The 72,089-nt window shown below is 47.5% G+C and overlaps 1 protein-coding gene across 1 annotated transcript; it reads right to left on the minus strand.

The window, feature by feature from the left end:
• Positions 1–5,950: 5,950 nt before the first annotated feature.
• On the minus strand, positions 5,951–47,659 carry MISP3 (MISP family member 3). Its single transcript, XM_069767277.1, has 6 exons — positions 47,550–47,659; positions 42,786–42,826; positions 22,260–24,406; positions 15,996–16,577; positions 11,746–11,813; positions 5,951–6,281 (listed from the first exon to the last, which is right to left on the minus strand). The coding sequence occupies exons 3-6, from the start codon at positions 24,385–24,387 to the stop codon at positions 6,192–6,194; spliced, it is 2,868 nt and encodes a 955-aa protein (XP_069623378.1). The 5' UTR covers positions 24,388–24,406; positions 42,786–42,826; positions 47,550–47,659; the 3' UTR covers positions 5,951–6,191.
• Positions 47,660–72,089: the final 24,430 nt, after the last annotated feature.

Raw genomic sequence — 72,089 nt, forward strand, 5'->3', positions numbered from 1 at the left:
AACTGTGCTCATCACTGATCTGGTGCACCACCCCTCACCCTATAAGTGTGTTCATCACTGATCTGGTACATCACCCCTCACCCTATAACTGTGCTCATCACTGATCTGGTACATCACCCCTCACCCTATAACTGTGCTCATCACTGATCTGGTACATCACCCCTCACCCTATAACTGTGCTCATCACTGATCTGGAACATCACCCCTCACCCTATAACTGTGCTCATCACTGATCTGGTACATCACCCCTCACCCTATAACTGTGCTCATCACTGATCTGGTACATCACCTCTCACCCTATAACTGTGCTCATCACTGATCTGGTACATCACCCCTCTCCCTATAACTGTGCTCATCACTGATCTGGTGCATCACCCCTCACCCTATAACTGTGCTCATCACCCCTCACCCTATAACTGTGCTCATCACCGATCTGGTACATCACCCCTCACCCTATAACTGTGCTCATCACTGATCTGGTACATCACCCCTCACCCTATAACTGTGCTCATCACTGATCTGGTACATCACCCCTCACCCTATAACTGTGCTCCTCACTGATCTGGTACATCACCTCTCACCCTATAACTGTGCTCATCACTGATCTGGTTCATCACCCCTCACCCTATAACTGTGATCATCACTGATCTGGAACATCACCCCTCACCCTATAAGTGTGTTCATCACTGATCTGGTACATCACCCCTCACCCTATAACTGTGCTCATCACTGATCTGGTTCATCACCCCTCACCCTATAACTGTGCTCCTCACTGATCTGGTACATCACCTCTCACCCTATAACTGTGCTCATCACTGATCTGGTACATCACCCCTCACCCTATAACTGTGCTCATCACTGATCTGGTACATCACCTCTCACCCTATAACTGTGCTCATCACTGATCTGGTACATCACCTCTCACCCTATAACTGTGCCCATCACTGATCTGGTGCATCACCCCTCACCCTATAACTGTGCTCATCACTGATCTGGTGCACCACCCCTCACCCTATAAGTGTGTTCATCACTGATCTGGTACATCACCCCTCACCCTATAACTGTGCTCATCACTGATCTGGTACATCACCCCTCACCCTATAACTGTGCTCATCACTGATCTGGTACATCACCTCTCACCCTATAACTGTGCTCATCACTGATCTGGTACATCACCCCTCACCCTATAACTGTGCTCATCACTGATCTGGTACATCACCCCTCACCCTATAAGTGTGTTCATCACTGATCTGGTACATCACCTCTCACCCTATAACTGTGCCCATCACTGATCTGGTGCATCACCCCTCACCCTATAACTGTGCTCCTCACTGATCTGGTACATCACCTCTCACCCTATAACTGTGCTCATCACTGATCTGGTACATCACCCCTCACCCTATAACTGTGCTCATCACTGATCTGGTACATCACCTCTCACCCTATAACTGTGCTCATCACTGATCTGGTTCATCACCCCTCACCCTATAACTGTGCTCCTCACTGATCTGGTACATCACCTCTCACCCTATAACTGTGCTCATCACTGATCTGGTACATCACCCCTCACCCTATAACTGTGCTCATCACTGATCTGGTACATCACCTCTCACCCTATAACTGTGCTCATCACTGATCTGGTACATCACCTCTCACCCTATAACTGTGCCCATCACTGATCTGGTGCATCACCCCTCACCCTATAACTGTGCTCATCACTGATCTGGTGCACCACCCCTCACCCTATAAGTGTGTTCATCACTGATCTGGTACATCACCCCTCACCCTATAACTGTGCTCATCACTGATCTGGTACATCACCCCTCACCCTATAACTGTGCTCATCACTGATCTGGTACATCACCTCTCACCCTATAACTGTGCTCATCACTGATCTGGTACATCACCCCTCACCCTATAACTGTGCTCATCACTGATCTGGTACATCACCTCTCACCCTATAACTGTGCTCATCACTGATCTGGTACATCACCTCTCACCCTATAACTGTGCCCATCACTGATCTGGTGCATCACCCCTCACCCTATAACTGTGCTCATCACTGATCTGGTGCATCACCCCTCACCCTATAACTGTGCCCATCACTGATCTGGTGCATCACCCCTCACCCTATAACTGTGCTCATCACCGATCTGGTACATCACCCCTCACCCTATAACTGTGCTCATCACTGATCTGGTACATCACCTCTCACCCTATAACTGTGCTCATCACTGATCTGGTACATCACCTCTCACCCTATAACTGTGCTCATCACTGATCTGGTACATCACCCCTCACCCTATAACTGTGCTCATCACTGATCTGGTACATCACCCCTCACCCTATAAGTGTGTTCATCACTGATCTGGTACATCACCCCTCACCCTATAACTGTGCTCATCACTGATCTGGTACATCACCTCTCACCCTATAACTGTGCTCATCACTGATCTGGTACATCACCTCTCACCCTATAACTGTGCTCATCACTGATCTGGTACATCACCCCTCACCCTATAACTGTGCTCATCACTGATCTGGAACATCACCCCTCACCCTATAACTGTGCTCATCACTGATCTGGTACATCACCCCTCACCCTATAACTGTGCTCATCACTGATCTGGTACATCACCTCTCACCCTATAACTGTGCTCATCACTGATCTGGTACATCACCCCTCACCCTATAACTGTGCTCATCACCGATCTGGTGCATCACCCCTCACCCTATAACTGTGCTCATCACTGATCTGGAACATCACCCCTCACCCTATAACTGTGCTCATCACTGATCTGGTACATCACCCCTCACCCTATAACTGTGCTCATCACTGATCTGGTGCATCACCCCTCACCCTATAACTGTGCTCATCACCGATCTGGTACATCACCCCTCACCCTATAACTGTGCTCATCACTGATCTGGAACATCACCCCTCACCCTATAACTGTGCTCATCACTGATCTGGTACATCACCCCTCACCCTATAACTGTGCTCATCACTGATCTGGTACATCACCTCTCACCCTATAACTGTGCTCATCACTGATCTGGTACATCACCCCTCTCCCTATAACTGTGCTCATCACTGATCTGGTGCATCACCCCTCACCCTATAACTGTGCTCATCACTGATCTGGTACATCACCCCTCACCCTATAACTGTGCTCATCACTGATCTGGTACATCACCCCTCACCCTATAACTGTGCTCATCACTGATCTGGTGCATCACCCCTCACCCTATAACTGTGCTCATCACTGATCTGGTACATCACCCCTCACCCTATAACTGTGCTCATCACTGATCTGGTACATCACCCCTCACCCTATAAGTGTAATTCATCACTGATCTGGTACATCACCCCTCACCCTATAACTCTGCTCATCACTGATCTGGTGCATCACCCCTCACCCTATAACTCTGCTCCTCACTGATCTGGTACATCACCTCTCACCCTATAACTGTACTCATCACTGATCTGGTACATCACCCCTCACCCTATAACTGTGCTCCTCACTGCTCTGGTACATCACCCCTCACCCTATAACTGTGCTCATCACCGATCTGGTACATCACCCCTCACCCTATAACTGTGCTCATTACCGGTCTCGTACATCACACCTCACCCTATAACTGTGCTCATCACTGATCTGGTACATCACCCCTCACCCTGTTCGTGAGTTCTCGTCACTGATCTATTACATCACCCCTCACCCTATAACTGTACTTGTCACTGATCTGGTACAACACACCTCACCCTTTAACTGTGCTCTTCACTATTCTGGTGCATCACCCCTCACCCTATAACTGTGCTCATCACTGATCTGGTACATCACCCCTCACCCTGTTCGTGAGTTCTCGTCACTGATCTATTACATCACCCCTCACCCTATAACTGTACTTGTCACTGATCTGGTACAACACACCTCACCCTTTAACTGTGCTCTTCACTATTCTGGTACATCACCCCTCACCCTGTAATTATGCTCATCACTGATCTAGTAGAACACACTTCACTCTGTAACTGTGCTCATAACTAATCTGGTACACTATAATTCACACACTGTGCCCCCACACAGTATGATGCTTCCACAGTACATTTCCCCACGCACAGTATGATATCCCTACAGCCCCCACACATAGTATGATGCTTCCACAGCCTACCGCATACAGTTTTATGTCCTCTCAGCTCATCACACACAGTATGATGTCCTCACAGCCCCCACACAGTATGATGTCCTCACAGCCCCCCACACAGTATGATGTCCTCACAGCCCCCCACACAGTATGATGTCCTCACAGCCCCCACACACAGTATGATGTTCCTACAGCCCCCACACACAGTATGATGCTCTCACAGCCTCCCACACACCGTATGATGTCCCCTCAGCACGCCACACACAGTTTGATGTCCTCTCAGCTCGCCACACACAGTATGATATCCCTACAGCCCCCACACACAGTATGATGTCCCCTCAGCACGCCACACACAGTTTGATGTCCTCACAGCTCCCCACACACAGTATGATATCCCTACAACCCCCACACACAGTTTGATGCTCCCACAGCCTTCAACATAGAGTATGATGTCCTCACAGCCTCCCAGATACAGTATGATGTCCTCACACCCTCCCACATACAGAATATCCTCACAGCCTCTCCCACATACAGTATGATGTCCTCACACACACAGTAAATTGTCCTCAGAGCCTCCCAGATACAGTATGATGTCCTCGTAGCCTCTTACATACAGTATTATGTCCTCACACCCTCCCATATACAGTATGATATCCTCACAGCCTCTCCCACATACAGTATGATTTCCTCACAGCCTCTCCCACATACAGTATGATGTCCTCACAGCCTCTCCCACACACAGTATGATGTCCTCACAGCCTCTACCACACACAGTATTATGTCTTCACAGCCTCCCACATACAGTATGATGTTTTCACAGCCTCCTACGTATAGTATGGTGTTCTCACTGCTGCCCACATACAGTATGATGTCCTCACATCCTCTCACATACAGTATGATGTCCTCACAGCCTCTCCCACACACAGTATGATGACATCACAGCCTCTCCCACACACAGTATGATGACATCACAGCCTCTCCCACATGCATTATGATGACATCACAGCCTTCCACACACAGTAAGGTGCCAATACAGCCTCCTCCCACATATTATGATGCCCCCAATCGCTCCTCCTCACACAGTATTATTCCACAATAAACCCCACACACAATTTAATGGTCCCACAGCACCCCACACATAGTATGATGTCCTCATAGCCTCCCACACATTATGAAGCTCCCACAGCCTCCCAAACACAGTATGGTGTTCTGACAGTCTCCCATACACACACACACACACACACACACACACACACACACAACATAATGCCACCACAGCCTCCCCACACAGAGTATGATGCCCCCACCACTCCCCCACACACTGTATGATACCCAGACAATGAATTCCAGGCACAAACAGTTTGATGTCCCAAAACACTGTATGATGGCACCCTAGCCTTCTACCACAGTGTGATAACCCACAGCCCCTCTACACAGTATGATGCCGCACAGTGTCCTCTATAAAGTATGTTGCTACCAAAGTACATTTCCCCACACAGTATGATGCCCCACATCATGGATATTGGTAATTAACTCCCAATCAGGAAGGAAATCAGCAAACCTTCTAGAAAATATATACAGTGCTAGCAACACCTGAGAGCGCATGGTACAGGCCAGTAGCACGACCATGCCAGTGGGCGAAACTGTCAATTTTCAGGAGTGCACTGCCACCCCAGCACGCAGCAAACCGGCAGGATGGGGAGCGGTGCGCTCTTTCAGACAGAAGATAGGCACACCCATATAAATAGCTTAATAGCATAAAACATACAGAAGGGGGCTAATACTTTCGCACTGTCCACAGACGTTGACATTTTTGAATAATTTATTACAAATAATTTTTTACAGGTTACAAAATCTTGATTGGCAGATTAGATACCGATTGTGATGCAGGAGGCACAGTCAGTTGTTGGGATGATATCCGAAGCATTGAAATGGGGGGTGAGGAGGAAGAAGAGGAGGAGGATGGCAGTCTGATAATCCGAGGAGCGGTGAGGACGTCTCATCCACATAGCACAAGTTCTAGCTCTGTCCTCTGTAACCGCTCCTTATTCATCAGCCTTCGGATTGGGGTTCCCACTTTCCCAGCTTTGGATGAGAGCGCTGCGCTGCCGACGGGTGCGAGGGCTGTCCGCAACCTGAGCGAAGGCAGAGAACATACACAGAATGAATATTTCATATAATAGTACAACATCCATCCATCACACACTACTAGTGACATCACCAGGGCTTGGCGTCCGGGGCTCGCTCCATGGATCTCAGCCTGAAAGCCCCAAACCACAGATATATTCTCATTACGTCGGTCATCATTATTAATTTAATGTAAACCACAGTTGTTATTAAGCCACCAAATGTCATGGGTGCTGAATACCTTAAATATTAATTACCCACTAGACACCAGGGCTAATATTAATTACCCACTAGACACCAGGGCTAATACAGGTGCATCTCACAAAATTAGAATATCATCAAAAAGTTAATTTATTTCAGTTCTTCAATACAAAAAGTGAAACTCATATATTATAGTCATTAAACACATAGTGATCTATTTCACATGTTTATTTCTTTTAGTGTTGATGATTATGGCTTACAGCCAATGAAAACCCAAAAGTCATTATCTCAGTAAATTAGAATACTCTACAACACCAGCTTGAAAAGTGAATTTAAAATCCAAAATGTTGGCCTAGTGAAATGTATGATCAGTAAATGCACTCGATACTTGGTCGGGGCTCCTTTTGCATCAATTACTGCATCAATGCAGAGTGGCATGGAGGCGATCAGCCTGTGTCACTGTTGAGGGGTTATGGAAGCCCAGGTTGCTTTGATAGCAGCCTTCAGCTCGTCTGCATTGTTGGGTCTGGTGTCTCTCATCTTCTTCTTGACAATACTCCATAGATTCTCTGTGGGGTTAAGGTCAGGCGAGTTTGCTGCCAATCAAGCCCAGTGATACTGTTGTTTGTACACCAGGTATTGGTACTTTTGGTAGTGTGGACAGGGGCCAAGTCCTGCTGGAGAATGACATTTCCATCTCCAAAAAGCTTGTCAGCAGAGGGAAGCATGAAGTGCTCAAAAATGTCCTGGTAGACGGCTGCGCTGACTTTGGTCTTGATAAAACACAGCGGACCTACACCAGCAGATGACATGGCTCCCCAAACCATCACTGATTTTGGAGACTTTACACTAGACCTTGGAAATCAAGTTCCCAGAGTCTGGAGGAAGAGTGGAGAGGCCACAATCCAAGCTGCTGGAGGTCAAGTGTGAAGTTTCCACAATCAGTGATGGTTTCAGGAGCCATGTCATCTGCTGGTGTAGGTCCACTGTGTTTTATCAAGACCAAAGTCAGCGCAGCCGTCTACCAGGAAATGTTAGAGCACTTCATGCTTCCCTCTGCTGACAAGCTTTATGGAGATGGAAATGTCATTCTCCAGCAGGACTTGGCCCCTGTCCACGCTGCCAAAAGTACAAATACCTGGTTTACACACAACAGTATCACTGTGCTTGATTGGCAGAAAACTCGCCTGACCTTAACCCCATAGAGAATCTATGGAGTATTGTCAAGAGGAAGATGAGAGACACCAGACCCAACAATGCAGACGAGCTGAAGGCTGCTATCAAAGCAACCTGGGCTTCCATAACCCCTCAGCAGTGCCACAGGCTGATCGCCTCCATGCCACGCCGCATTGATGCAATAATTGATGCAAAAGGAGCCTTGACCAAGTATTGAGTGCATTTACTGATCATACATTTCAGTAGGACAACATTTCAGATTTTAAAATCATATTTCAAGCTGGTGTTATAAAGTATTCTAATTTACTGAGATAATGACTTTTGGGTTTTCATTGGCTGTAAGCCATAATCATCAACATTAACAGAAAAAAAAACATGAAATAGATCACTCTGTAATAACTCTACATAATATATGAGTTTCACTTTTTGTATTGAAGAACTGAAATAAATTAACTTTTTGATGGTATTCTAATTTTGCGAGATGGACCTGTAAGTGTGTAATATGCCCCGTTCTTGGAAATCACCACCCTCTCCCCTTCACAATATCTATAGCTCTGCACACCGGCAGTAACCTTTGTACTATCAACCTCTGGAGTTCGGCCTTAGCTTCAGGCCCTGCATATATAAAATATACATTACACACAATCACATATTACACACACATTCTGTATATACACTGCACACATGAGTATATGTTGTATAAAATCCGCACACTGGCATGTACACAGTGACATTTTTGTGATATTCTTGTTTAGGTGATTTTTTTTTAATTACTTTTATGTAAGCTTCGCTTCCTAAGATCTTGTTTTTTGACCAAAACATGTATGTTATCATTACGTTTGTGCTAACTTTTATATGGGTTTCATGGAGAAAAAAACAAACAAAAACAATCACCATTAATAATGTTTTCATTAGCTTTTAGTACTTATGAGCGAATATACTCGTTACTCGAGATTTCTCGAGCACGCTCGGGGTTCCTCCGAGTATTTTTTAGTGCTCGGAGTTTTAGTTTTTCTTGCCGCAGCTGAATGATTTACATCTGATAGCCAGCATAAGTACTTGTGGGGGTTGCCTGTAGTATATTCGCTCATCACTACTTATATAGTGAAAAAAAATGTTGACTTTTATTTAACCCCTTATATACGGTTACGTAGAGACATACATACATATAGAGAAATATATCTCCATGTACCAGTACAAAAGGCCTGTAAAGAAGAAAAATTGCATTTAGATATTTAGGCAGAGAAAATTCTCCTACAGTTAGCAGTGCAGCCTGTGATTCATTTCTAACATTTCTGATTAGCATACTGGAAGTTGTGAGTTTAGATCTGGCCTTGCATATGTGGCCCTGAATGCGGAAGACTAGGGACACTGCCATCTTCCCTGATTTTCAGCGCCTCTCATGACTTTTGGTCTACATGACCTGAAAACAGATTTTCCAGCTCACATAGAGATTTAAGTGTAGAGCAGAGGGAAAGACATGTTGCCCTAGACAGTACGAGCCAGCAAAGCTGCCGAGGGGTCATGTGGGCTAGAAGAAGACCGGAGCAGCGCTTGAAACTGGGAAAAAAACGTTGATTACTACATTACATCGTAAGTAGAAGGGATTAGGGAAAAATCATTGATGGACATCTTTGTTAATCAACTAAACTTCAGTGACATGATTTTTCAATAACTACACCATGGATGTTTCATGCGTCCCTAGACACCAGGGATCATTTTTAGCAACACTGCGAGCCACTGTACCACCAGAGGTATTATGTGTTACACCACTAGACCACCAGGGATATGATTTTATCCCTGGCTTCAGAACTACTGGATTATCGCAAAGGATAAATCGGTGAAACCAATCTTAGAGGCCATTAAACCACCTCATATCATGGTAGAAACAAAAACTTCTGGATAACCAGGTACGGACGATCACTGTATAGGGAGAAAAATACTTTATCTAAAAAACTAATTAAAGCTGCCAAAAAGGAAACAGAGAAGCACATTGCTAAGGAGAGTAAAACTAATCCCAAACTGTTCTTCAACTATATCAATAGTAAAAGAATAAAAACTGAAAATGTAGGCCCCTTAAAAAATAGTGAGGAAAGAATGGTTGTAGATGACGAGGAAAAAGCTAACATATTAAACACCTTCTTCTCCACGGTATTCAAGGTGGAAAATGAAATGCTAGGTGAAATCCCAAGAAACAATGAAAACCCTATATTAAGGGTCACCAATCTAACCCAAGAAGAGGTGCGAAACCGGCTAAATAAGATTAAAATAGATAAATCTCCGGGTCCGGATGGCATACACCCACGAGTACTAAGAGAACTAAGTAATGTAATAGATAAACCATTATTTCTTATTTTTAGTGACTCTATAGCGACAGGGTCTGTTCCGCAGGACTGGCGCATAGCAAATGTGGTGCCAATATTCAAAAAGGGCTCTAAAAGTGAACCTGGAAATTATAGGCCAGTAAGTCTAACCTCTATTGTTGGTAAAATATTTGAAGGGTTTCTGAGGGATGTTATTCTGGATTATCTCAATGAGAATAACTGTTTAACTCCATATCAGCATGGGTTTATGAGAAATCGCTCCTGTCAAACCAATCTAATCAGTTTTTATGAAGAGGTAAGCTATAGACTGGACCACGGTGAGTCATTGGACGTGGTATATCTCGATTTTTCCAAAGCGTTTGATACCGTGCCGCACAAGAGGTTGGTACACAAAATGAGAATGCTTGGTCTGGGGGAAAATGTGTGTAAATGGGTTAGTAACTGGCTTAGTGATAGAAAGCAGAGGGTGGTTATAAATGGTATAGTCTCTAACTGGGTCGCTGTGACCAGTGGGGTACCGCAGGGGTCAGTATTGGGACCTGTTCTCTTCAACATATTCATTAATGATCTGGTAGAAGGTTTACACAGTAAAATATCGATATTTGCAGATGATACAAAACTATGTAAAGCAGTTAATACAAGAGAAGATAGTATTCTGCTACAGATGGATCTGGATAAGTTGGAAACTTGGGCTGAAAGGTGGCAGATGAGGTTTAACAATGATAAATGTAAGGTTATACACATGGGAAGAGGGAATCAATATCACCATTACACACTGAATGGGAAACCACTGGGTAAATCTGACAGGGAGAAGGACTTGGGGATCCTAGTTAATGATAAACTTACCTGGAGCAGCCAGTGCCAGGCAGCAGCTGCCAAGGCAAACAGGATCATGGGGTGCATTAAAAGAGGTCTGGATACACATGATGAGAGCATTATACTGCCTCTGTACAAATCCCTAGTTAGACCGCACATGGAGTACTGTGTCCAGTTTTGGGCACCGGTGCTCAGGAAGGATATAATGGAACTAGAGAGAGTACAAAGGAGGGCAACAAAATTAATAAAGGGGATGGGAGAACTACAATACCCAGATAGATTAGCGAAATTAGGATTATTTAGTCTAGAAAAAAGACGACTGAGGGGCGATCTAATAACCATGTATAAGTATATAAGGGGACAATACAAATATCTCGCTGAGGATCTGTTTATACCAAGGAAGGTGACGGGCACAAGGGGGCATTCTTTGCGTCTGGAGGAGAGAAGGTTTTTCCACCAACATAGAAGAGGATTCTTTACTGTTAGGGCAGTGAGAATCTGGAATTGCTTGCCTGAGGAGGTGGTGATGGCGAACTCAGTCGAGGGGTTCAAGAGAGGCCTGGATGTCTTCCTGGAGCAGAACAATATTGTATCATACAATTATTAGGTTCTGTAGAAGGACGTAGATCTGGGTATTTATTATGATGGAATATAGGCTGAACTGGATGGACAAATGTCTTTTTTCGGCCTTACTAACTATGTTACTATGTATGTATGTTACTGTCTTTGGTAAGTGAGTCTGGGTATTGTACACTGTGTCACCAGGGACTATTTAATGCCCTAATGGGCCAACAGAAGCCAGACTATCCCTGGAATTGTGTGCACTTGGAGTTTGGAGTCTCCATACAAACATTACATGTATGGTGTAGTAAAGGGCTTGCGTTAGAGTCTTTTTGGACCCTAAAAATGACCTTCTAACATATGACATGTGTACACAGCCCCTGTCCTGCATTACCTGTCCATTCATTGCAGCCTCTTTGTTCGGTGGCCAGTTAACCTCTAACTTCCTCCAGCTTGGACGCTCTGTAATAGAGAACACAGGTCATACGTGTTGAGTCATTAACCCTACAATAACACCCCCCTCCTCCTGGCATCAGATGATTGCACAACTAAATTCAACAAACACTGCACTTAAAGAGGACCTTTCACCAAATCGTTCATGTTTGAGCTGGAAACACGATGCAATAGCGGCTGCAGAGTGGAATAAAACATATGCGGAAATATTAGCAGTCAAAATAATGAGTTTACTTTTTTTTTCTAAAGTTCGAGTGGGTGTAATCAGACAGATTTCACTGGGGGGGGCGTGTACTTCTTCCCACTGTATAATGCTGACCAATAAAGAGTAAGCAGCAACACTCAAAGGTAAGAAGACCACACCCCCACCATAGGCCCTCCCCTCACACTGACTCATGCAGGAGATCAGAGCTGTATCTTTACATCTCACACACTGAGAAACCTTCTGTAAGCTCTTGTGGGAGGGTGATCTTTGTTTACTTTGAGTGTTGCTTCTTGCTTATGATTGGTCAGCATCATACAGGGAGAACAAGTACACGCCCCCAGTGAAAACTGTCTGATAACACCCACTTAAACTTCTAAAAAAGTTAACTCCTTAGGTGCTAAAAACTTTGATTCCTAATATCTCCGCAATGGAGAGGCGGAATTAAAAACAAACAAAAAGTTTTATTCCACCCTGCAGCCATTATTACACTGTGTGTGCAGTTCAACATAAAAAAAATTGGTGAAAGGTCGTTTTCAATATTATTAAACCTTAAAAGCCCATCGTTGTGATACCAGCTGGCAATTAACATACACCTTCCATTTAGAAATCAAACTTTACTTATAATATTGAGAATATTTTTATGGGCCCCATTATCTTGTATCACGAGTTTGATTGTTGTGATGGTTCTTGTGATTGTCAGAGATGAACCCAAGGAGGCAATACTGTTCTTGGGCACACGGGTGCCGGTCCCTCACCACAGAGGAGGCATCTCCTACATTGGAGATCAGCTGAGGCTGCTTGTAAACATGAGATATTTTTTTCCATAGGAAATCTAATAACAATCGCATGTGAATGGTGACTACATAATGGTCCCAACGTATAAGGATCAGTCAGGATGGATGGCGGTCAGACCCATAAATGTGCCGCCTCTGCTGTCTCCCTCCTATCTATAGCATGGGAATCTCCTGATTGAAGGCTTTCCTCCTATGCAGTTTGGTCTTTAGGAGGGAGGGAGGGTACAGCTCCTGTAAACAGTCAGACATTTACTATGGTGGTCATAGATTATATGACATTGATTCCAATAAACATTAATGGTCCCATGATACCAAGAACCATAGCAAAGAGGGGGTCATCTCAAAGAGAATGTGTGATCAGAAAATGACAATGTTCCAATCAGGTTTTTCTGAATAATGGATCCACCATTCACAATAGGTGATGTCACAGCTCACCTCCTGCTCTTTTACAATGACTGATAACACCTCTATATACAGTAGATAACACAGGATCCATCATTCACAATAGGTGATGTCACAGCTAACCTCCTCCTCTTTTACAATGACTGAGTGATAACACATCTACATACAGTAGATAACACAGGATCCACCATTCACAATAGGTGATGTCATAGCTCACCTCCTCCTCCTATACAATGACTGACAACACCTCTATATACAGTAGATAACACAGGATCCACCATTCACAATAGATGATATCACAGCTCACCTCCTCCTCCTGTACAATGACTGATAACACCTCTATATACAGTAGATAACACAGGATCCATCATTCACAATAGGTGATGTCACAGCTCACCTCCTCCTCCTCCTGTACAATGACTGATAACACCTCTATATACAGTAGATAACACAGGATCCACCATTCACAATAGGTGATATCACAGCTCACCTCCTTCTCCTGTACAATGACTGATAACACCTCTATATACAGTAGATAGCACAGGATCCACCATCCACAATAGGTGATATCACAGCTCACCTCCTCCTCCTGTACAATGACTGATAACACCTCTATATACAGTAGATAACACAGGATCCACCATCCACAATAGGTGATGTCACAGCTCACCTCCTCCTCCTGTACAATGACTGATAACACCTCTACATACAGTAGCTAATACAGGATCCACCATTCACAATAGGTGATGTCACAGCTCACCTCCACCTCCTGTACAATGACTGATAACACCTCTATATACAGTAGATAACACAGGATCCACCATTCACAATAGGTGATATCACAGCTCACCTCCTCCTCCTGTACAATGACTGATAACACCTCTATATACAGTAGATAACACAGGATCCACCATTCACAATAGGTGATGTCACAGCTCACCTTCTCCTCTTTTACAATGACTGATAACACCTCTATATACAGTAGATAACACAGGATCCATCATTCACAATAGGTGATGTCACAGCTAACCTCCTCTTTTACAATGACTGAGTGATAACACATCTACATACAGTAGATAATACAGGATCCACTATTCACAATAGGTGATGTCACAGCTCACCTCCACCTCCTGTACAATGACTGATAACACCTCTATATACAGTAGATAACACAGGATCCACCATTCACAATAGGTGATGTAACAGCTCACCTCCTCCTTCTGTACAATGACTGATAACACCTCTATATACAGTAGATAACACAGGATCCATCATTCACAATAGGTGATGTCACAGCTCACCTCCACCTCCTGTACAATGACTGATAACACCTCTATATACAGTAGATAACACAGGATCCACCATTCACAATAGGTGATATCACAGCTCACCTCCTCCTCCTGTACAATGACTGATAACACCTCTACATACAGTAGATAACACAGGATCCATCATTCACAATAGGTGATGTCACAGCTCACCTCCACCTCCTGTACAATGACTGATAACACCTCTATATACAGTAGATAACACAGGATCCATCATTCACAATAGGTGATGTAACAGCTCACCTCCTCCTGTACAATGACTGATAACACCTCTATATACAGTAGATAACACAGGATCCACCATTCACAATAGGTGATGTAACAGCTCACCTCCTCCTCCTCCTCCTGTACAATGACTGATAACACCTCTATATACAGTAGATAACACAGGATCCACCATTCACAATAGGTGATGTCACAGCTCACCTCCTCCTCCTGTACAATGACTGATAACACCTTTATATACAGTAGATAACACAGGATCCACCATTCACAATAGGTGATGTAACAGCTCATTATCGCAAGTAATAGGTAATTTTCTGATCCCTTGTTTCTGGGGGCGTAGTGCTGCACACACTAATGCTGATATTACGGGCGATCCACCATTATATGGGTTATGTCATTGTCTCTAGGAACACAACCACTGCGCTCGGGTTAATATGTAGAGAAGCCTGGCGGCCCACGCTGCGAGACATCCCGCTCCGGAAGGCAGGAGCACACAGGTTAATGTTATTATGGGAGAACCCTCGCAATATAAGGAGTTTTGCCCTGCCTTAAAGAACTTCTCCATGAGCACCTTTAATAAATATTTCCCTGGGCAGAGCTATGGCTGTGACAACCTGACACTCGGCAGTGAGGTAGGAAAGGTTTAAAATGTGTCATGGGCAGCCAGTATGTAGAATCCAGACTGTGACAGCAAAAACAAAGTGACTTTATTTTTAGCGAAAACTTCTAATATGGGTTTTGTATAAAGGCATCCCCCGCACAGGACAATCACTTTACATTAGGAGGGTCTTTAAATGATAAACTAATCACAAGATGTTTTGCTGCAAGAGTACGTCCGCCTCTCTTAAGATGTCGCCAGAGGTGTGGGCCAGCAGCTTATTCTCTTCTCACTATGGAAAACACATGCATGCTCAGTGACACTGAGTGTGCATGTGTATAAGAGAATTAATCGATGTCAGACAGCTGTTGTCTGTTGGAAACAAATGTTCGATTTCCCTAGAGCGCCATCACTGGAAAAAATTAGGCAGTGCACAGCTCCCACTGAAGTCAATGGGATGTCTGTGTAATAAGTGGATGTGCTGAGAGGCCCTTTGTATCAGCTCTACCTCGTACATAAGGGTCCTAGAAGTCGGACTCCCCTTTATTAGCTTAGAAATCCCGATTAGGGTACATGAAAATGAATTTTCTAACACAAACAGCCCTTTAAGAGAGGTACTTCCCATGATTAAGGTCTCACCTGGTTGGTAGACACTTTGGATGTCAGACGCGATCTCTTGTGTCTTCTGTTTGGTCTGCCCGTCAGTTTCATCTCTTCCATATATACTACTTCTCTGCCTCCGGAGTTCCCGCTCTCTTTCATTCACCTCCTCTATTTCTCTCTCTAGCAAAGAACCTGGACTCGGCGATTGGAGCAGCTGATAGGGGCTTCCCGAAGGTACAGGGGTGCCAGCAGGGTTGGTGACAGGAGGTCTTGATGAGTTTGTGTAGGAGATCTCAGCAGAGATTGATCGATGAGAATCCGCAGGGGTGGAGCGTTGAGAATCTGCAGGGGCGGAGCGACGTAAATCAGCAGGGGCGGAGCGACGAGAATCCGCAGGGGCGGAGCTAAAGGTATTTCCCTGAGCCGACCTTCGGAGCAAAGAGCTGTGCTCTATGATGATAACATTGCTACCATTGGCCTCAGCATATGAAGGCCCCTTTCTGGTTACTTTTGCAGGTTCTACATGGTTAGTAGATAAAGGGATAATTGATGGGGGAGTTTCCTGGGGCTGGTGGGTCTCACTTTGCTTCTTCTTCATGGGAGGAGCATCAGATGGTTCTGTAAAAATATACAAGAGATTATATGACTTAAAGGATCAGGCAAGATTTTTTTTAAAGATTTGCTTTGACGTATATTGTGATTTCTCAGCCAATTGCTGTTAGAAGTCAGTAGGAATGAAGTCATAGATAGAATGGCGGGTCCAGGGGTTGGAAATACATAGAGTGTAACTAAAACTGGTGGTTGGATTCAGTGCAGAGCTCCGGATACCACTGTTTGTATTGGTCCTGAAATGTTTAGATGGCCATACACATTAGATTACAGTCTCATTTTGACAATAGTCTATCATTTAATGTCCTTCGGAGATGCGTGAACCCCTCATCTGAATGGCAGATATCAGGGAAAAGAAGGATTTGACATGTTGGATTTCATTGTACCCTATTCTTTATTACTGCCTGAGACAGCCTGTATTATACTCCAGAGCTGCACTCACTATTCTGCTGGTGCAGTCACTGTGTACATACATTACATTACTGATCCTGAGTTAAACCCTGTATTATACTCCAGAGCTGCACTCAGTATTCTGCTGGTGCAGTCACTGTGTACATACATTACATTACTGATCCTGAGTTACATCCTGCATTATACCCCAGAGCTGCACTCACTATTCTGCTGGTGCAGTCACTGCGTACATACATTACATTACTGATCCTGAGTTACATCCTGTATTATACTCCAGAGCTGCACTCACTATTCTGCTGGTGCAGTCACTGTGTACATACATTACATTACTGATCCTGAGTTATATCCTGTATTATACTCCAGAGCTGCACTCACTATTCTGCTGGTGCAGTCACTGTGTACATACATTACTGATCCTGAGTTACCTCCTGTATTATACCCCAGAGCTGCACTCACTATTCTGCTGGTGCAGTCACTGTGTACATACATTACATTACTGATCCTGAGTTACCTCCTGTATTATACTCCAGAGCTGCACTTACTATTCTGCTAGTGCAGTCACTGTGTACATACATTACATTACTGATCCTGAGTTACATCCTGTATTCTACCCCAGAGCTGCACTCACTATTCTGCTGGTGCAGTCACTATGTACATACATTACATTACTGATCCTGAGTTACATCCTGTATTATACTCCAGAGCTGCACTTACTATTCTGCTAGTGCAGTCACTGTGTACATACATTACATTACTGATCCTGAGTTACATCCTGTATTATACTCCAGAGCTGCACTCACTATTCTGCTGGTGCAGTCACTATGTACATACATTACATTACTGATCCTGCGTTACATCCTGTATTATACTCCAGAGCTGCACTCACTATTCTGCTGGTCCTTTCACTGTGTAAATTTATTACATTACTTATCCTGTACATATCCCAAGTTACCGTACATTCTGTATTATACTCCAGAGTGCAGTTCTGGAGTATAATACAGGCTACAGTCATGGCCAAAAATATTGACACCCTGCAATTCTGTCAGATAATACTCAGTTTATTCCTGAAAATGATTGCAAACACAAATTCTTTGGTATTATTATCTTCATTTAATTTGTCTTAAATGAAATAACACAAAAGAGAATGAAGCAAAAAGCAAAACATTGATCATTTCACACAAAACTCCAAAAATGGGCCAGACAAAAGTATTGGCACCCTCAGCCGAATACTTGGTTGCACAACCTTTAGCCAAAATAACTGCGACCAACCGCTTCCGGTAACCATCAATGAGTTTCTTACAATGCTCTGCGGGAATTTTAGACCATTGTTCTTTGGCAAACTGCTCCAGGTCCCTGATATTTGAAGGCTGCCTTCTCCAAACTGCCATTTTTAGATCTCTCCACAGGTGTTCTATGGGATTCAGGTCTGGACTCATTGCTGGCCACCTTTGAAGTCTCCAGTGCTTTCTCTCAAACCATTTTCTAGTGCTTTTTGAAGTGTGTTTTGGGTCATTGTCCAGCTGGAAGACCCATGACCTCTGAGGGAGACCCAGCTTTCTCACACTGGGCCCTGCATTATGCTGCAAAATTTGTTGGTAGTCTTCAGACTTCATAATGCCATGCACACGGTCAAGCAGTCCAGTGCCAGAGGCAGCAAAGCAACCCCAAAACATCAGGGAACCTCCACCATGTTTGACTGTAGGGACCGTGTTCTTTTCTTTGAATGCCTCTTTTTTTCTCCTGTAAACGCTATGTTGATGCCTTTGCCCAAAAAGCTCTACTTTTGTCTCATCTGACCAGAGAACATTCTTCCAAAACGTTTTAAGCTTTTTCAGGTATGTTTTGGCAAACTCCAGCCAGACTTTTTTATGTCTCGGGGTAAGAAGTGGGGTCTTCCTGGGTCTCCTACCATACAGACCCTTTTCATTCAGACGCCGACGGATAGTACGAGTTGACACTGTTGTACCCTCGGACTGCAGGGCAGCTTGAACTTCTTTGGATGTTAGTCGAGGTTCTTTATCCAACATCCGCACAATCTTGCGTTGAAATCTCTTGTCAATTTTTCTTTTCTGTCCACATCCAGGGAGGTTAGCCACAGTGCCATGGGCTTTACACTTCTTGATGACACTGCGCACGGTAGACACAGGAACATTCAGGTCTTTGGAGATGGACTTGTAGCCTTGAGATTGCTCATGCTTCCTCACAATTTGGTTTCTCAAGTCCTCAGACAGTTCTTTGGTCTTCTTTCTTTTCTCCATGCTCAATGTGGTACACACAAGTACACAGGACAGAGGTTGAGTCAACTTTAATCCATGTCAACTGGCTGCAAGTGTGATTTAGTTATTGCCAACACCTGTTAGGTGCCACAGGTAAGCTACAGGTGCTGTTAATTACACTAATTAGAGAAGCATTACATGATTTTTCGAACAGTGCCAATACTTTTGTCCACCCCCTTTTTTATGTTTGGTGTGGAATTATATCCAATTTGGCTTTAGGACAATTCTTTTTGTGTTTTTTTTCATTTAAGACAAATTAAATGAAGATAATAATACCAAAGAATTTGTGTTTGCAATCATTTTCAGGAAGAAACTGAGTATTATCTGGCAGAATTGCAGGGATGTCAATACTTTTGGCCATGACTGTATAACTCAGGATCAGTACATGATCAGTAATGTATGTACACGGTGACTCCAACAGCAGAATAGTGAGTGCAGCTCCGGAATATAATACAGGATATACAGTGGGGAAACAAAGTATTTAGTCAGCCACCAATTGTGCAAGTTCTCCCACTTAAAAAGATGAGAGAGGCCTGTAATTGACATCATAGATAGACCACAACTATGAGAGTCAAATTGGGGGGAAGGGGCAGTACAAGAGCCCAGGAAGCATATATATGGGGGGGGGGGGGGGAAGGCAGGTTGCATATATATGGGGGAGGCAGGACAAAGGACCAGGGAGGATATATGGGGGTCCAGGAGAGATATATGGTGGGGCAGGACAATGGACATATGAGGGCCAGTATGTATAGCTGGAGATGGAGATGGATATCAGGGGGCCAGGCTGGACAAGGGATATAGGGGTCCAGGCTGGGGCATATTATAAAATAAAGGGGGCCAGGCTGGGGCATATTTTAAAATATAGGGGGCCAGGCTGGGTGAGAATATTAAATAAAGGGGGCCAGGATGAGGGACTTAATTACTGTTTGGGGGCCAGACTGAGGAACATGCTATATTAGTTTATGGTAACAAGTGGGGAACATAATTTCTTTAGGTTCCAATTAGGGACATTATTACTACTGTAATATAATTTACTTTTTAGGAAACGGTTTTCCATGGAGGGAACAAAAGGGAGGTCCTGTTACTGTGCAGGGCGGTACTATTTTGCTTTTCTTCTTCATCTGACATAGTATAGAAGTCAGGGAAAAGTCGGGAAAGTGCTCTGGAAGCGATCAACTATTGATGACTGTTATTTTTTGCAGAGATGAGTCCTGGCTGCAAGAAGTGATGGCGGTCTGTGCTGGTTGAAGAAGAAAAGCGAAGATGAAGGATTTCAATTACAGACGTCACTGGTGAGTCAGTGTATTACATGTACACGCACACTATATACTGTGATAAAGTAAAGTTATCAAATTCACCGCACTCTCTATAGATAAGTTTATGCAAAAAATTCTGTCAGTTTATTAGTGTGAACTGGGAGCGTAACAGAATATTACAGCATATGCGATTAACAACGTTTCGGCTCAACCAAAGCCTTTGTCACGTATTCGCTTGTTCCAATAAGAGAATAGTGTGCAGAGAGGGGAAAGTCCCAGTGGTGAAACATAAGCTCTTAAGCAATGCACTAAGTACGCTTATTGAGGCTCCCTTCAGATGGTGTGGACCTGTGGTGTCTGGATATAGAGCGGCGCTCCCGCGCTTTGCTCTGTTGCAGTGTGCACAACTGCAACACTGATTGGTGGGGTCTGACTACTTGGACCCATTCAGCAAAATGTGGAACTTTTTATCCCCATTAGACTGGAGTGGCATGTCCGACTTGACCACTGATCCATTCATTCCCTCAGTGGCTGCACTTTTTTTTTCTATAAGCCCCAAAGATAATGAATGGAGCTGCGGTCCGATATCCCACCTGCCGCTCCAATTTAAAATGGCGATAAGTGTCCTATCAACGATATAACTTCCTCATTCTTCCGATCAGTGCAGTTTCTAATGGTCGGACCTAAGCGATCACCTATCTTATGGAGCCCATGGATCGGTGATAACTTGTTTTAACCAAAGAACCCCATTAATGTAAACTACCGTAAGTATAAATCCCAGTTATGGGGGCGCACAGTAGATGTGCAGGAGCCCCCTGTGTTTTACAGCCGATGCTCCACTATAATGGGGATAACGGCTGACAGATATCTGCATATAGATGTAGGGTGGGCCCCTAGAGTCCATTCCCCTGGTGGGACAAAGACACCCCAGTCTGGCCCTGGTACAGGGTCAGTATATTCATAGGTTTTGTAACATAATAAACATGGCGGTATATTTCTAATGCAGTATGATCCCTTTATGTGCACAGTAGGAGGGATACAGTAATGAATGAGTGTTGCCGCCTTTATCTGACGGGGAGATCTTTATGTATTGGGTGGTGGTCATAACTGGTGATAGGTAGGTCAGACAAGACAGATGTCCCTGATGCAGCCCCATCAGCGTGCACATAACACCTCCGTGGTTATACTGAACCACACTTACCTCATCATTACTTTCTAGATAAGTTGGGTTCAGTAAAACCATGAGAAACCCTGGCACATCCATCACCGATATCTCCAATTGTCCTTGATATGGATGTCCGATAGCGGAGAAGTCTCCATCGTAGGTAGGTGCAGACAGTGAAATACCAAAGAACAGGTTAGGACAGAAAGACAAGTCCCATTTAGGATGTCATTGTGCTGGGCAGGCGGTCAGGTACAAAGGAACTGGTCTAGACTGAAAGCCCAGTGTACCTTTAGTACTGGAGACAGGTGGAGAAGACGTACAGTCCTATAATAGAGAAGGGTATGGGTGGCTGGGCGTTCGGCCACTTCTGAGAGGCATAATGGTGACCTGTGGGGGATCCCTGATGAGGCCGGCGATGGAGCAGAATCACTCCTCACACTTCGCTGGATGATCAATTGGCCATGTCATACTAGGCGGCCCTCTTGAGCTTGAGTCGGGATACCAGTAGCTCTGCCCTGAAACATGCCTACGGAGTGTGAGGATGTATACAAGATGGCACCCCCACATAACATGAACCACATACCTGTATTCATGCTCTCAAAGATCATTTTCTTCTCCTGCAGCTCCTGCTGAGGCCCACGGTCGTAGGTGCCCATTACTTTGCCCAGGTCCACCAAGTCTTTCTCCCTTTGGGTCTCCAGCTGGATCTCTCTCTGCATCTGTGCCCCCGCCAGTTGGCGTTCTTTGCCAGGAACTGCCACCGGCTCCACCGATATTGTCTTTCTTCGCACCTCAACCAACTGTTGCTGGTGCCCAATGGGGGAGCTGATGCCCCTCTCTTGACGTAGCATCATCTCTCGTTCCATAGTCAAGCGGATCTCACGCTCTATGGGGGTTTCTGGGGATGGACTGTGCCCATCTTCTTCAATTTCCCTTTCCTTCATCTCAGGTGTCTTGGTGGAAGCGTCTTTCTGGGTAACTGACCCTTGTGATGTGTCTCCCTGTGCTGCTGTGACTGTTCTTACCTCACTGACAGTGCAAATAAGAGGCGGCCACTCCTTCTCCCGGCATGCTGCTTGCTGGTCTTGGACTACTGTCCCCTCCCTGCCAGTGAGTGCCACCAGATCAGGTGTCACTTCCCTGTCTGCTTCCACTCCTGAGGCTGTCACCTGTGCACCTACTTCCACATTGCTGCCGCACTCCCCATGCACTTCCTCCCCGGTGACAGTCACCTGGGCGGCCGCCTCTTCTACCTGCCTGTCCGTACCTGTGGCTTCTGCATTCACCTGCTCAGGTGTAGCTTCCTCCGCCCTCACCTGCAGCCCCGGCTCCTCTCCTGACACGTGTAGAGCTATGTCTGTGTTGTCATTAGACACCTGCCTGTCAGTGTTCACCTGTGCGGCTGCACCTGCTGCCTGTGCCGTCACCTGTGCTCCTGCCATTGTCTCCGTTCCTGTTACTTGCACGGTGGAATGTTCTTCCTCCTCTATCCTCACAGCTATGGTATCTGCAGCCTCCGCACAGACTGACACCTGGGCCCCTGTGTCCTGCTCACCTGTACAGGCTCCCTGACCTGCCGCCTCTGTCACTATAGTGTGCACCAGCATGTGTATCCACCTCTCGTCTGCACCTGACACCTGTGCATCGGTACTCTCCGGCACACCTGTGTCAGTCACCTGTGCTCCTCTCTGCTCCTCTGCGCCTGCATTCCCACCTGTGTCAGGAGTTCTGGCTTCTGCAGCAGGGTCTTCATCTGTTCTTCGGGAACATCTCTCTTCACCTGCCACCTGCTCACTAGCGTCCACACTTGTCACTTCTCCTGTCACATGTTGTGCTGTCTCTTCAGCTGTCACCTGTGGCGATGTCACTTCTCCTGTCACCATTGGCACTTTCTCATCACGTGGCACCTGTGCTGCTGTCACTTCTCCTGTCTCCTGTGGAACTGTCTCTTCACCTGTCGCCTGTGATTCTGTCGCTTCACCTGTCACCTGTGACACTTTCTCTTCATCTGTCACCTGTGGAACTGTCTCTTCACCTGTCACCTGTGGTGCTGTCCCTTCACCTGTCACCTGTGGTGATGTCACTTCACCTGTCACCTGTGGAACTGTCTCTTCACCTGTCACCTGTGGTGCTGTCCCTTCACCTGTCACCTGTGGTGCTGTCCCTTCACCTGTCACCTGTGGTGCTGTCCCTTCACCTGTCACCTCTGTCATTTCTGGGCTTGTCCACTTCTCTGACACCTGTCCGTTTATCTGATGCTCTTCTGTCTCCAGTCCTGTGACCTGTGGCCCCTGGGCTGCTCCTTCCTCCTCTGATGGGTCACTTTCATCCACTGACACTAATAACCCTACATGTACCTCCTCCTTATTCTCTGACACCTCCACCTTTGGCACCTGGTGGGATGTATTATTACAGGTGACCTTCTCTTCTGTTCTCTTCTCTCCCTCCTTCTGCCTCTCTTCTGTTGCTGCTCCTTGCTGTTCTCCTGTATTGACCCTGTACCCATCATTTGCCCCCTCTACCTGTCCTCTCCTGTCCTCATGTACACCTGTGGCTGGATGTGACTCTGGCTCCCCCTTGTGGTCAGCATCAGAAGTACAGCAGCTGGGTCTTTCGCTGTCATTTGCAGGGTTTATGGGCTCCCCGATGCTGGTGGTCTTGGCATTTGGCAGGTTATCACCAGTGCTTGGCAGTTTCTGCTCTGACGCCATTGATTGTTTTGCAGAATTCCTGTGTTAATAGAAAACGTTGCATTAGAATATAAACTTTTCTGGTCAGCGTTACGGTCACAACCGATGGGTAATAGTATTTTTTGTATTGTTGGCTGCCAGTGACATAGCATGGTGGGTCATAGGGGCGGCAGCCCAGCTGCAAAAGTCTATAATGGTAGAAAATAAATTGATCCCCACAAGCCGATATCAGCTGATATAGCAGAGTCAGACAACCCACTCACTGCCAGTATCAGTGCCTATGCAGAGCGCAGCATGGCACTAGTCGAGATGACTTTGTCATCATGCTACTGTCTTCATAGGTCAAACAAAAAGATCCCCAGACAAACAATACCTACACTAAACCTCTTCATGGACAGTTTTGTAATCTTGGTTGCTGCCTATGCGGAGTGCAGCAACCTATGGCCAAATTATCTCGACTGCTGCACTCTGCATAGGCAAAATGAAAGAAGCTGTATTGTGCTCTCTCACAGTTCCCTATAAGAGGAGTGACAGAGACCAGCTAGGGAACTGTCCCAAATTTAAAAAGTGTCCCCTTAAAAAAACCACTAGTGTTACAATAAACTGTACATTATTACATACGTTTTCTAACCCAAACAAGGGTTAGTACTAGGGTTAGTACTAGGGTTAGTGTTAGAGCTAATATTAGAGCTAGAACTAGGGTTAGCACTACAACTAGGGCTAGAGCAGGGTTAGGGTTAGCACTATAGCTAGGGCTAAGAGTAGGATTAGAGTTAGTATTAGGGTTAGTACTACAACTGGGGCTCAGAGTAGGGTTAGGGTTAGCACTGTAGCTAGGGCTAAGAGTAGGGTTAGGACTAGGGTTAGAGTTAATATAAGGGTTAGCACTACAACTGGGTCTCAGAGCAGGGTTAGGGTTAGCACTGTAGCTAGGGCTAAGAGTAGGGTTAGGACTAGGGTTAGAGTTAGTATTAGGGTTAGTACTACAACTGGGGCTCAGAGTAGGGTTAGGGCTAGGGTGAGCACTATAGCTAGGGCTAAGAGTAGGGTTAGGACTAGGGTTAGAGTTAATATAAGGGTTAGCACTACAACTGGGTCTCAGAGCAGGGTTTGGGTTAGCACTGTAGCTAGGGCTAAGAGTAGGGTTAGGACTAGGGTTAGAGTTAGTATTAGGGTTAGTACTACAACTGGGGCTCAGAGTAGGGTTAGGGCTAGGGTGAGCACTATAGCTAGGGCTAAGAGTAGGGTTAGGACTAGGGTTAGAGTTAATATAAGGGTTAGCACTACAACTGGGTCTCAGAGCAGGGTTAGCACTGTAGCTAGGGCTAAGAGTAGGGTTAGGACTAGGGCTAGAGTTAGTATTGGGGTTAGTACTACAACTGGAGCTCAGAGTAGGGTTAGGGCTAGAGTGAGCACTATAGCTAGGGCTAAGAGTAGGGTTAGGACTAGGGTTAGAGTTAGTATAAGGGTTTGCACTACAACTGGGTCTCAGAGCAGGGTTAGCACTGTAGCTAGGGATAAGAGTAAGGTTAGGACTAGGTCTAGAGTTAGTATTAGGGTTAGCACTACAACTGGGGCTCAGAGTAGGGTAAGGGCTAGAGTGAGCACTATAGCTAGGGCTAAGAGTAGGGTTAGAGCTAGGGTTAGAGTTAATATAAGGGTTACTACTACAACTGCGTCTCAGAGCAGGGTTAGGGTTAGCACTGTAGCTAGGGCTAGGACTAGGGTTAGAGTTAGTATTAGGGTTAGTACTACAACTGGGGCTCAGAGTAGGGTTAGGGCTAGGGTGAGCACTATAGCTAGGGCTAAGAGTAGGGTTAGTACTATGGTTAGAGTTAATATGAGGGTTAGCACTACAACTGGGTCTCAGAGCAGGGTTAGGGTTAGCACTGTAGCTAGGGCTAAGAGTAGGGTTAGGGCTAGAGTTAGTATTGGGGTTAGTATTATAACTAGGGCTCAGAGTAGGGTTAGGGCTAGGGTGAGCACTATATCTAGGGCTAAGAGTAGGGTTAGGTTACGGCTAGAATTAGGGTTAGAACTACAATTAGGGCTAAGAGTAGTATTTGGGTTAGCACTACAACTAGGGCTCAAAGCAGGGTTAGGGATAGTACTATAGCTAGGGCTAGGAGTAGGGTTAGGGCTAGAGTTAGAGCTAGTATTAGGGTTATCACTACAGGTCCTTCTCAAAAAATTAGCATATAGTGTTAAATTTCATTATTTACCATAATGTAATGATTACAATTAAACTTTCATATATTATAGATTCATTATCCACCAACTGAAATTTGTCAGGTCTTTTATTGTTTTAATACTGATGATTTTGGCATACAACTCCTGATAACCCAAAAAACCTGTCTCAATAAATTAGCATATCAAGAAAAGGTTCTCTAAACGACCTATTACCCTAATCTTCTGAATCAACTAATTAACTCTAAACACATGCAAAAGATACATACCTGAGGCTTTTATAAACTCCCTGCCTGGTTCATTACTCAAAACCCCCATCATGGGTAAGACTAGCGACCTGACAGATGTCAACAAGGCCATCATTGACACCCTCAAGCAAGAGGGTAAGACCCAGAAAGAAATTTCTCAACAAATAGGCTGTTCCCAGAGTGCTGTATCAAGGCACCTCAATGGTAAGTCTGTTGGAAGGAAACAATGTGGCAGAAAACGCTGTACAACGAGAAGAGGAGACCGGACCCTGAGGAAGATTGTGGAGAAGGACCGATTCCAGACCTTGGGGAACCTGAGGAAGCAGTGGACTGAGTCTGGTGTGGAAACATCCAGAGCCACCGTGCACAGGCGTGTGCAGGAAATGGGCTACAGGTGCCGCATTCCCCAGGTAAAGCCACTTTTGAACCATAAACAGCGGCAGAGGCGCCTGACCTGGGCTACAGAGAAGCAGCACTGGACTGTTGCTAAGTGGTCCCAAGTACTTTTTTCTGATGAAAGCAAATTTTGCATGTCATTCGGAAATCAAGGTGCCAGAGTCTGGAGGAAGACTGGGGAGAAGGAAATGCCAAAATGCCTGAAGTCCAGTGTCAAGTACCCACAGTCAGTGATGGTGTGGGGTGCCATGTCAGCTGCTGGTGTTGGTCCACTGTGTTTCATCAAGGGCAGGGTCAATGCAGCTAGCTATCAGGAGATTTTGGAGCACTTCATGCTTCCATCGGCTGAAATGCTTTATGGAGATGAAGATTTCATTTTTCAGCACGACCTGGCACCTGCTCACAGTGCCAAAACCACTGGTAAATGGTTTACTGACCATGGTATTACTGTGCTCAATTGGCCTGCCAACTCTCCTGACCTGAACCCCATAGAGAATCTGTGGGATATTGTGAAGAGAAAGTTGAGAGACGCAAGACCCAACACTCTGGATGAGCTTAAGGCCGCTATTGAAGCATCCTGGGCCTCCATAACATCTCAGCAGTGTCACAGGCTGATTGCCTCCATGCCACGCCGCATTGAAGCAGTCATTTCTGCCAAAGGATTCCCGACCAAGTATTGAGTGCATAACTGAACATTATTATTTGATGGTTTTTTTGTTTGTTATTAAAAAACACTTTTATTTGATTGGAGGGGTGAAATATGCTAATTTATTGAGACAGTTTTTTTGGGTTATCAGGAGTTGTATGCCAAAATCATCAGTATTAAAACAATAAAAGACCTGACAAATTTCAGTTGGTGGATAATGAATCTATAATATATGAAAGTTTAATTGTAATCATTACATTATGGTAAATAATGAAATTTAACACTATATGCTAATTTTTTTAGAAGGACCTGTATAACTGGGGCTCAGAGTATAGTTAGGGCTAAAATTAGGGTTAGCACTATAGCTAGGACTAAGAGTAGGTGTGAAGGGCACACAGATTATGTCCAGGGAATGAACGCTATGGGAAGTGAATAGGGAGACAGCAGAATTAATAAAAGTGTATAGCTGCTGCAGAGAGCGAGCTGCACTAACAGGACCTGAGACACCTGATCACAGGGGGAGTGGCTGGAGAAGGAGCTAAGCTCTGTGCAAGGGAGAGAGCAGTCAGACAAGCCAGGTACAATAGCCAGAGGGCAATGCAGTATCCAAGGGCACAGACAAGGAGAGCAGTCAGAGAGCAAGCCAGAGATCAGAACCAGAGAAATAGCAGAGGTACAGAATCAGAGCGCAGACACAAAACGAGGGGCAAGCCGGATCATACACTAGACAAGCAAACGGGAACAAACGGTATACACATGTATAGCAAGGTCAGCTGCTCAGCCGAGGATAGAACTATCACTGACAAACCCCCCCACAGGATAGCGGGTTAATATAGCCCTCCTCAAACCAATGGAGGCCAGCAAAGTTAACTCCGTACAGCCCAGGATGGGGAAAGGAATTCCCATCCAGAGCCATGACAGTAGGGTTAGGTTAGGGCTAGTATTAGGATTAGAACTACAGTTAGAGCTGAGAGGGGTAGGATTGGATATAGGGTTAGCACTACAGTTAAGGCTAAGAGTAGGGATAGAGTTAGAGTTAGTGTTAGCACTACAGCTAGGGCTGAGTAGGGTTAGAGCTAGTGTTAGGGTTAACACTACAAATGGGGCTCAGAGTAGGGTTAGGGCTAGAATTAGGGTTAGCGCTACTACTGGGGCTCAGCGTAGGATTAGAGCTAGTATTAGGGTTAGCACTGCAACTGGGGCTCAGAGTAGGGTTAGGGTTATGTCACGATAATACATGTCATGCTTTGAGTATTTACCTAAAAGGTCCATGGCTTTCAGACACACGCTGTGGGCTTTTCCGACCCCCCATCTTCACTCTGCCTAGAAAGCTCTGCTTCTCTCTTAGCCTGTAGGCAACTCCCTCTGGATCGCCCCCAGACACAGGGCCACGAGTTCTCGGTACCGGGCCTCTCTGGTTCGGTTCTGAGGCTGTCACGGTGGCTAGACCCGGTCCGCGACCCAGCTAAGGGGCGTCCAATAAAGGTGGTGCAGTCTGTCAGGGGTTCGTGACGCCACCTGTGGTGTTCAGTCAGGGTGACCGACGCTGCTGTGGGGCCCGCTGGGGTGATGGAATGGCAGCTGGATGGTATACCTTCCCACAGGTGAAGTATGTCCCCAGGGCTTCCCAGTAAGATGGATGTTGATGGTGTGAGGTGCAGTCAATAACGAGGACACAAGGTTGCAGTCTCTTTACCTCTTTACTGCAGACTTCAGGATCCTCAATCCAGAGCACGGTTAACAGGGCTATCAGAGACCGGCCGGTCCGATGGGCACTTCCAGAGTTTCCTTCGCAGATGGAAATCGTTGCCTACCACTAGCGCCTGTGTGTTGTAGTCCTACCCTGCTGAGCATTCGGAATAGTCCTCACAACTGCTGTTCTCGTTCGTCGTTCTCTACAGCTCTCTCTCTCTCTTTAGTTCCAGATGTTGCTAGTTTCTCGTCCCCCAGTATGTTTTGGCTAGGACGCACCCGTATGACGGGAAGGCCTGGAGGTCTTCCGGGACCCTAGAGACGCCCCTCTCCCACTGTTGCCCCCTATGTCTTCTTAGGAAATTTAAGGTAGACAGCCAACCTATAATTAACTGTCCTGCGGAGTTCGAAGTAAGACCTAGAGTCAGTTACTCCTGCGGTGTTCCGGCCACCGGCTACGCGCCTCAGTAGGATGTTGCCTCGATCTCACGGCACGACTCCTACTGGTTCTCCTTTGTGCTTTATCTCGTTTACACTGTTCCACTATATCCTTCCCTTCGTGTCTCTTTCTTAGGATACCTAATAACTAGAGCGGGGGCACCACATAGGAAACGGGGATCCAACCTGGTCTATGCTATACTGAGCCATGAAAAAACAACACAAGAAATAGACCATAAAAGGGGATCACCCAAGGCAATGGATTAAGTATGAAAATTACAAATTTTATTAGAATAACACTCATGGACATTGGAAACAACCACATGGAGCACACAATTAAAAGCATTTAAAATTGGTCACACATAGGACCTAGAAACATGAACAAATGGCCCATAATAGAACCCTCCTCCTAGATGCGATCCCTCCCCAAACGCACTGTAATGGCTAATAATAATATATAGTACAGTGTAAGATGTCTGCATGAACAGCACTATTGGAATATAGGGTAAAGCAACACAACCTAAGGAGTATAGTTGTGACCATGATATATAATGCACCAGTCTGTGAATACCTCACACCAGCAGGATTACCTATATAACACAAACAAGCAGATATGCAAAGAAAAACCTTTTTGCAATAACGTAAGACATAGACAAAAGCTTAATAAAGCATACACAGTGAATCAAATTGACCCCAAACCACAAATATGGAGTAGACCTATCTGCTTGTTTGTGTTATGTTAGGTTGTGTTGCTTTACCCTATATTCCAATAGTGCTGTTCATGCAGACATCTTACACTGTACTATATATTATTATTAGCCATTACAGTGCGTTTGGGGAGGGATCGCATCTAGGAGGAGGGTTCTATTATGGGCCATTTGTTCATGTTTCTAGGTCCTATGTGTGACCAATTTTAAATGCTTTTAATTGTGTGCTCCATGTGGTTGTTTCCAATGTCCATGAGTGTTATTCTAATAAAATTTGTAATTTTCATACTTAATCCATTGCCTTGGGTGATCCCCTTTTATGGTCTATTTCTTGTGTTATTTTTTCATTTCTTAGGATACCGCCGCAAGGTAGTGCAGGTGTGGTTCCGTAACGTTCTGTTCTGTTCGCTAGGCACCTGCCAGGTTCCCACGCCTGACAGGGACCCCCCTGTGTCTTCTCCCTGCAACACCCCCTGCCACGGGATGTTGCCTGAATCCAACCCAGTCAACTTCTAACTTCCTCCCCAACCCCTAGTTTTACCAGTGTGAGGAGTGGCCCAATAAATAAAGCCTTTTTCTCCCCCTAGTGGCCGGAGTGTGAAGTGTAATGTGTGCTTGTGATACCTGGTCAGGAGAACTCCTTCAGTGCCATCAGACTTACCATCACTCCCCTTAGTAGCAGAGTGTCATACTGCAACGACAAGATCTCTGGGGTGCTGCACCTCCCTCCTGCTATATAGTGTAATGTGAGACCAGTGTGCCAGCTCCATGGAATATTTTTTATGGCTCTGTGCTGCGAAAGCCAGTCCTTTCCCAAACCCCTCATTTCCCCTCCCGGCTGATACCAGATAAAACTGGTAAAGCAACTTCCAAACTGCATTGGACTCTATTGTTCTTTTAAAGTTATGTATACTGGCACCGATCTGGGCTAGAGATATAAGGATTATATATTCCAGATGTCCACCGAGAGATCTATAGCTCACTAAAATCGCTAGGAGCTAAACCCAATGAGTTGCAAGGAGCAGATTTTTCTGTAAGCGGGTCATGTACAGTACAGACCAAAAGTTTGGACACACCTTCTCATTTAAAGATTTTTCTGTATTTTCATGACTATGAAAATTGTAAATTCACACTGAAGGCATCAAAACTATGAATTAACACATGTGAATTATATACTTAACAAAAAAGTGTGAAACAACAGAAAATATGTCTTATATTCTAGGTTCTTCAAAGTAGCCACATTTTGCTTTGATGACTGCTTTGTACACTCTTGGCATTCTCTTGATGAGCTTCAAGAGGTAGTCACCGGGAATGGTTTTTACTTCACAGGTGTGCCCTGTCAGGTTTAATAAGTGGGATTTCTTGCCTTATAAATGGTGCTGGGACCATAAGTTGTGTTGTGCAGACGTCTGGTGGATACACAGCTGATAGTCCTACCGAATAGACTGTTAGAATTTGTATTATGGCAAGAAAAAAGCAGCTAAGTAAAGAAAAACAAGTGGCCACGAGTAGGATTAGGGCTAGGGTTAGAACTAGTATTATGGTTATATGACGACAGCTAAGGCTGAGTAGGGTTAGGGCTGAGTAGGGTTAGAGCTAGTATTAGGCCATGTTCACACAGTGCGTTTTTTACTGCGGAACCGCAGCGTTTTTGCCGCTGCGGTTCCGCAGCTGTTTTCCATGCAGGGTACAGTACAATGTACCCTATGGAAAACAGGAACCGCTGTGCACATGTTCCTGAATTTCAAAAAAAAAGCCGCGCTGACTAGCTGCGGGAAAAAAGAAGTACCATGTCACTTCTTTTTTCGGAGCCGCAGCGGTTCTGCACCCATAGACCTCCATTGTGAGGTCAAACCCGCAGTAAAACCCGCAGATCAAAAATATATCTGCGGGTTTTATTGCGGTTTGTGGTGCCGAACCGCTGCAACAGGAAGTGCGGGGAAGCGGGCGGAAGTGCGTGGGCGGAGTGTGGCTGCCCCGATCCCACCCCCCCATGCTCCGATGCCCCCCCGTGCTCCGATGCCCCTCCCCCGTGCTCCGATGCCCCCCCCGTGCTCCGATGCGCCCCCCCCCCCCGTGCCCTAATCTCCCCCCCTTATACTTACCCGGCCTCCCGATGTCCGTCCGGCCGTCTTCTCCCTGGGCGCCGCCATCTTGCAAAATGGCGGGCGCATGCGCAGTGCGCCCGCCGAATCTGCCGGCCGGCAGATTCGTTCCAAAGTGCATTTTGATCACTGAGATATAACCTATCTCAGTGATCAAAATAAAAAAATAGTAAATGACACCCCCCCCCTTTGTCACCCCCATAGGTAGGGACAATAAAAAAATTAAGAATTTTTTTTTTTCCACTAAGGTTAGAATAGGGTTAGGGTTAGGGGTTGGGTTAGGGGTAGGGGTAGGGTTAGGGGTTGGGTTAGGGGTAGGGGTAGGGTTAGGGGTAGGGTTAGGGGTAGGGTTAGGGTATTTTCAGCCATTTTAACCCTAAAAAACTTCCTAGAAAACACACAGACTCTGCATAGAAAACTGCATAAAAAAAGGATCAAAAAACGCATCAAAAAATGCACAAAAAAAGCACAAAAAAAGGACAAAAAAAGGACCTGCGTTTTCTGCCAAGAGCTGCGGTTTCAGTCCTGAAAAAAAAAAGGATGGAAATCAGGAACGTGTGAACATACCCTTAGAGTTATATGACTATAGCTAGGGCTGAGTAGGGATAGGGCTTGGGTTAGAGCTAGTATTACAGTTATATGAGTACAGCTAAGGCTGAATAGGGATAGGGCTAGGGTTAGAACTAGTATTATGGTTATATGATTATAGCTAGGGCTGAGTAGGGTTAGGCTTGGGTTATTTTTTGGGATGCTGTGCTTTTGCAAAGACACAGAACAAGCTCTGTTATAGCTAAAACATTTTCTGAGTCGGTATTACATGGCATAATGGCATACTAGAGGTAAAAAGTCTGATATCATGTCATATGGACAAAGGTTCCTGAACCAAATGATGAAGTTAGGCTATTGCTACCCATCAATATGGTCATATGACCCACGTAGGGTGGAGAGCAGTTTGCTTCTTATGAGAGAGTTTCATGCTTTTCAGGAGTCAGGCGTCTTATTATGTTCTCATCTGCCCCTGACTGCAAACCAGTTATGGGACTCTACTACCAAGCTCAGTCCTGCTATCATGTGGAAGTCTGCATCCTCAACTCTGTAAGTAAGGTGCTAGATTTCCTACACAGCTCTGCTATTCCTGTGTGCTATCTGCACATGGAGGTGCATGCCACTTGTAGGATGCGCCCGATTCATTAGGTGTTATGCCCCACTTAATGAATCAAGCACCTCTTACTGATGATGCTACCACCAAACGCAGCCTTTTATCCCCTTAGATGCCGCTGTGAATGGTGACAACGTCATCTAGTTCCTTATTTGTGGCAGGTGCTCGCTCTTCTTAGTCCCATCGTCACCCGCAATTGCAATCTTGTGCCGGTGGTAGTCATCATCACTCCATGCGGAGCAATGGCCACAGGGTCACTCAACTACGGTGGCCTGTTAGGCCCTGCCTTAGGGTATGTTCACACGTTCCTGATTTCCATCCTTTTTTTTTCAGGACTGAAACCGCAGCTCTTTGCAGAAAACGCAGGTCCTTTTTTTGGTGCTTTTTTGGTGCTTTTTTGGTGCGTTTTTTGATGCGTTTTTTTTTATGCAGTTTTCTATGCAGAGTCTGTGTGTTTTCTAGGAAGTTTTTTAGGGTTAAAATGGCTGAAAATACCCTAACCCTACCCCTACCCCTACCCCTAACCCTACCCCTAACCCTACCCCTAACCCTAATCCTAACCCTACCCCTAACCCTACCCCTAACCCTACCCCTAACCCTAATCCTAACCCTACCCCTAACCCTACCCCTAACCCTACCCCTAACCCTAATCCTAACCCTACCCCTAACCCTACCCCTAACCCTAACCCTAACCCTAACCCTACCCCTACCCCTAACCCTAACCCTATTCTAACCTTGGTGGAAAAAAAAAAATCTTAATTTTTTTATTGTCCCTACCTATGGGGGTGACAAAGGGGGGGGGGGGTGTCATTTACTATTTTTTTTATTTTGATCACTGAGATAGGTTATATCTCAGTGATCAAAATGCACTTTGGAACGAATCGGCCGGCAGATTCGGTGGGCGCACTGCGCATGCGCCCGCCATTTTGCAAGATGGCGGCGCCCAGGGAGTAGACGGCCGGACGGACACCGGGAGGCCGGGTAAGTATAAGGGGGGGAGATTAGGGCACGGGGGGGGCATCGGCGCACGGGGGGGCATCGGAGCACGTGGGGAGGGGGCATCGGAGCATGGGGGGGTGGGATCGGGGCAGCCACACTCCGCCCACGCACTTCCGCCCGCTTCCCCGCACTTCCTGCTGCAGCGGTTCGGCACCACAAACCGCAATAAAACCCGCAGATATATTTTTGATCTGCGGGTTTTACTGCGGGTTTGACCTCACAATGGAGGTCTATGGGTGCAGAACCGCTGCGGCTCCGAAAAAAGAAGTGACATGGTACTTCTTTTTTACCGCGGCTATTCAGCGCGGCTTTTTTTCCCGATTCCCGCATCATGTGCACAGTGGTTCCTGTTTTCCATAGGGTACAGTGTACTGTACCCTGCATGGAAAACAGCTGCGGAACCGCAGCGGCAAAAACGCTGCGGTTCCGCAGAAAAAAACGCACTGTGTGAACATGGCCTTAAGCAGGTTCTAGCATGCCTCCTGTCAGTGTAACATTGACAGATCTAATAGTCTGCAATGCTTAATTATCAGGGAAGACTCAAACGGCCGTATTACTTGGATGTGGATAACAACGCAATGCTCGGACAGGCCGGAGACGCTTCTGACCAATGCGTTATAGCATGTATACATCTGTCACACACAGGTCAGGAGGGCCGATGGCCATTCCGAGCATTGCGTTGTGATCCACGTCCCAGTTATACGGCTGTCTGAGTCTTCACTTACACAAATGATTAAAAGGGGTATTCCCAGCTCCAAGATCCTATCCCAATATGTAGATGGTGTAATAATAATAATATTAATAAATGCCTCCAATAAGAAATGTAGTATAGTTCTTCTGATTCGCTGTGTCGTTTGCCCCATGTGTAAGGCATTGCAATAGCTTAGGTATCCATGGTTACAGCCACTGTCACCATATGAGTGGTCATAACCATGGATACTTAAACTACTGTAATGCCATGCAAATTAGTGTAAGCGACATAGGTTATCAGAAGAACTAAACTACATTTCTAATTGGAGATATTTGCTGATATTATTATTATTATTACACCTACTACATATTGGAATAGCATCTTGGAGATGGGAATACCCCTTTTTAAAAAAAATGATGTTCCATACCAGGACTAAATAAAAGAGTAAAATAAAAAGTATAAAAATGTTTTTCAAAAGTATAAAAAAAGTGAGAAAAAAGTATCAGAAAAATATTTTGCAACTAAAAACACTGTTTTTCTGTATGTGTAAAAAAAAGCAAAAAAGCAAATATTATTGATATCCCTGCCACGATCTATGAACAGTCCCATAATCTAACTCAAACGTTGAAAATGTAGAAAAATAGATAAAACAAAAAACAAAAATGTAGATTTTTCATCATACTGAAATAATAATAATAATAATAATTGTTTGTAAAAATTAGTTTTTAATTAGCAAAATTGCAAAAAAATGGTATAACCTTGGTATCTCTGTAATTGTACCGACCTAAAGAATAAAAGATTTGATATTCCGGGACACGTGGTGTCATGATGGCAAGGAGTTTGAGGGTTAATGGCTGAACATTGTTTTCTTATTAACTCCATTTTGTGAGCTCTCAGGGAAGCTACACACTAAATTAACTCTTAGCTTCCTGCCTCCAGTTGCCAGTTATTAGTTCTTCTTTCCCTGGTTCACTTTTGTTTCTCTGCTACTAAGACACTTAAGAAGGACTTCACCATTTTTCAGGTGACATGGAAAAGAAAAATCATCCAATAGTGCAATGCCTTGGGAAACGTATGCAAACATTAGATATTGCACCAAAACAAAAGCCTGATCATTGTACTGTGAAGAGATTTGTGGCTGATACAGAGCACAGATGGTTCGTGCAGATAAAGGCATAATGAGGAAGGTTTCTGCCAGACAAATTCATCAGATTAAGAGAACAGCTGTCAAAATACAATTGCAAAGCAGCAACAACTTATTTGAAGCTGCTGGTGCCTGTGGAGTCTTATGAAGTTCAAGGAGTAGGATCCTTCAAAGGCTTTCAGTTGTGCATAGACCTACTATTCAGCCACCCCTAAACAGTGCTCATGTAACACCCCAGGGTCGTGGTTGTTACAGTGGCATTGCTTTCCTCACAGGGAGAGTGATGTCACGTTTGGAAGCAAGGTAAGATCTCTTTCATCAGGGAACCACAAAGCACACAACATGTTCACACTCCAGGCCAGAAGGGGGAGCCCTGACCCGGTTTGTGAGTGGCTTCCCTAGATATGTATTCTGGTCTGGAGGGAAAGTCAGTCAGTCAGTAGGAGGAGTGGGAGAGAGCCAGCAAGGAGACTGGAGCAGTCTGAGGGAGAGTACAGAGAGGAGAGCTGGGAAAAGCCAGAAAGGAGCTAGTCACAGAACTTCAGCTGAGGCGGGGCTGGTACGAATGGAGAATAGCTGAGCAGACATGGGGGTCTGCAGCTCCTGGCAGACAGAGGAAGGAAGGAAGAGAGCAGTCTGAAGGGGCCATGCAGCCAAGAAGGTGCTGCAGCTCCTGGACAGAGAAACTGAGAAGGAAGAACAGTGTAAAGTGAGCATGCAGGAGAGCGAAGCACAGGAGAGTGACAATTGGGGAGGACAGCTGCGACTAGGCTACCTCCCTGGCAGAGCACAGACACTGGTAGCCGGAAGACCGAGGCTATGAGGGACTCTAAGGCTTACAGCAGAAACCGTCAGGACAGCTGGACTACATGTTACCTGTCCGCCCTAATACCCAGGAAGTACAGTGACTCATAGAGCCCAGGTCGTGATAGAGACACTGTAAAAAGGCTTGAGCCACCTGTCATACGGGTTTGCGTCCCATCTTTATGGAGGACAGAGAGGACTGTGAGAACCTTGATAGAAGCCACAGGCAGCAAGGGACTACACCAAAGCGCTGGTAGGAAGGTTTCCATCCAAACCTGGTGAAGGGGACTCTGAATTCGCTTCCAAGCCGGCCGGACCCTGTCTGTACCTGTGATCTGGTGCCCTGGACTGTGGCTGCTTGAAGAATTCAGTAAACCAGGTAAAGAGACAGCAAACCTGTGTCCTCGTTCTTTACCGCACCTCTCACCATCCTCATCTATACACGGGAGCCCTGGGGATATACTTCACCTGTGGGAAGTTATACCATCTAGCTGCCATAACATCGCCCCAGTGGACCCCTTTAAGCAGTGTCGGCCCCCACTGAGCAAATACCACAGGTGGCGTCACGAACAATCTTTTTTTCAGAAACCCCTCTAAGGACATTCCCTTTAACATGGCCACGGACCAGGTCGCCGCCACTGTGACATCCCCCTTTAAGCCGAGAATCCCCACGGCCCTGGCGGGCGACTCACTCACATGCAGAAACGGTTGCAGTGACCCAGAGATATATGAAGACTGATTTTAAACCAGTCTCAGTTACTGAGGAGTGTCGAGCATCCCTAGAAGGTCCAGATGGGTGGAGTAGTGGATGGTTGGATGGTTCACCACGTCCCAACAAGGCTGCGACGGAGGTGGCGGAGAGCCATGTTTTGGGCTGGAATCACGGAGAGTGAGCTGGTAGCCACTTGAAGGTGTGAATATGACCTTGGCAAAGTGTATAGAGTTTCTAACTGACCTCTTTCTTCTATGGTACAAAAAGAAAAACTGCAATAAAATCATCTTCATGCTGACAATGCTGCAAAGAATCCCTCTGAGCCATAGGCTGCTATGGGCATAAAAGGAGATAAACTCATGGTGTGGCCGCCATCTTCCCCGACCTCACCCCTATAGAGAACCTTTGGAGCATCATCAAGCACAAGATCTATGAGCGTGGGAGGCAGGTCACATCAGAAGAGCAGCTCTGGGAGGGAAGAAATACAAGCAGAAACTCTCCAAAAACTCACAAGTTCAATGGATGCAAGAATTGTGAAGGTGATATCAAAGAAGGGCTCCTATGTTAACATGTAACTTGGCCTGTTATCCGGCTATCATTGGGAGGTCTGTCCAATAAAATGTGATTTATCCTCTAACGGTTGATGATTTTAACATTATACTGACTTATTTGCGTCCATTATTCAGCAAGACTTGAGAAAAATAGCATTTGTGTAATACCGTAATTGGAACGCGGTGGATATAATGCATGGACTCTATATACTCGCGGACTGATCGGCATCTTATTCTGCATTTTGCTCCTCAGCTCCCCCTGCTGTCAAGTTTTATGACTGTTAGTGACATATAGGCCACTGACCTATCAATCAATAATATGACCGCTGCAGCCGCACATACGTGTGTCTGGTGACATCCTATTAACTATCCGCCCCTGGGACATCTACAGCATTTTCCTATTTCTCCACCTCCCCTAATCATTATTTGTCCAGAGGTCCTTTGACAAGAATTGCTAATCTTGGTGTCAAGAGTCAGCCCTTCTGAAAGAAATGTCCAGTTTTGGGTGATATCGGCTTCAGTCTACTGGCGGACACAGACAGGAGGGGCCCCTGTGCAAGAACAATGTTTGGGCCCTTTGCAGCCCAGGAGCCCCTCATAGTGCACCATCCCTGCTGCTTTGGAGGTTGCTGTGGCCCCTGCACCTCTTGGGCCCCTGTACGGCCACACAGGTTGCACCAATGATATGTCCACCCCTGTATCAGTCCCACCTGGATTAAACGTTGATAAATATTCTATTCAACCATGTGTTTCTGGGATAGTTGGGTGACATCCACTATGGCCACCATCACGGCTCTTACAGGAGTTGTCATCTGGCTTTTTTGAAATCCTGAATGGCAGATTTGCCTTTTTAAATGGGCATTGCCAGGATTTAGATATTGATGGGAATCTGACACCTGGCATCTCCACCGATCAGCTGTTTGCAGCTCCCACCACCAACATACAGTGCCTTGCGAAAGTATCCGGGTCCCTGGAACTTTTCAACCTTTTCCCACATATCATGCTTCAAACATAAAGATACCAAATGTAAATCTTTGGTGAAGAATCAACAACAAGTGGAACACAATTATGAAGTTGAACAAATTTTTTGGGTTATTTTAAATTTTTGTGGAAATTCAAAAACTGAAAAGTGGGGCGTGCAATATTATTCGGCCCCTTTACTTTCAGTGCAGCAAACTCCCTCCAGAAGTTCATTGTGGATCTCTGAATGATCCAATGTTGTCCTAAATGCCTAATGATGATAAATATAATCCACCTGTGTGTAATCAAGTCTCCGTATAAATGCACCTGCTCTGTGATAGTCTCAGGGTTCTGTCTGAAGCACAGAGAGCATCATGAAGACCAAGGAACACAACAGGCAGGTCCGTGATACTGTTGTGGAGACGTTTAAAGCCGGATTTGGATACAAAATGATTTCCAAAACTTTAAACATCCCAAGGAGCACTGTGCAAGCAATCATATTGAAATGGAAGGAGTATCATACCACTGCAAATCTACCAAGACCCGGCCGTCCCTCTAAACTTTCATCTCAAGCAAGGAGAAGACTGATCAGAGATGCAGCCAAGAGGCCCATGATCACTCTGGATGAACTGCAGAGATCTACAGCTGAGGTGGAACAGTCTGTCCATAGGACAACAATCAGTCGTACACTGCACAAATCTGGCCTTTATGGAAGAGTGGCAAGAAGAAAGCCATTTCTGAAAGATATCCATAAAAAGTGTTGTTTAAAGTTTGCAACAAGCCACCTGGGAGACACCAAACATGTGGAAGAAGGTGCTCTGGTCAAATGAAACCAAAATCGAACTTTTTGGCAACAATGCCAAACGATAGGTTTGGCCTAAAGACAACAGAGCTCATCACCCTGAACACACCATCCCCACTGTCAAACATGGTGGTGGCAGCATCATGGTTTGGGCCTGCTTTTCTTCAGCAGGGACAGGGAAGATGGTTAAAATTGATGGGAAGATGGATGGAGCCAAATACAGGACCATTCTTGAAGAAAACCTGATGGAGTCTGCAAAAGACCTGAGGCTGGGACGGAGATTTGTCTTCCAACAAGACAATGATCCCAAACATAAAGCAAAATCTACAATGGAATCGATCACAAATAAACGTATCCAGGAGTTAGAATGGCCAAGTCAGAGTCCAGACCTCAATCCAATCGAGAATCTGTGGAAAGAGCTGAAAACTGCTGTTCACAAACGATCTCCATCAAACCTCACTGAGCTCGAGCTGTTTGCCAAGGAAGAATGGACAAGAATTTCAGTCTCTCGATGTACAAAACTGATAGAGACATACCCCAAGCAACTAGCAGCTGTAATCGCAGCAAAAGGTGGCGCAACAAAGTATTAAGTTAAAGGGGCCGAATAATATTGCACGCCCCACGTTTCAGCTTTTGAATTTCCACCAAAATTTTAAATAACCAATAAATTTCGTTCAACTTCACAATTGTGCTCCACTTGTGGTTGATTCTTCACCAAAAATTTACATTTGGTATCTTTATGTTTGAAGCATAATATGTGGGAAAAGGTTGAAAAGTTCCAGGGGGCCGAAAACTTTCGCAAGGCACTGTATATAAATAGTGTACTCCAGCTCCTATTAAGATGAATGTGATCTGAGCTCCAAGATCTTTTGTTGGAGAAGAGCAGAAGAACAAGTTGGGGGTCATGTATTACTGGAAGGAGCCCAGGATGGGGGGCATTATGCCTGGAAGGGGCCCAGGATGGAGGACATTACACCAAGAAGGGGCCCAGAATGGAGGACATTATACCAGGATGGGGTCCAGAATAGAGGACATTATACTAGGAAGGGGCCCAGGATGGAGGACATTATATCAGGAAGGGGCCCAGAATGGAGGACATTATACCAGGAAGGGGTCCAGAATAGAGGACATTATATTAGGAAAGAGCCCAGGATGGAGGACATTATATCAGGAAGGGGCCCAGAATGGAAGACATTGTACCTGGAAGGGGCCCAGAATGGGGGACATGATACCAGGAAGGGGCCCAGAATGGGGGACATGATACCAGGAAGGGGCCCATGATGAAGGACATTATACCAGGAACTAGAGTTATTATACCAGGAAGGGACCCAGGAAGGGAGACATTATAACAGGATGGGGGACATTTACTACTGGAAAGGGCCCAAGATTGGGGGCATTATGAGAGGAAGAGGCCAAGAATGGAGGACATTATACCAGGAAAGGGCCCAGGATGGAAGACATTATACTAGGAAGGGGCCCAGAAAGGAGGACATTATACTAAGAAGGGGTCCAGAATTGAGAACATTATACTAAGAAGGGGCCCAGGATGGGGGACATTATACCAGAATGGGGGAAATTATTACTGGAAGGGGCCCAAGATAGGGGACATTATACCAGGAAAATGCCAAGGATAGAGGACATTATGCCTAGAAAAGACCGAGGACGGGGGACATAATTACAGGAAAGGGCCAGGAAGGGGAACATTATTACTGGAAAGGGTCACATGATGGGGACATTATTACAGGAAGGGGGATATTGTTACATGAGAGGGCGAACACGTATGTCTTCACAGGATCTGGAACACTACCCTGGCCCATACATCTGACAAACATGCAGGGGGTGGTCAGGTCCAAATTTTACACCGGGTGCCATCAGACTCTAGTTACGCCTCTGCTGGTCAGCACACCCGTGGCCAGTCAGGACGTCGTGTGTCTGTAGTTGGACCATGAATGTTGTAAGTGTGTAACCAGGGTAAGACAGAAATTGTCCAGATTTGTGCGTGATACTGTCTACTAGGCAGGGGTATCTAAGCCGATCATATGTGATCCTGTGTGGTGAGTTGGTGTACCTAAGCTTATTGTGTGTAATATCTTCTGAGCTATGTGTGATACTGTATGCTGAGCGGGTGTATCTGAGCCAATCGCGTGATACCACATCTGGGGTGACGATGACACTCACTTCTTCTCAGAAATCCGGGATTTGCTGGAATTCGCTGGTATCTGCCAAACAGATGAGGAGATATTTACTGACAGTGAGCGTCAGTAGAAGCCACACACACAGTGCTGGTGAGAGACAGTCACCGAGAGAGCGAGAAAGAGCGAGAGAGAGCGAGAGACTACTTATTAACCAGGGAGACCACATCCACACATACAGGACTGTGAACCTGCATCGGGGTTACACTACCGCTGTGGCTGTGGAACTACAAATCCCAGTCGGCACTGTCACCACATCGGGGGGCTACATTCATAGAGACATCGGGGGTTGTTATTAAAGAGTATACAGTACATACAGTATGTGGCTGGCACTGTGGACGCATCGTTAGCTGGCATTTTGGGATCATCAGTGACTTGCATTATGGGAACCATTGGCTGGCACTACATGGCATCAAGTGTTATAGGCCGCTCCATAACATTACAGCCGATAATGGATATGGGGGGCATGTGTTATATGGGGACATGAGACACTGATTATCGCAGGCTGTAATTATCACAGCCAGAACCACAACATGTTTATACTAAATATACAACATGCTGCACCCCTCCCCTCCCCCACCCTAATCAGCGCCCCATCGTTCACTGGCCTTCTCCATATACTGTACACGGATTGACCTTGGACACGTCCCGTACCAGGCAATGACATAACATGCACCCCCTCCCCTAACACTGTGCCTTCCTACGGACGCCGTGTCCTGCTTCATGGGTACAAACATATAACAAGAAGTGGGTAAAAAGAAAAAAACATATATATATACATTTATATACACACATATTACTATAGAAATAGAGCGCCCCCTACAGCAAGTCACAAATCATAGCTCCCATCTGATTCACTTTACCCAAAACACCCAGCACCCTGTTACTTTATCCCAACACCCAGCACCCTGTGACTTCATCCCAACACCCAGCACCCTGTCACTTCATCCCAACACCCAGCACCCTGTCACTTCACCCCAGCACCCTGTCACTTCACCCCAGCACCCTGTCACTTCACCCCAGCACCCTGTCACTCCACCCCAGCACCCTGTCACTTCATCCCAACACCCAGCACCCTGTCACTCCACCCCAGCACCCTGTCACTTCACCCCAGCACCCTGTCACTCCACCCCAGCACCCTGTCACTTCATCCCAACACCCAGCACCCTGTCACTTCACCCCAGCACCCTGTCACTTCACCCCAGCACCCTGTCACTCCACCCCAGCACCCTGTCACTCCACCCCAGCACCCTGTCACTCCACCCCAGCACCCTGTCACTTCACCCCAGCACCCTGTCACTCCACCCCAGCACCCTGTCACTTCATCCCCACACCCAGCACCCTGTCACTCCACCCCAGCACCCTGTCACTTCACCCCAGCACCCTGTCACTCCACCCCAGCACCCTGTCACTTCATCCCAACACCCAGCACCCTGTCACTTCATCCCAACACCCAGCACCCTGTCACTTCACCCCAGCACCCTGTCACTCCACCCCAGCACCCTGTCACTTCATCCCAACACCCAGCACCCTGTCACTCCACCCCAGCACCCTGTCACTTCACCCCAGCACCCTGTCACTCCACCCCAGCACCCTGTCACTTCATCCCAACACCCAGCACCCTGTCACTTCACCCCAGCACCCTGTCACTTCACCCCAGCACCCTGTCACTCCACCCCAGCACCCTGTCACTCCACCCCAGCACCCTGTCACTTCATCCCAACACCCAGCACCCTGTCACTCCACCCCAGCACCCTGTCACTTCATCCCAACACCCAGCACCCTGTCACTTCATCCAAATACCCAGCACCCTGTCACTTCATCCCAACACCCAGCACCCTGTCACTTCATCCCAACACCCAGCACCCTGTCACTTCATCCCAACACCCAGCACCCTGTCACTTCATCCCAACACCCAGCACCCTGTCACTCCACCCCAGCACCCTGTCACTTCATCCCAACACCCAGCACCCTGTCACTTCATCCAAATACCCAGCACCCTGTCACTTCATCCAAATACCCAGCACCCTGTCACTTCATCCCAACACCCAGCACCCTGTCACTTCATCCCAACACCCAGCACCCTGTCACTTCATCCAAATACCCAGCACCCAGTCACTTCATCCTAACACCCAGCACTCTGTCACTTCAGCCATACACCTAATCACCTTAGCCCATTAATTCAACCCCAGAGCTAGCAGCACCCTGTTATTGTACCCTCATGGTAAGCACCCTGTCACTACACCCAGCAATCTGTCACTACACCCTGCGCCTGTCACACTCCTGGAACCGTCTTTGCCATTATAAACTGCAAAGCTGTCAGATTATCCTACACCCCGCTCCTTGTGCAAGCAGCGCACTTTACATTGGTCCTATTTCTCATAGCACCCCGCTACCAAATTCTGTACCCAGCTACTGCTTTCAACAAACGAAGAATTGTATGACTGTACCCCTCATCCACGTACCACCGTCACTGCACAATAGACAAAGATCCTGTCTACCTCACCCCATACTATTCCACACACACTAATCGCCCTGTCCCTACATTCCACGCACCCAGCACCCTGTCACTGCACAACACACAAAGAACCCTTCACACACACACACGCCCAGTACTTGGCATTACAGACGTCTCCCCGTCTCTTCACCGACATACCCAATACCCTGTCATTGCTCCACTTACATCTGGACCCCTGTCTCAGCTCCATAACCGCCATGCTCCTGGTCTGTACACCCCACATGCCCAGCTCCTGATCTGTACACCCCACACTCCCAGCTCCTGGTCCGTACACCCCACAATCCCAGCTCCTGATCTGTACACCCCACACTCCCAGCTCCTGGTCCATACACCCCACACTCCCAGATCCTGATCTGTACACCCCACATGCCCAGCTCCTGGTCTGTACACCCCACACTCCCAGCTCCTGGTCCGTACACCCCACACTCCCAGCTCCTGGTCTGTACACCCCACACTCCCAGCTCCTGGTCTGTACACCCCACACTCCCAGCTCCTGGTCTGTACACCCCACACTCCCAGCTCCTGGTCCGTACACCCCACACTCCCAGCTCCTGGTCTGTACACCCCACACTCCCAGCTCCTGGTCTGTACACCCCACACTCCCAGCTCCTGGTCTGTACACCCCACACTCCCAGCTCCTGGTCTGTACACCCCACACTCCCAGCTCCTGGTCCGTACACCCCACACTCCCAGCTCCTGGTCTGTACACCCCACACTCCCAGCTCCTGGTCTGTACACCCCACACTCCCAGCTCCTGGTCTGTACACCCCACATGCGCAGCTCCTGGTCCGTACACCCAACAAACCCAGCTCCTGGTCCGTACACCCCACACTCCCAGCTCCTGGTCTGTACACCCCACACTCCCAGATCCTGATCTGTACACCCCACATGCCCAGCTCCTGGTCTGTACACCCCACACTCCCAGCTCCTGGTCCGTACACCCCACAATCCCAGCTCCTGGTCTGTACACCCCACATGCCCAGCTCCTGGTCCGTACACCCCACATGCGCAGCTCCTGGTCCGTACACCCCACAATCCCAGCTCCTGGTCCGTACACCCCACACTCCCAGCTCCTGGTCTGTACACCCCACACTCCCAGCTCCTGGTCTGTACACCCCACACTCCCAGCTCCTGGTCTGTACACCCCACACTCCCAGCTCCTGGTCTGTACACCCCACACTCCCAGCTCCTGGTCCGTACACCCCAAACTCCCAGCTCCTGGTCTGTACACCCCACAATCCCAGCTCCTGGTCTGTACACCCCACACTCTCAGCTCCTGGTCCGTACACCCCAAACTCCCAGCTCCTGGTCTGTACACCCCACAATCCCAGCTCCTGGTCTGTACACCCCACACTCCCAGCTCCTGGTCCGTACACCCCACATTCCCAGCTCCTGGTCTGTACACCCCACACTCCCAGCTCCTGGTCTGTACACCCCACACTCCCAGCTCCTGGTCTGTACACCCCACATGCCCAGCTCCTGGTCCGTACACCCCACACTCCCAGCTCCTGGTCTGTACACCCCACATGCCCAGCTCCTGGTCCGTACACCCCACATGCGCAGCTCCTGGTCCGTACACCCCACAATCCCAGCTCCTGGTCCGTACACCCCACACTCCCAGCTCCTGGTCTGTACACCCCACACTCCCAGCTCCTGGTCTGTACACCCCACACTCCCAGCTCCTGGTCTGTACACCCCACACTCCCAGCTCCTGGTCCGTACACCCCAAACTCCCAGCTCCTGGTCTGTACACCCCACAATCCCAGCTCCTGGTCTGTACACCCCACACTCTCAGCTCCTGGTCCGTACACCCCAAACTCCCAGCTCCTGGTCTGTACACCCCACAATCCCAGCTCCTGGTCTGTACACCCCACACTCCCAGCTCCTGGTCCGTACACCCCACATTCCCAGCTCCTGGTCTGTACACCCCACACTCCCAGCTCCTGGTCTGTACACCCCACACTCCCAGCTCCTGGTCTGTACACCCCACAATCCCAGCTCCTGGTCTGTACACCCCACATGCCCAGCTCCTGGTCCGTACACCCCACACTCCCAGCTCCTGGTCTGTACACCCCACACTCCCAGCTCCTTGTCACTGTATCCCAAGCACCCAGCACCCTATGACTTCACTCCACATGCCCAGAATTCTGTCACTGCACCACCTACCCGTCTAGCACCCCATCAGTTCACCCTACAAGCCCAACCACCTGTCTATGTGCTGTGAGCGCTCACCTGGCTGTCGCGCTCTCTGCAGCACCCGTCTCTCCTTCTCTCACCTTGAGTGTGTCCTGTGTTACTCGGTGGCACAATGAGCTGATTGTGTAATTTGGTGACTGGTTGTGACTGCCTGGTACCGAGGACACAGAAGGACACATATGAGGTATGAACTTTCCCAAATCACTCACCTGTACTGCACACCTACCTGGGTGCTGCTGCTCAGAAGATCATGTTCTCTAATCATTGAAATATGTTCTACCATGCTGGAGAATTAAGGAAAGAGTAGTTTGGCACAAACAAAAATTGAGTAAGGAGTGGTCGTAGGAAAACTGGATACTCTACAAAGGAAGAATTATTGCGGCACTTACCAGTCACCAAAATGTAAGCCCGCTATATTCCATAGAATTTAAAAACAGCATAAAGCACAATGCAGAGTGCATGGATACATAGATACAAGAGCTGTTTCGCTCCAGCCTTGAGCTTCTTCAGGGTCCCCCAACAGCACACCTACTTATGTGATAGGACACAACTCCTGTGACATCATTGCAAGCACTAATATTATATCATATTCACTAGAAAAATTCATTTCAGTCATTGCACTCATCCCTCCCCAAGGGACCGAGCTCATCTGTGCGGATAATGAAACGCTCTTCTTTAGTAATAGCAAAGTATCTTTACCTACAGATGCCGAATTCCCATTCACTTGTTCAACTCCCATAAATGACAGCACCGTAGGGTTACTCAGGTCTGGCACATAGGAGAACTGGGGAAGGAGTGGTCTGCAAGTATGGGAACTGGGGAAGAAGTGGTCTGGTACATAAGGGAACTGGGGAAGGAGTGGTCTGGTACATAGGGGAACTGGGAAGGAGTGGTCTGCACGTATGGGAACTGGGGAAGAAGTGGTCTGGTACACAAGGGAACTGGGGAAGGAGTGGTCTGGTACACAAGGGAACTGGGGAAGGAGTGGTCTGGTACATAGGGAACTGGGGAAGGAGTAGTCTGGTACATAGGGGAACTGGGGAAGGAGTGGTCTGGTACACAAGGGAACTTGGGAAGGAGTGGTCTGTTACATAAGGGAACTGGGGAAGGAGTGGTCTGGCACATAGGGAACTGGGGAAGGAGTAGTCTGGTACATAGGGGAACTGGGGAAGGAGTGGTCTGGCACATAGGGAGCTGGGGAAGGAGTGGTCTGGAACATAGGGGAACTGGAGGACTGATCTGGAACATTGGAGAACTGGGGAAGGAGTGGTCTGCACATAGGGGAACTGGGGAAGGAGTGGTCTGGTACATAGGGGAACTGGGGAAGGAGTGGTCTGGCACATAGGGAGCTGGGGAAGGAGTGGTCTGGTACATAGGGGAACTTGGGAAGGAGTGGTCTGGAACATAGGGGAACTGGAGGACTGATCTGGAACATTGGAGAACTGGGGAAGGAGTGCTCTGCACATAGGGGAACTGGGGAAGGAGTGGTCTGGTACATAGGGGAACTGGGGAAGGAGTGGTCTGCATGTAGGGGAACTGGGGAAGGAGTGGTCTGGCATGTAGGGGAACTTGGGAAGGAGTGGTCTGGTGCATAGGGGAACTGGGGAAGGAGTGGTCTGCATGTAGGGGAACATGGGAAGGAGTGGTCTGGCATGTAGGGGAACTTGGGAAGGAGTGGTCTGGTGCATAGGGGAACTGGGGAAGGAGTGGTCTGCATGTAGGGGAACATGGGAAGGAGTGGTCTGGCATGTAGGGGAACTTGGGAAGGAGTGGTCTGCACGTAGGGGAACTGGGGAAGGGTGGTCTGCACGTAGGGGAACTGGGGAAGGGTGGTCTGCATGTAGGGGAACTGGAGAAGGAGTGGTTTGGCACATGGGACAACTGGGGAAGGAGTGGTCTAGCACCTAGGTGAACTGGATGAGTTGGCTGCCAGATAGGAGACCTGGGGAAGGAGTGGTCTGACACATATAGAAACTGGTGAAGGAGTGGTCTGGCACATAAGGGAACTGGGAAAGGAATGGTGTAGCATTTAGGGCAACTGGAGAAGGAGTTGTCTGTCAAATAGAGGAACTGGGGAAGGAGTGGTCTAGCACATGAAACAGCTGGAGAATGAGTGGTCTGTCAAATAGAGGAACTGGGGAAGAAGTGGTCTAGCACATGAAACAGCTGGAGAAGGAGTGGTCTAGCACATAAGGGAATGAGTGGTCTAGCGCATAGGGGAGCTGGTGAAGGAGTGGTCTGGCACATACTAGAAATGGGGAAGGAGTGGTTTAGCATATAGAGGAACTGGGGCAGGAGTGGTCTGGCACATAATGGTGTGGCTCATGGGAGAACCAGAAAAGGTGTGTTCTGCCACACTGGAAAGAAAGTCGTCTGCTACATAGAACTACAGGAGTGGTCTTGCACCGCTGCAACCAATCACTGCTACAGTAGGATATTATATGAGTTCTGAGACCTCTGATTGGCTGCAGAGATCACGTGAGTAGACAGGATATCATTGCTTTCACCAAGTAAACCGTCACTGACAAGAAGTACTGGAGAAGCACTCCAAGGGGGTATAGGTTCTTTTGTTATTTTTCACTGTTCCTTTTATCTGTCCCAAATATTTTTTGATCTCGGAAATCACTTTTAGGGTATGTGCACACGTAGAATGGTCCACTGCGGATTTATCGTGGATTTGCTGCGGATTTACCGCGGTTTTTGTGCGGATTCCACTGCGGTTTTACACCTGCGGTTTTCTATTATGGAGCAGGTGTAAAACCGCTGCGGATTCCGCACAAAGAATTGACATGCTGCATTTCCGCGTGTTTTTTTTCCGCAGCATGTACACTGCGGATTGCGTTTCCCATAGGTTTACATTGTACTGTAAACGCATGAGAAACTGCTGCGAACCCGCAGCCACCACTAGAGGGCGCTTACTGCATACTGAGCACAAATATTGAACACAATAATAGGACATATGTTATATAATCCCCCTAGTGGCGGCTGCAGAGATTTGTAGCACAGAGGGTTTGACTTTAGAGGAATTTTAAATAAAACTCATTTACTGATAATATAATTATAGTTTACCCTTTGACCCCCTATCTTCTGCTTTTTGCTGATATAAAAGTTTAAAAATAGAAAAGTTATGCATTGTTATATCTTATCTCTCACAAGAAAAATTCAAAGAATAAAGGTAAATTATGTTGGGCTGGGAACATATCTCGTATTAAATCCAGTTTTAGGTCATATTTATGCTGTCGGACATATGTTCCCCCAGAAACCTTGTGGCTGTCATCTTAAGAAATATCCTTCAAGCATTCTATACATACTACACATAGACATGACATATCCATAATTCAAGGCTACCAAAACTATTGCAATTTTACTTATAGAAGCAAATCAAATATTGTCTCTGATCATTGGCAAATACAGTACCTTCACCTTGCATTTATGAGCACATTTTTGTTAATCAGGCTGTACACAGACAAAGTGTCCCTTCCAACAACTCTCTGCTCAATGCCTCCTGCGTGTGACCTCTCTAAATGGGAGATTAAAGGGAATCTGTCAGTAGTTTTTTTGCTAGGTAATCTGAGAGCAGCATGATGTAGGGGTAGACATCCTGATACCAGTGATGTGTCACTTACTGAGCTGAAGTTTTGATTAAATCCTTGTTTTGCCTGCTGTACATGTAGCAGTGCTTTAACTGCTGAGCTCTGTTTAACCCCGCCATAACCCTGATTGACAGCATCCTGTGTACACATTATATTGTAAGCAAGCTGTCAATCAGTTTTGGGGTTACACAGATTAGCTGTACTGCCTTGAATGTGACACCTAGTCCTGCAGTGATAATCTCCTGCTGATAAAACACTGATTGTATTGACACCACAGCATAATACTGAGCAAGTGACACATCCCTGGAATCAGGCTGTCTGCCCTTACATTATGTTGCTCTCAGAGTAAAAACCTGCTGATAGATTTCCTTTAAATGTTATGTTTTGCACATCTGCGGCATAGCCTGCGTCATCATGATGTCACCACTTGTCCACGTACAACTCTTAGGAATATTACTTGTCCTGAGCGAGAGGGAGGAGAAAGACTATCTGATTCTGATTAAGAACCACACCTGAATCCAAGGAAACGACCCAAGGAGCCAATTTATATCCATGAGATTGTGCTAAAAAGTCCAGGAGAACACCTGAGCTTCCCCAGTGATATCGTCTGGCTCCGTACTATACCTTATAACAACAGGGGAAAAAGCTCTTGAAGTGCTAAAGAACATAAAGAATAATTGTTGTTGGAGAAAATAGAGCAGAATATGGTCTTATCCAAGATAAATGCGGTTAAGATGATATTATAGCAGATAGGATTATCCGCTACAGCAGATCCACCAGTCACTAGGTGACAGAACTATAGCAATAAATGGGAAAAAAACGTGGATTTGATCTGCGCCGCCGAATAACTTGAGGGTCCAGAATTATTCACATACATACTGTACATCAGATATATGTGGCATTTCCTGAAGAAGTCATTGTACTTCGAAACGCGTTGAAGAAACCACACTCTAGTATGTGAATAATTCTGGATCCTCAAGTTATTCGGTGGCGCAGATCAAATCCATGTTTTTTCCAATTCATCTCTAAAGAACATAAAGAGAGGTTTCTGATCTGTGAAAGAAAATCACAGAACACCAGAGATGAAAACAACAGAGTCATGAACACCAGACCTTCGAACACCAGAGCCGTGAACTCCAGAGCCTGGAACACCAGAGCTTGGAACCTTAGAGCCAGGAACACCAGAGCCAGGACCACCAGAGCTGAGAACACTAGATCTTGGAACACCAGAGCCGAGAACACCAGAATGAGGAACATCAGAGCTAGGAAAACCAGAGCCTGGAACACCAGAGCTTGGAACACCAGAGCCAGGATCACCAGAGCCAGGAACACCAGAGCCAGGAACACCATAGCTTAGAACATCAGAGCCAGGAACACTAGAGCCTGAAACACCAGAGCCAGGATCACCAGAGCCAGGATCACCAGAGTCAGGAACACCAGAGCCAGGAACACCAGAGCCGGGACCACCAGAGCTGAGAACACTAGATCTTGGAACACCAGAGCCGAGAACACCAGAATGAGGAACATCAGAGCCAGGAAAACCAGAGCCTGGAACACCAGAGCTTGGAACACCAGAGCCAGGATCACCAGAGCCAGGAACACCAGAGCCAGGAACACCAGAGCCTGGGACACCAGAGCCAGGAACGCCAGAGCCAGGAACGCCAGAACTGAGAGCACCAGAGCTTGGAACACCAGAGTCGAGAACACCAGAACCAGGAATATCAGAGCCAAGAACATCAAAGCCAGGAACACCAGAGCCAGGAACACCAGAGCCTGGAATACCAAAGCCAGGAACACCAGAGCTTGGAACACCAGAGCCAGGTACACCAGAGCCGAGAACACCAGAGCCTAAAATACCAAAGCCAGGAACACCAGTGCATGGAACACCAGAGCCGCGAATACCAGAGCTGAGAATACCAGAGCTGAGAACACCAGAGCTGAGAACACCAGAGCTTGGAACACCAGAGCCGAGAACACCAGAACCAGGAACATCAGAGCCAAGAACACCAGACCTGAGAACACCAGAGTCGAGAACACCAGTGCCTGGAATACCAAAGCCTGGAACACCAGAGCCAGGATCACCAGAGCCAAGATCACCAGGGCCAGGAACACCAGAGCCAGGAACACCCGAGCTGAGAACACCAGATCTTGGAACACCAGAGCCGAGTACACCAGAATGAGGAACATCAGAGCCAGGAAAACCAGAGCCTGGAACACCAGAGAGCGAAGAACACCAGAGCCAGGATCACCAGAGCCAGGAACACCAGAGCCAGGAACACCGGAGCAAGGAACACCAGAGCTGAGAACACCAGAGCCTGGAACACCAGAGTGAAGAACACCAGAAATTGGAACACCAGAGCCAGGAACACGAGAGCCTGGAACACCAGAGCCTGGAACACCAGAGCCAGGAACACCAGAGCCTGGAACACCAGAGCCAGGAACACCAGAGCCGAGAACGCCAGAGCTGAGAACACCAGAACTGAGAACACCAGAGCTTGGAACACCAGAGCCTGGAACACTAGAGCGAAGAACACCAGAGCCAGGAAACCAGAACCTGGAACACAAGAGCCAGGAACACCAGAACCAGGAATATCAGAGCCAGTAACATAAAAGCCAGGAACACCAGAGCCAGGAACACCAGAGCCAGTAACACCAGAGCCTAAAATACCAAAGCCAGGAACACCAGTGCTTGGAACACAACAGCCGAGAATACCAGAGCTGAGAACACCAGAGCTGAGAACACCAGAGCTGAGAACACCAGAGCTTGGAACACCAGAGCCGAGAACACCAGAACCAGGAACATCAGAGCCAAGAACACCAGACCTGAGAACACCAGACCCGAGAACACCAGAGTCGAGAACACCAGAGCCTGGAATACCAAAGCCTGGAACACCAGAGCCAGGAACATCAGAGCTGAGAACAACAGAGCCAAGAACACCAGAGCTGAGAACACCAGAGCCAGGAACACCAGAGCTGAGAACATCAGAACTGAGAACACCAGAGCTTGGAACACCAGAGTCGAGAACACCAGAACTAGGAATATCAGAGCCAGGAACATCAAAGCCAGGAACACCAGAGCCAGGAACACCAGAGCCTGGAATACCAAAGCCAGGAACACCAGAGCTTGGAACACCAGAGCCAGGAACACCAGAGCCGAGAACACCAGAGCCTAAAATATCAAAGCCAGGAACACCAGTGCTTGGAACACCAGAGCCGAGAATACCAGAGCTAAGAACAACAGAGCTGAGAACTCCAAAGCTGAGAACACCAGAGCTTGGAACACCAGAACCGAGAACACCAGAACCAGGAACATCAGAGCCAAGAACACCAGACCTGAGAACACCAGACCCGAGAACACCAGAGTCGAGAACACCAGAGCCTGGAATACCAAAGCCTGGAACACCAGAGCCAGGAACATCAGAGCTGAGAACAACAGAGCCAAGAACACCAGAGCTGAGAACACCAGAGCCAGGAACACCAGAGCTGAGAACATCAGAACTGAGAACACCAGAGCTTGGAACACCAGAGTCGAGAACACCAGAACTAGGAATATCAGAGCCAGGAACATCAAAGCCAGGAACACCAGAGCCAGGAACACCAGAGCCTGGAATACCAAAGCCAGGAACACCAGAGCTTGGAACACCAGAGCCAGGAACACCAGAGCCGAGAATACCAGAGCCTAAAATATCAAAGCCAGGAACACCAGTGCATGGAACACCAGAGCCGAGAATACCAGAGCTAAGAACAACAGAGCTGAGAACTCCAAAGCTGAGAACACCAGAGATTGGAACACCAGAACGGAGAACACCAGAACCAGGAACATCAGAGCCAAGAACACCAGACCTGAGAACACCAGAACCGAGAACACCAGAACCAGGAACATCAGAGCCAAGAACACCAGACCTGAGAACACCAGACCCGAGAACACCAGAGTCGAGAACACCAGAGCCTGGAATACCAAAGCCTGGAACACCAGAGCCAGGAACATCAGAGCTGAGAACAACAGAGCCAAGAACACCAGAGCTGAGAACACCAGAGCCAGGAACACCAGAGCTGAGAACATCAGAACTGAGAACACCAGAGCTTGGAACACCAGAGTCGAGAACACCAGAACTAGGAATATCAGAGACAGGAACATCAAAGCCAGGAACACCAGAGCCAGGAACACCAGAGCCTGGAATACCAAAGCCAGGAACACCAGAGCTTGGAACACCAGAGCCAGGAACACCAGAGCCGAGAACACCAGAGCCTAAAATATCAAAGCCAGGAACACCAGTGCTTGGAACACCAGAGCCGAGAATACCAGAGCTAAGAACAACAGAGCTGAGAACTCCAAAGCTGAGAACACCAGAGCTTGGAACACCAGAACCGAGAACACCAGAACCAGGAACATCAGAGCCAAGAACACCAGACCTGAGAACACCAGACCCGAGAACACCAGAGTCGAGAACACCAGAGCCTGGAATACCAAAGCCTGGAACACCAGAGCCAGGAACATCAGAGCTGAGAACAACAGAGCCAAGAACACCAGAGCTGAGAACACCAGAGCCAGGAACACCAGAGCTGAGAACATCAGAACTGAGAACACCAGAGCTTGGAACACCAGAGTCGAGAACACCAGAACTAGGAATATCAGAGCCAGGAACATCAAAGCCAGGAACACCAGAGCCAGGAACACCAGAGCCTGGAATACCAAAGCCAGGAACACCAGAGCTTGGAACACCAGAGCCAGGAACACCAGAGCCGAGAACACCAGAGCCTAAAATATCAAAGCCAGGAACACCAGTGCATGGAACACCAGAGCCGAGAATACCAGAGCTAAGAACAACAGAGCTGAGAACTCCAAAGCTGAGAACACCAGAGCTTGGAACACCAGAACGGAGAACACCAGAACCAGGAACATCAGAGCCAAGAACACCAGACCTGAGAACACCAGAACCGAGAACACCAGAACCAGGAACATCAGAGCCAAGAACACCAGACCTGAGAACACCAGACCCGAGAACACCAGAGTCGAGAACACCAGAGCCTGGAATACCAAAGCCTGGAACACCAGAGCCAGGAACATCAGAGCTGAGAACAACAGAGCCAAGAACACCAGAGCTGAGAACACCAGAACCAGGAACACCAGAGCTGAGAACATCAGAACTGAGAACACCAGAGCTTGGAACACCAGAGTCGAGAACACCAGAACTAGGAATATCAGAGCCAGGAACATCAAAGCCAGGAACACCAGAGCCAGGAACACCAGAGCCTGGAATACCAAAGCCAGGAACACCAGAGCTTGGAACACCAGAGCCAGGAACACCAGAGCCGAGAACACCAGAGCCTAAAATATCAAAGCCAGGAACACCAGTGCTTGGAACACCAGAGCCGAGAATACCAGAGCTAAGAACAACAGAGCTGAGAACTCCAAAGCTGAGAACACCAGAGCTTGGAACACCAGAACGGAGAACACCAGAACCAGGAACATCAGAGCCAAGAACACCAGACCTGAGAACACCAGAGCCGAGAACACCAGAGTCGAGAACACCAGAGCCTGGAATACCAAAGCCTGGAACACCAGAGCTTGGAATACCAAGCCAGGAACACCAGAGCTTGGAACACCAGAGCAAGGAACACCAGAGCCGAGAACACCAGAGCCTAAAATACCAAAGCCAGGAACACCAGTGCTTAGAACACCAGAGCCTGGAACTCCAGAGCCGAGAATGCCAGAGCCAGAAACACCATAGCCTGGAACAACAGAGCCAGGAACACCAGAGCTGAGAATACCAGCGCTGAGAATACCAGAGCTAAGAACAACAGAGCTGAGAACATCAGAGCCGAAAACACTAGAACCAGGAACATCAGAGCCAAGAACACCAGAGCTGAAATAACCAGAGTCGAGAACACAAGAGCCTGGAATACCAACGCCTGGAACACCAGAGCTTGGAACACCAGAGCTGAGAACATCAGAGCCAAGAACACCAGAGCCAGGAACACCAGAGCTGAGAACACCAGAGCTTAGAATACTAGAGCTGAGAACACCAAAGCTTGGAACACTAGAGCTGAGAACACCAGAGCTGAGAACAACAGAGCTTGGCATACCAGAGCCCTGAATACCAGAGCTGGTAATGCCAGAATTGGGAATATCAGAATTTTGAACACCAGAACCAGGAACACCATAATTGGGAACAGGAACATCATAGCCGTAAACACCATAGTCCAGAAACCCAATGGCTGAGAACAACAGAGCCGGAAACACAAGAGCCGAGAACACCCGTGCAAGAGAATACCAGAGCAGAGAACTCCAGAGTTGTGAAAATCAGAGTCGGGAACCCCAGATTCTGGAACACCAGAGCCGAGAACACCAGAGCCAAGAACTGCAAATCTCCGGTTTTGCTAGGAACCTATCTAGTGAGAACACCTCTCTAAGACTAAAGGCTAAATTTATGGGTGGGTTCCTGCTGCAATTAAAACCGCCATAGGCTGGAGGGTGGAGTGCTCGGTCAGAGGGCTAATCTACAAATAACAAAAGACTGACTAAGGCTACGTTCCCATTTGCGTTCTCCCGGGCTTCGTCGGGTGCAGCCGTGGCGACGCATGTGCCATGCACCCCTATATTTAACATGGGGGCGCATGGACATGCGTTTGCATGTGTTTTGCGATGCATGCGTTTTTTTTGCCGCAAGTGTTAGGGCGCAGAGGACGCAGCAAGATGCATTTTTTTTGCGTCCAAAATTCGGCAAAAAAGGACGCATGCGTCACAAAACTATGCGTTTTAGCGTGCGTTTTTGTGCGTTTTTGTTTGCATTGTGCGTTGCGTCTCCGATGCAACATCGCACAACGCAAATATGAACATAGCCTAACACAAATCAGGAAACTGGTGTGCACAGGTGTAAACTGGGAGTAGCCATCTCTATACTTAACAAATAAATAAAGTTGCACTATTTAGCACTAAAGCATGTAAACATGAAATATATTAAATATGATAGATAAGAAAAATTAGAAAGGTGTTCACACTAGATATGTTCCCAGCAAAACAGAAGATCGCTTTTGTTGTTGGATGCTGGACATTCATGAATTGGCCAATTTATGTGCGAAGCATCTCCAATTTTTCTTATTATTTAGAGTGGTAATGCTATCGACATTTCATATATTTCATATTTACATGCTATAGTGTTACGGAGTTCAACCTTCTTTGGGAATACAATTGCTAAGAGGCGCACCGCCAACACAGGAGCAGAGGAGCTGAAACCAGCGACCAGCTCCGCCGGGAACTCCAGCAGAAGACAGGCCACTTCCGGTCTGCCCCCTGCTGGAGATGGTGCACGAAGGGGACGTCGGATGGCGTGATGCAGTGCTGTCATCATGCTATTCATCGCCCATTAGGCTATGTGCACACGTATTCTGGTCCACTGCAGATTTTTTCACAGCAGATTTGATAAATCTGCAGGGCAAAAACGCTGCGTTTTTGCTGCAGATTTATTGTGGATTTACCGCGGTTTTCACAGCAGCTTTACAACTGTGGTTTTCCATAGGAGCAGCTGTAAAACCGCTGTGGAATCCGCAGAAAGAAGTGACATGCTGCGGAATGTAAACCGCTGCGTTTCCGCGCGTTTTTTTCCGTAGCATGTGCACAGCGTTTTTTGTTTCCCATAGGTTTACATTGTAATGTAAACTCATGGGAAACTGCTGCGGATCCACAGCTGCGGAAACGCTGCGGATACGCAGCGTTTTCCGCATCGTGTGCACATACCCTTATACAGGAAAGAAGAAGAGATGGAGCTGCGCTGAATGGGAGCCTGGATTAGGCAAGTATAAGCTTTCATTAAATTAATTTTATATTCGTTTGCCAATTAATGGGTGCATGTGGGGATACTGTATATACGTGGGTCTGGCTGTGGGGATATATACACGTGGGGCTGACTGTGGGAACATATACATGTGGAGCTGACTGTGTGAATATATACATGTCGTGCTGGCTGTGGGGACATATATACGTGGGGCTGAATATGGGGATATACAGTGGGGAAAAAAGTATTTAGCCAGCCACCAATTGTGCAAGTTCTCCCACTTAGAAAGATGAGAGAAGCCTGTAATTGACATCATAGGTAGACCACAACTATGAGAGTCAAAATGAGAAAACAAATCCAGAAAATCACCTTGTCTGATTTTGTAAGATTTATATAGCAAATTATGGTGGAAAATAAGTATTTGGTCACCTAAAAACATGCAAGATTTCTGGCTCTCACAGACCTGTAATTTCTTCTTTAAGAGGCTCCTCTGTCCTCCACTCATTACCTGTAGTAATGGCTCCTGTTTGCACTTGTTATCAGTATAAAAGACACCTGTCCACAACCTCAAACAGTCACAGTCCAAACTCCACTATGGTGAACACCAAAGAGCTGTGGAAGGACACCAGAAACAAAATTGTAGCCCTGCACCAGGCTGGGAAGACTGAATCTGCAATAGGCAAGCAGCTTGGTGTGATGAAATCAACTGTGGAAGCAATAATAAGAAAATGGAAGACATACAAGACCACTGATAATCTCTCTCGATCTGGGGTTCCACGCAAGATCTCACCCTGTGGGGTCAAAATGATCACAAGAACGGTGAGCCAGAACCCCAGAACCACACGGGGGGATCTAGTGAACGACCTGCATAGAGCTGGGGCCACCGTAACAAAGGCTACCATCAGTAACACACTACACCGCCAGGGACTCAGATCCTGCAGTGTCAGACGTGTCCCCCTGCTTAAGCCAGTACATGTCTGGGCCTGTCTGAAGTTTGCTAGAGAGCATTTGGATTATCCAGAAGATTATTGGGAAAATGTCATATGGTCTGATGAAACCAAAGTAGAACTGTTTGGTAGAAACAAAACTCGTTGTGTTTGGAGGAGACAGAATGCTGAATTGCATCCAAAGAACACCATACCTACTGTGAAGCATGGGGGTGGCAACATCATGCTTTGGGGCTGTTTCTCTGCAAAGGGACCAGGATGACTGATCTGTGTACATGAAAGAATGAATGGGGCCATGTATCGTGAGATTTTGAGTGCAAACCTCCTGCTATCAGCAAGAGCATTGAAGATGAAACGTGGATGAGTCTTTTAGGATGATAATGATCCTATGCACACCACCGGGGCAACGAAGGAGTGGCTTCATAAGAAGCAAATGAAGGTCCTGGAGTGGCCTAGCCAGTCTCCAAATCTTAACTCCATAGAAAACCTTTGGAGGGAGTTGAAAGTCCGTGTTGCCCAGCGACAGGCCCAAAACATCACTGCTCTAGAGGAGATCTGCATGGAGGAATGGGCCAACATACCACCAACAGTGTGCGCCAATCTTGTGAAGACTTACAGAAAACGTTTGACCTCTGTCATTCCCAACAAAGGATATAACAAAATATTGAGGTGAACTTTTGTTAATGACCAAATACTTATATTCCATCATAATTTGCTAAATAAATCTGACAAGGTGATTTTCTGGATTTGTTTTCCCATTGTGACTTTCATAGTTGTGGTCTACCTATGATGTCAATTACAAGCCTCTCTCATCTTTTTAAGTGGGAGAACTTGCACAATTGGCTGACAACTTTCTTTCCCCACTGTATACACATGAGGCTGACTGTGGGAATATATACACTTTGTGCTGGCTGTGGGGACATATACACGTAGAGCTGACTGTGGGAATAAATGCATGTAGTGCTGACTGTGGGGACATATATACGTGGGGCTGGCTGTGGGGGCATATACACTTGAGGCTGGCTGTGGGACATATACATATGGGGCTGGCTGTGGGGACAAACAGTATACATGTGGGGCTGGCTGTGGGAGTAAATACATATAGTGCTGACTGTGGGGATATATATACGTGGGGCCAGCTATGGGGACATCTACACTTTGGGCTGACTGTGGGGACATATATATGTTGGGCTGACTGGGAACATCTACACTTTGGGCTGACTGTGGAGACATATATATGTTGGGCTGACTGGGAACATAAACACTTTGGGCTGGCTGTGGGGGCATATATACGTGGGGATGACAGGGGACATATACACATGGGGCTGGCTGTGGGGACACATACTTTGTGGCGCTCGCTTTGGGTACATATTTTTGTGGGGCTGACTGTGGGAACATATACACGAGGGGCTGTGGTGTACTTCAGAGTGTATATATTAGGGTGTTGTCAATTTCACACCATATAGACGGCTGTGGTGACCATCATACTGTGTAGGGGAACAGTGTGAGGAGGGGGTTCAGTTTGGAGAAGACAACGTGGGGGGCAGTATGAGGGCATAGTGTGAAAAGGGAGCACAGAATAAATTTGGAGAGGGAGAGCATGAAATGGGGGCACAGTATGCAGAGAGGTTAGCATGGTGGGGAGACAGGAAGACAGCGGAGAAGGGTCCAATAAAGACTGATAACTCCCACCATCTTACCATTGTTAGGAACATACAGGGAGTGGTAGTTTAATGAGATACAAATATATATGGGCCTGACTTTTATTGAAACCAATTGGCCACATTATATCCAAGTTATATTAGTTTCTCTGACCATCCTTGGGTCTTACATTTAAATATTGGATGTCAGGGATATCACTATCTGTCCCTGGTATGGTGTAAATGGTTCCCAAACAATGATTCCATGTCTATATTTGAAAACACAACCTCTGTTGAGCCTCACCCCAAAATTACATCACTTTTTTTGCTTTTGATGGTATTATTTGATCAAAAAGATAACAATTTTATTCGAAGTGGATGTCAGAGCTTGTTATCTGACCCATTGGTGATGGAAGGGAGTGTGCTAGGGCTCCCTGTTAGTTTAGTCTTCAACCCATTCCTTTACTTGGAGGATGAGGGTTCATCGAGTGGGGGCACCATCAGATTCATCTCACTAGGGCACCAAGATACCTTGTCCCGGCCCTGACTGAGAACACAGGGCTGAGAACACTAGAGCAAGAAACACCAGAGGAGAGAGCATCAGAGCAGGGAACACCAGAGCCGGGAACAGCAGAGGAAAGAAAACCAGAGTCGGGAACACCAGAGCTGAAAACATCAGAGCCGGGAACACCAGAGCTGAGAACATCAGAGGAGAGAACAACAGAGTCGTGAACACCAGAGCCAGGAACACCAGAGGAGAGGACACCAGAGCCAGGAACACCAGAGGAGAGGACACCAGAGCCGGGATCACCAGAGGAGAGAACATCAGAGCCGGGAACACCAGAGGAGAGAACACCAGAGGAAAGAAGACCAGAGCCGGGAACACCAAAGCCTGGAACAACAGAGGAGAGAACACCAGAACCGGGAACATCAGAGGAGAGAACATCAGAGCCGGGAACACCAGAGGAGAGAACACCAGAGGAAAGAAGACCAGAGCCGGGAACACCAAAACCTGGAACAACAGAGGAGAGAACACCAGAACCGGGAACACCAGAACAGGGAACAGCAGAGGAAAGAACACCAGAGCCGGGAACACCAGAGCAGAGGACACCAGAGCCGGGAACACCAGAGCCTGGAACACCAGAGCAGGGAACACCAGAGCTGAGAACATCAAAGGAGAGAACATCAGAGCCGGGAACACCAGAGCCAGGAACACCAGAGGAGAGAGCATCAGAGCTGGGAACACCAGAGCCGAGAACATCAGAGCAGAGAACACCAGAGGAGAGAACACCAGAGCTGAAAACACCAGAGCCGGGAACAGCAGAGGAAAGAAAACCAGAGCCGGGAACACCAGAGCTGAAAACATCAGAGCCGGGAACACCAGAGCTGAGAACATCAGAGGAGAGAACAACAGAGTCGTGAACACCAGAGGAGAGGACACCAGAGCCAGGAACACCAGAGGAGAGGACACCAGAGCCGGGATCACCAGAGGAGAGAACATCAGAGCCGGGAACACCAGAGGAGAGAACACCAGAGGAAAGAAGACCAGAGCCGGGAACACCAAAACCTGGAACAACAGAGGAGAGAACACCAGAACCGGGAACACCAGAACAGGGAACAGCAGAGGAAAGAACACCAGAGCCGGGAACACCAGAGCAGAGGACACCAGAGCCAGGAACACCAGAGCCTGGAACACCAGAGCAGGGAACACCAGAGCTGAGAACATCAGAGGAGAGAACATCAGAGCCGGGAACACCAGAGCCGGGAACACCAGAGGAGAGAGCATCAGAGCTGGGAACACCAGAGCCGAGAACATCAGAGCAGAGAACACCAGAGGAGAGAACACCAGAGCTGAAAACACCAGAGCCGGGAACAGCAGAGGAAAGAAAACCAGAGCCGGGAACACCAGAGGAAAGAAAACCAGAGTCGGAACAGCAGAGGAAAGAAAACCAGAGCCGGGAACACCAGAGCCGAGAACACCAGAGGAGAGAACATCAGAGCCGGGAACACCAGAGGAGAGAACACCAGAGGAAAGAAGACCAGAGCCGGGAACACCAAAGCCTGGAACAACAGAGGAGAGAACACCAGAACCGGGAACACCAGAACAGGGAACAGCAGAGGAAAGAACACCAGAGCCGGGAACACCAGAGCAGAGGACACCAGAGCCAGGAACACCAGAGCCTGGAACACCAGAGCAGGGAACACCAGAGCTGAGAACATCAGAGGAGAGAACATCAGAGCCGGGAACACCAGAGCCGGAAACACCAGAGGAGAGAGCATCAGAGCTGGGAACACCAGAGCCGAGAACATCAGAGCAGAGAACACCAGAGGAGAGAACACCAGAGCTGAAAACACCAGAGCCGGGAACAGCAGAGGAAAGAAAACCAGAGCCGGGAACACCAGAGGAAAGAAAACCAGAGTCGGAACAGCAGAGGAAAGAAAACCAGAGCCGGGAACACCAGAGCCGAGAACACCAGAGCTGAGAACACCAGAGCCGGGAACAGCAGAGGAAAGAAAACCAGAGTCGGGAACACCAGAGCCGAGAACATCAGAGTCGGGAACACCAGAGCCGGGAACACCAGAGCCTGGAACATCAGAGGAGAGAACATCAGAGCCGGGAACACCAGAGGAGAGAACACCAGAGGAAAGAACAGCAGAGCCGGAAACACCAGAGGAGAGGACACCAGAGCCGGGAACACCAAACCCTGGAACACCAGAGGAGAGAACACCAGAACCGGGAACACCAGAGCTGGGAACACCAGAGGAGAGAACACCAGAACCGGGAACACCAGAGCTGGGAACACCAGAGGAGAGGACACCAGAGCCGGGAACACCAGAGCTGAGAACACCAGAGGAGAGGACACCAGAGCCGGGAACACCAGAGCCGGAAACACCAGAGCCGGAAACAACAGAGTCGGGAACATCAGACCACTGAGACTTGTAATTCTCTGTAGCGGTCAGTTCACTGGAATGGCATATCATCAGAGACACGATTGTTTCAGTTCAACTGACCGCTGCAGCTAATCACAGGCTTTCAATGTTTAAGTGACTGAAATACAGGACGTCATCACAGTTTGGCCTGCCAAAGATCCATAGTGGTAAAAGCAGGTGAGTATGGGTTACCAAAAGTGTCCCTACAGCTGTCCGATTTTTTTTTTTACTTCAGACAACACCTCAAAGTAATTTTCAAGTCCTAGGTGTTAATGGTTTGATCAATAGAGGGCAGTATAATACCTGAAATATCTGAAAATAAAGAAAACCCCCCAAAAAGTGGTAATTATGCAGTAAATTACTGAGAAGGGGTAACATTTAGCTTTTTTTTATCATTTTACATAGCCATATAAAAAATAAAAATATTCATGTAGATATCTGGCCATGGCCAAAGATTTTAGAGCTTACGGTATATCCCAGCTCAGAATAATCTGTGAGGGTTCTGGGTGTCAGATCATATAGGACACAGAATATAGATTTGACTATCCCCTCGATGAATTGTGGAAGTGAATAAGATCCTATGTATATTAACTCATAAAATATCCCCTTTAATGACAAATGCATTTTTTTTAAAGGGACCTGTTTTTCAAGGTCAGAGCAGTGACATATGAGCATGACGCCTGGTATGAGCCAGTGGGGTCCAGTGTACAATGGTTGTACATTACATACGCCGACTACACAGTCTATGACCTCTGTCCATAGCCGGAGGTCACTGGCGCTGTAACTGTGCAGTCATGTAATGTAATAATAATAGCCTGTTAATTATTGACACACTTTTCTGCATTTTTTTTTTTTGGCAAAAACATTATAGATCCCAGTGGATTTCATTATATTTTTAACATGAGTACTTCTTTATCGCTCGGGATTCACACAGTCAATAGGAAAAAACTTTAGAAAAAAAAACCTCATATCCAGAGCCAGGGTGTGTATTGAGAAAACAAAAAAGACACTGAAAATTCACCCAAAGGCCAGAAAAACAGCACAATAAAAATTTTTTTGTATGTTTTGTATTTTACTTTTCACTGGCAGCACTTTATTTTGCATAAAAACAAAAGGATTGGGCATGTTGAAATTCATGTGCCCAATCTTTATCTCCCCTGACACCTGCCATCAGGGAAGAATCAAGTGGCCCCCATACACAGGGCCGGCATCAGTACCCGGGCAAATGCCGGGGCCCTGGCGAGACAGGGGGGCCCATTCAGGGCCGGCGTTAGGGGCAGGCAGCTGCCTAGGGCCCCCGCTCCCCCAGGGGCCCTCAGCTAACGGCACATCATGCAGCCACTATGGGGCCTCTGTGAGGCAGGGGGCCCGCCTGTCGCCAGCGCCAACTCCCCCGCCGCCGCATTAAACTATACCGGCATCTGCCGGTAAAGTTCAAAGCAAATGATGGAGAGAGCGTCACCTAACGCTCCCTCTCACATCATTCCCCACTCTGACACTGCCGCTGCGGGTCCATCCAGCCATGTTAGTATCAGTATATTTGCCTCCCTCACAAATTTGCCCACAGGAGACCGTAATTGGGCTAGTTGCAAAACTAGGCCCCCTTTTTGATAGGCCATGCTCCATCCCCACCTGGTTCCAGACTCTTGTTCATGCCTGGAGTCAGTGCCGTGACAGTAAAATTGGTGGAGGCATTGCTCTTCAGGATGTTTTGGGAGGCTTCTGTAGCACCTGGGGGATTTGCCATCTCTTCCAGAAGTTCAAGAGGTCTCCAGGAGGACCATGGACATTCTGGGAGAGTCAGCAAGTTTGGTCTTGGTTTCTTAGAGAGACCAAGGGTTCCTCTGGTTCATGACTAGATACCGAAATTATAGATGGCACATGGTAGATGTTGCCCTTTTGTCGACTTTGCTTTAGGGCACGAGAGCTTCAAATTATGCCTGTAAGGAATAGAAGCTATCTTTCAGTAGTCCAGACTGTGGTTTCCTCCATCCCACACTGGAGATATCTCCTAGGATTGTGCATGCAATAAGTGATGTAAAGGACATAATATCAATATTTCCCCCATATTTTGCATCTTCTCCAGGACATGGGCCATAGCTCGTCGGGAGATGACCAGTGTTACGACACAGCCCAACCAGAAATCTGAGGAATCCGAGGACTTTGAACTTCATTATGTAAACTTTCTGCCGCTTACATAGAAATGTTCTTCTATTCCCCGAGGTATTCATTGGATGAACGTTCCTCAGTTGCGGATACCATATCTTGACAACATGTGTAGGTTAGAAATGCCTCTTTGAGGACCTGTAAGGCTGGGAATTGCCTGCCTCAACCTGTGCCCCGAGGATGAGGAATGTGACATGATGTGTCCTGAGGTGCTAGACACAACTTGTGATGAGGAATCGAAGAATGTCCCTGTCTCCAGACATGCAGGTGAAGGATGTCTCATGGCTTCAAGGGATTTGCCTCAATCATTTAACCTGTGAAATGAGGCCAATGATAGCACAAGATAAAGATATGCAAAGTGACAAAATGAAGTGAGTGATACACTGCCGCACATGCTCACTGATAGAGGGCATACATAGGTGAATGCCTGACAGTGTGTGCTTAAAGCCCTACCATAGGGTAGGGGATGAAATAGTGTAGTGTCCAACACCACTATAACAAAGTGCCCATTGGACACACAACAGTACTGGGTTGTGCTAAAACGAGAGGCCTTTACAGTCACCAAACACTGTGCCCAATAACAGTGTTGTAATGCTGGTGACTCCCACAGTTTGTGAGCTCTGTCGTACTCACTGTGTGCACTGCTCTGCTCCTCCCAGTGTCAGACCATTTCACTAAGCTGCCTCCTGCAACACTTCCAGCACTGCTACATCCTCCTGTTGCTGGAGAGTCTCCACCCAGCTATAGGGAGGTGCGGTCAGACTCTGCAGGAATTTAAAACCACTGTGTTATGCAGAATTTTGCTTCCCTGGCTTATCCCCTGCCAGTAGTAGATTTATTAGGAAGCTCCTCCCTCCATACCCTGCCTAAGTTTAGGTCCTAGTTGCAGTTCGTCACTAGTTACCTGTCACGGACTCACGGTGCATTATTGTTTTGACTCTCGTTAATGACCTGGCTTGTTTTCTCGTTTGGTCTGATTTCTCCGCTTCTGACCCCAACATCATATTTTGAACCTGTTCTGTCCTCCCTGTCCTCGGAATGTCTGACCATATCTCTTTCTTCGCCTTCTGTGCTTCGTATTTGTGCATTTGACCCCTCATTCAGCTGCAGCAGGTCCAACTGCGATGGAGAGGTAGCTGGTGATTACCCAAACCGCCCAAGCCTATCCTCATCATCAGAGATCTTATGATAATGTACACATATTTTAATTTATTTGTGGAAATATAACTCAGTCTTAAAACCTGCCACATTTTCCACATACCACCTCTCAATTAGATGCTCCTCCAGGCTCTGTTCACCCTTTGGTTGCCATTACATCCATCCTTCTGTAGACCTAGGAATCCTGGTCCATCATCTACAGTGAAGTGGCTCCTGCCAACACAGTTCTGCTCTGCCTCCACCTCTGACATAGTGTGTCCTACCTTTAGAATGCACTCTCTGCTCCAGTACAGTACCCTGTCTGCCTGATTTTATCATCTACCATCTACATCATTATAATACTCTATGCTTTATGACATCATTATTAGCTGGCTTCTAGCAGAACCCAACTCTCCTGCACTCCTCCACAATGGAGCAAGTAATAACCAATCAGTGCAGAGTGAGCTGTGTTTGTTGCCCTCTGCTGAGAGATCAGTAATCAGTAATGTAAAACTGCAAATGTTGCCATATGCATCTGGATCGCCCCCAGACACAGAGCCACAGGTTACTCGGTACCGGTCCTTTCTGTCTCAGTTCTGGGGTTGTCACGGTGGCTGGACCCGGTCGTGACCCTGCTAAGGGGCGTCCAATAAAGGGTGATGGTGCGTAGTGCGAGGAATAACGAGGACACAGGGTTCAGTTTCTTTACCTTTTACTGAAGGTTTTAGGATCCTCAATCCAGAGCACTGTCAACAGGGCTGTCTGAGACCGGCCGGTCCGAAGGCACATCCAGAGTTCCCTTTGCAGGTAGAAATCAGTGTCTACCCACTAGCGCCTGTGTGTTGTAGTGCTTCCCTGCTGAGCATTCAGGATAGTCCTCACAACTTCTGTTCTCGTTCTTTCTAGATCTTTCTCTTCTCCGTCCCCCAGGTATATAATTGCTAGGACGCACCTTTATGACAGGTAGGCCTGGAGTTATTCTGGAACCCTAGTGTCGCCCCTCTCCCATGATTGCCTCCTATGTCCTTTTTAGGTGTTGTATGGTAGACAGCCAACCTGTAATTAACTGTCCTGCCGCTGTTTGAAGTAATGCGTGGAGACTGTTACTTCTTCGGTGCTCCGGCCACCGACTATGCGCCTCAGTAAGATGTTGCCGTTCTCGGGGCACGACTCCTACTGGATCTCCTTTGTGCTGATCTCGTTTCTCACTGTTCCACAATATCCTTCGCTTCGTGTCTCTTTCTTAGGATACCGCCGCAAGGTAGTGCAGGCGCGGTTCCATAACAATCTGTCCTTTCGCTAGGTACCTGCCAGATTTCCCATTTCTGACAGGTCCTCCCTGGAGCTCTCCCAGGCTTCGTTCTGCCTAACTTCCTGTCCGACCCCTAGTTTTACCAATGTGCGAAGTTGCCCAATAAATAAGCCCCTCCCCACCGCCCCCCCACCGGTTAAATCCAGTACTCCCGGACTGGAAAACGAAGAACAATACATGTTAATAGAAAACACACAAAAAATCTTATATATATACTATGAACAAATAAATATAACAATGCTTTCCATTATGGAAGGTAAGGACGCTTGAACGTTGCAAAAGATTGGTCATGCACAGTCCATGACTCCCAGTTCTGTAGTTGCAACCATAGAATAGCAGGGACCCCGGGTAAACAAAGGGGCCCTGTGAAAGTTTTGGAGTGATTCACTGTCCATCACACCATTGTCCATTTTTAACCTATAACACAGATATTTACACAAGCATTTTCAACCAAATAACAACTATTGTTAATATCCCCAAGGTCTATAACGAACTGGAGTCTGATTCTTGGTGCTACGCGTGGACCTCCGCAGTGCAGGGGTTGCTACTGGCCTGACAGGACCCGCTGCGCTTGCTATCGCTAGTGTAGTGCACTGTCTTCTAGCTACACTTCTGGTGAGTCTGGGCAGCACTGGCATACTGGCGTCCTCAGTGCTACCACTATTAGTGGTGGGCATGGCAGATGACAGAGGGAGGACCTGCTGGTTCGACCGTTGGCATCGCCTCTTCTGGTGGGGTCGGCTGCGCTGGCGGGTCCAGCTGCCCTGGCACCACATTTAGTTCTGGTGGTTTCGGTTGATGGAACGTTAGGACAGGTACCACAATGGCCTGATTTATTTGAGTCCAGGACTGGGGAAAATCGCCAAGAACAGTGTGTATCATCTTCTCTTCTTCCACTTGTAAAACTAGTAGGGAGCACCTTTAAGAAGGTGCAAACTACATACAAAAACAGTTCTGAATCATTCACCGTCCATGATCCGGCAGTCTTTAGAAACAATGATGAACTTTATGCAAAAATAGAAAAAGAAATAGAAAACAATAGGGATCCCTGGTAAACAAAGGGATCCCTAGGAGTTAACCCTGGACGGGTTTAAAGTAGCAGCAACAGCAGGAAACAGTTAACTATATACATATTCGGATCTCCGAGGTTTATTTCCTCGGTGTTAGTGGTTGTGACAACTCCACCGGCAACGGTGGGCGGGGGCACCCCGCCGGGTACTTGCGGGCACTCGGTGTGGTCACAGGAGATCCCGGGCTCCAGTCAGGGGTCTGTGTGGCGATTGTCCTGGGCCTCGCAACAACCGAGGCTCCAACCACTCCCGAGGTCGAGCTCTCCGCCACCACCATAGTAACAGTGTCCACAGTGCAAGTGGTGGTTTTCACAACAGTGCATGTAGGGGTCGCCACCGTGGTCTTGGTGACGGTCGTGGTCCGATCACAAGGGAGCACCCTCGCTATGGGGGACAGCTTCTCCGCCGCTTTGATCGATGATGTCATGGGGACTGGCCGCTTGCGCACATTCAGGGCGAACCAACCCCTCTCCCCGAAGTGTCGGGTGTAGGTGACTTCGTCCCCCTTGTATAGATCCCGGTCCGGGTGACCTTCTTTGAGATGGGACTCCACATCCCTCCGGTTTATGAAAACCTCAGAATATAGGTCCGGTTCCTTGATGAAGCCCCATCCTCCATGGAGCCGGAACTCAACAACGGTGCCCTGCCTGTGCGGGGCCTGGTGAGCGGTGTGGTCCTTGTGGGCCCGATCCTTTATCTCGAGGTCCCGCCGGTAGTGAGCTTCTCGCTGGGCCTGGTGTTGTTTCTCCTGCTCCTCCCACTGCCGATCCAGCTGAGACTGGTACTACTCCCAGCTAAGGGCCTCCACCATCTCTCCTTCTTGCGTCTTCACCCCGGGGAACCCCATAGAGTCAGATCCCGGGTTCACCCAACGGCACACCGTGCGCTCCGCATATACCTCGCCTGACTTGGTGTGTGGCGAGATCGGGGCTTTTAAGAAATGCTCCATGCCCGTGGCCTGGTCCCACTGCGGAAGGCGTTGGAGTTTGTGGGTCCCCGGGGGAGGGGGCGCTGCGACCGGGCCTATCAGCAAGTCTTCCGCTGGCAGGGTGGGGTCGGCGGACTCACCGGTCAGTGCGGCTTCCTCCGTTGCAGCCGATTCCAAGGGTGGTACAGGATCCGGGATCGGGAGTTCCTCCGCTGGTGCCTCCTGACACGAGGCCTCGGTCTCAAGCCTCCACTGGAGCAGCTGCTCCGCCAGGTCCTCCATCTCACCCTGCAGTAGTCCGGTCCCGGACGTGAGGCTCTGGCTGTTGCACTCGTCCGGGTAGCTGGGGGAGCCCTCGACTTCAACCCCGCTGTTTGGGTCTGAGCGGTCAGCCATGGCGTCCTCCACATGGGTCGCTTCCTGGTCTCTTTCCCGCTCTCTCCTTTGTGGGCGGTTTCGCTTCTTGTTCCTCCGCACCCATTGAGGATCAGGAGGCGGATCTCGACTGCTGACGGACACGTCCTCAAGGTGCAGAAATATTTAGACTGGGCGGCCATTATCTTTCGCGCTCTCCAGCTCACTTACGCCCACTTCCACGCCCTTCTTCTTCTCTTGCGCTCCTCGTGTGTCATGATTCCAGTGGCAGGGAATCACAAAAGGACAAGCACCAACGAGCTCTAGGGTGATGGAACCTGAGCTGACCGCGACCCTAAACCTGAACACACAAATAACAATAGCCGGGGAACGTGCCTACGTTGATCCTAGACGTCTCGCACCAGCCGAAGATCTAACTTCCCCTATTAGAAGAAACACAGACCTCTCTTGCCTCCAGAGAAATACCCCACAGAAATAGCAGCCCCCCACATATAATGACGGTGAAATGAGAGGAAGGCACATACACAGTATGAAATCAGATACAGCAAAATGAGGCCCGCTAAAACTAGATAGCAGAGGATACAAAAGTAAACTGCGCGGTCAGCAAAAAACCCTTCAAAAAACCATCCTGTAATTACTTGAACTCATGTTCCAACTCATGGAACATGAGGAGCAATTACAGCCCGCTAGAGCAACCAGCAG

Source organism: Ranitomeya imitator, chromosome 4 (assembly GCF_032444005.1).
Source record: "Ranitomeya imitator isolate aRanImi1 chromosome 4, aRanImi1.pri, whole genome shotgun sequence".
Classification (NCBI taxonomy): Eukaryota; Metazoa; Chordata; class Amphibia; order Anura; family Dendrobatidae; genus Ranitomeya; species Ranitomeya imitator.

Coding starts and splice junctions, on each gene's coding strand:
- MISP3 (XM_069767277.1), bottom strand. CDS start 24,387: ATGGCGTCAGAGCAGAAACTGCCAAGCACTGGTGATAACCTGCCAAAT. Junction 11,814..15,995: donor CCAAAGTGTCTACCAACCAG/GTGAGACCTTAA, acceptor TCTCTATTACAG/AGCGTCCAAGCTGGAGGAAG. Junction 6,282..11,745: donor AGGCTGCAATGAATGGACAG/GTAATGCAGGAC, acceptor GCCTTCGCTCAG/GTTGCGGACAGCCCTCGCAC.